Here is a 72,089-nt window from a genome sequence, read left to right as displayed (position 1 = left end):
ATCCTGTGTCCCTATGGTTCACTTGCCTGAACTTTTGTGAGAGACAGATCACACACCACTCATCCCTTAGGCTGCTGCCAGAATAGTAAAAAAGTTCCTCACAATCCCATTGGGCTCAACTAACTACTCCCTTTCTCCGCTGATTGTGTTTACCCCTCTAGTTGCGGGATGCTTTTGAAGCAACAGCACTCAGCACTACTTCTGCATGTTACATTAAGTCAACTTGTGTAAAGCAATACTTAAACTTAGATTAATCAAAACAGAAAATATTTTAATACTATTGTACTGATCTAATTAAGACAAAATAGCCAACGATCTAATGCTGCACATTTAACAGCAGGAAGAGGACTTTTAGTCTGTGTTCACACGTAGCTTTTTTTTGCTGATTTGCCAAAAAATCCACTCAAACAATGCTTAAAATAAGCTTCCCATTCATTTCTATGCATTTTGCACTTTTTGTGCATATTGATGCGTTTTTTACCACGAAAAAAACGCTTCACGGTAAAAAAAACTCAGCATGCTCATTAATTTCACGGAAAACGTGTTTCTAGCTATTTTCTATGGGTCTGGATACGCGCGGAAAAAAATGCACAAAAAATGTGCGTTTTTTGCTCCAAAAACACACAGAAAATGCGCGGAAAAAAGCGCGCATCTTCTGGGAAGGGAGTCCGGTTTTTATGCAGAAATTTCTGCATACGTGTGCACATAGCCTTACAGACTATGAGCCGGATTCACAAAGGTGCTTTGACCAATTCTGGCATAAACAAAACCTTTAAACATAGGAAAATGTTTGCACCACTCAAAGTTGAGCAAAAATGTTGTGACCTTCGGAGAGTGTGTCGCAAATGTGAGTACACCCATTAAATTTTTTGTAAATATTTATTATATGTTTCGATGGGACAGAACTGAAGATATGACACTTTGAGACAATGTAAAGTAGTCCGTGTACAGCTTACTTAAAAGTGTGCTAGGCATCAACTTCCTGCCACTGCACAGGGGGAACCGCAAGCCATGTCCTCTGCGGTCTCCCATTTTTCTTCAGACGCAGAGGTTCCTGCTCAGCAGAGACGTCGGTCCCAGCATCTTGCTCAGGGTAATGCTAGGCGTTTGGTTATTGCTGCTGCCCCAGGTTCAGCTATAGCATCCAGCATTAGTCAGCAGCGAGCAGACGCTCCTAGGACTAAGTACTGCTTTTTCCCATCTGAGCATGCCCGTGAGATGACCGCTCATTGGAGGTTAGAGGTCACATACTCAGGTCCTCAAGCAGCTCAGATTGGGCCATCAGCAAGGTCCTGGAAGGCTGTGGCTATAAAAGAATTGTACGGCCTCACGGCCGTGCGCTAGTATAGTCCATGTGAAGTGAGTGTTGTATTCACGAATAAATGTCTCTGGTGAATGACTCATTATGAAACCCCTGCCCTTGGTACGCATGTGTTGTTCAGCCTTGCCAGTTAGTGCCTAGGCTGATAGTGCAGGTAGGAGGCAAGGTTAGGGACTAGCTTCAGCTCCAAGTAGTGGCTTTGCCTGTACACCACTGTGCACTTGGACTGCACTCCACAATAGCCAGTGTCTATTAGTGACATTCGCAGGTGCGACGCAATGCGCTTAGTGGGTCTAGAGAGGCTCTTACCCCGCATCCTTGGGGTAGAGTCTCATGACAGTCAACAGGGTACGGCATCTGTGTTCTGCAGTTCCGTGGCTCTGTGAAGCAACAGAGCCCGTTGCTACTACACACTGGGTGGCGTTTAACCCATGTGTGTCCAGTGCGATACCGCCATTTTGTGTCCGCCATCACTGAGCAGCAGTTAACATCTCTGCACGGTGGACCCCGGGCTGCGAACGCATCTTACTACCATCTTATTTTTATTTGGTGTGTTCCGCCAGCCCCTAACACAGTGTAACTTTGGTGTGTAATTTAATGTCTAAACTGCTGGCAACAAATGTGAGTACACCCCTAAGCGGAAATGTCAAATTGTGCTCATAGTGCCAATATTTTGTGTGGACATTATTTTTAAGCACTGCTTTAACTCTCTTGAGCATGGAGTTCATTAGAGCTTCACAGGTTGCCTTGCACTCCTCCACTCTTCATTTGAGGATGACCCACAGATGCTCAATAGCGTTTAGGTCTGGAGACATGCTTGGCCAGTCCAGCACCTTTATCCTCAGTTTCTGTGGTTTGTGGTCATATCATCATGTTGCAATGCTGCCCTAAAGCTTTGCTTCTGAAGGGAGGGAGATCATGCTCTGCTTCAGTATGTTACAGTATATGTTGGCACTCATGGATCCCTCAATGAACTGTAGCTCTCCACAGCCAGCAGCCCCTAACCATGACGACACTCCCACCACCATTCTTGACTGTAGACAAGACACACTTGTCCTTGTACTCCTCACCTAGTTGCTGCCACGCACACTTGACCCCAACTGAACCAAATATGTTTTTATTAGTCTCCATCAGACCACAGGACATGGTTCAAGTAATCCATGTCCTTATTTTGCTTGTCTTTAGCAAAGTACAGATTTTTTTTGTGTATCAGCTTTAGAAGAAGCTTTCTTCGGGAGCGACAGCCGTGTGGAACAATTTGATGCAGTGTTCAGGATATTATCTGAGCACTGACAGGCTGATGCCCTACCTCTTTATCTTCTGAAGCAATGCTGGCAGCACTCATACATCGTTTTTGAAAATACAACCCCCTGGATATTATGTTGAGCATATGCACTCATCTTCTTTGGTAGACCATTGCGAAGCCAGTTCTGAATGAAACCTGTCTTGTTAAACCACTATATGGTCTTGGCCACATTATTGCAGCTCAGTTTCAGGGTGTTGGCAACCCTCTTATAGCCTAGAAAATCTTTATGTAGAGCAAAAATAATTTGTTTTAAGATTCTTATAGAGTTCTTTGACATGAGATGCCATGTTGAACTTCCAGTGACCAGTATGGGAGAATGTGAGAGTGGTAATACCAAATTTAACACACTTGCTCCACATTCACACCTGAGACCTTGTAACACTGAGTCACATAACACGGGGGGAATGGCTAATTGGGAAAAATTTACATTTTCATTTAAAGGTGTACCTTGTTGCTGGCATTAATGTCTCTGTTCAGATATTTAGAAGGCACACCAAATTTACACTGTTATACAAGCTGTACACTGACAATTTTACAATGTATTAAAGTGTCAGATCTTCAGTGTTGTCCCATGAAAAGATATAATAAAATATTTACAAAAATGTGAGGGGTGGACTCACTTTTGTGATGTATACATTCACGATACATCAGCACATTGTGATTAATAAATGCATCAACTCCAATATTGATGCAAATGTTTAAAACATAATTTACTTATCTTTTTTTATCAAAGAGTGCAAAAGCCATCCAAATACGTTAAGGTGACACTTTAACCCCTTAACCTCCAAGGGTGGTTTGCATGTTAATGACCGGGCCAATTTTTACAATTCTGACCACTGTCCCTTTAACTCTGAAATGCTTCCATGGATCCTGGTGATTCTGACACTGTTTTCTCGTGACAAATTGTACTCCATGATAGTGGTAAAATTTGTTTGATATGACCTGCATTTATTTGTGAAAAAAAATGGAAATTTGGCGAAAATTTAGAAAATTTTGCAATTTTCCAACTTTGAATTATCATGCCCTTAAATCACAGAGATATGTCACACAAAATATTTAATAAGTAACATTTCCCACATGCTTACTTTACATCAGCACAACTCTGGAACCAAAATTTTTTTTGTTAGGAAGTTATAAGGGTTAAAAGTTGACCAGCCATTTCTCATTTTTACACCATTTGTTTTAGGGACCACGTCACATTTGAAGTCACTTTGAAGGGTCTATATGATAGAAAATACCCAAAAGTGACACCATTCTAAAAACTGCACCCCTGACAGTACTCAAAACCACATTCAAGAAGTTTATTAACCCTTCAGGTGCTTCACAGGAATTTTTTTTTGAATGTTTAAAAAAATGAACATTTAACTTTTTTTCCACAAAAAAATTACTTCAGGTCCATTTTTTTTTATTTTCACAAGGGTAGCAGGTGAAATTGGACACCAAAAGTTATTGTGCAATTTTTCCTGAGTACACTGATACTCAATCTGTGGGGGTAAACCACGGCGCATGGCAGAGCTCGGAAGGGAAGGAGCGCCATTTGACTTTTTCAACGCAAAATTGGCTGGAATTGAGATCGGACGCCATGATGTGCCTAAACAGTGGAAGCCCCCACAAGTGACCCCATTTTGGAAATTAGACCCCCCAATGAACTTATCTAGATGTATGATGAGAACTTTGAACCCCCAAGGGCTTCACAGAAGTTTATAACGTAAAGCCATAAAATTAAAAAATCATATTTTTTCCACAAAAATGATCTTTTCACCCTCATTTTTTATTTTCCCAAGGGTAAAAAGACCCCAAAAGTTATTGTGCAACTTGTCCTGAGTACGCTGATACCCCATATGTGGGGGTAAACCACTGTTTGGGTGCATGGCAGAGCTCGGAAGGGAAGGAGCACCGTTTGACTTTTTCAACATAAAATTGGCTGGAATTGAGATCGGACGCCACGCTGCGTTTGGAAAGCCCCGATGAGCCTGAACAGTGGAAACCCCACACAAGTGATCCCATTTTGGAAGCTAAACCCCCCAAGGAACTTGTCTAGATGTTTGGTGAAAACTTTGAAGCCCCAGGTGTTTGACTAAAGTTTATAATGCCCGAGCATGAAAATTAAAAAATCATATTTTTTCCACAAACATGATCTTTTAGTCCCCAATTTTTTTATTTTCCCAAGGGTAACAGGAGAAATTGGACCCCAAAAGTTGCTGTCCAATTTGTGCTGAGAACGCTGATACCCTATATGTGGGAGAAAACTACTGTATGGGCACACGTCGGGATTCAGAAGTGAAGTAGTAACGTTTTGGATTACAGATTTTGATGGAATGGTCTGCGGATGTCATGTCGCGTTTGGAAAGCCCCTGATGTGCCTAAACAGTGGAAACCCCCACAAGTGACCCCATTTTGTAAACTAGACTCCCCAAGGAACTTATCTAGATGTGTGGTGAGAACTTTGAACCCTCAAGTGCTTCACAGAAGTTTATATCGTAGAGCCATAAAAATAAAAAGTCATACATTTTTCCACAAAAATTATACTTTCCTCCCCAATTTTTTATTTTCCCAAGGGTAACAGAAGAAATTGGACTCCAAAAGTTATTGTGCAATTTGTCCCGAGTATGCTGATTCCCCATATATAGGGGTAAACCACTGTTTTGGCACATGGCAGAGCTCGGAAGGGAAGGAGCACCATTTGACTTTTTCAGCACAGAATTGGCTGGAATTGAGATCAGACTCCATGTCACGTTTGGAGAGAACCTGATGTGTCTCAACAGTGGAAACCCTCCAATTCTAACTCCAACCCTAACCCCAACACACCCCTAACCCTAGTTTCAACCCTAACCATAACCCTAATTACACTATTAACTCTAACACATCCCTAACCCTAATCCCAACCCTAACTCTAAAGCCCCTGTTACACACTGCGATATCGCTAGCAATATCGCTGTAAAGTCACCGATTTTGTGATGTTGCAGCGATATTGCTAGCGATATCGCTGCATGTGATACTTACCTCTGACCGGCTCCCCCGCTGGTTATCGCTGATCGCGCGAGAAGCTCCTGGACCATTCCTCGTCAGCCACTTCCTGCTGGGCTTCCTGTGGCGCCGACGAGCGACGCATCGAGCCGGGCGGGAGGACCTAGGATCGCCGCGTCTGACAGGTAAGTAGCGATCCCCGACCACCGCTATGTCGCTGGTGAGATCTGCTCTGCTGTGTGGCAGCTCACTAGCGACCACCTAGCGATGCACCAGCGATCCTGACCGCATCATATCGCTAGTCGGGATCGCTGATGCATCGCTAGGTGTAACGGTACCCTAATCCTAATTTTAGCTCCAACCCTAACCCTAACTTTAACCATAACCCTAACGCTAATGGGAAACTGGAAATTCATACTTTTTTTTTTATTATTTTTTCCCTAACTAAGGGGATGATAAAGGGGGGTATGATTTACTATTTATAGCAGATTTTTATGCTTGGCAGCTGTCACATGCTAAAAGACACTTTTTATTGCAAAAAATAGGTTTTGCATCTCCACATTTTGAGAGCTATAATTTTTCCATACTGTAGCCCACAGAGTCATGTGAGGTCTTAATTTTTGTGAGACAAGTTGACGTTTTTATTGGTACCATTTTCGGGCACATGACTTTTTTTATCGCTTTTTATCACTATTTTTGGGAGGCAGAATGAACAAAAACCAGCAATTCATGAATTTCTTTGGGGGGGCCTTTATACCGTTCAGCATGTGGTAAAATTGATAAAGCAGTTTTATTCTTTGGGTTAGTGCGATTACTGCGATACCTCATCAATATTTTTTTTATGTTTTGGCGCTTTTATACAATAAAAACAATTTTATATAAAAAATAATTATTTTTGCATCGCTTTATTCTGCGAGCTGTAACTTTTTTATTTTTTCACTGATGACACTGTATGGCAGCTCATTTTTGTGGGGATGATGTTTTCAGCGGTACCATGATTATTTATATCCGTCTTTTTGATCGCGTGTTATTCCACTTTTAGTATGGCGGTATGATGATAAAGCATTGTTTTTTTGCCTTGCTTTTTTTAAGGGGTTCACTAAAAAGGTTAACTAGTGGGACAGTTTTATAGGGTGGGTTACAGACGCGGTGATACTAAATATGTGTACTTTTATTGTTTATTATTTACATAAAGAAATGTATTTGCATTTTTTGGAACAATATTTATTTATTTTCTTTATTTAGGAATTTTTTAAAAATATTTTTACACATGGTAATTTATTTTTTTTTTACTTTGTCCCAGGGTGGGACATCACTATATAGTGTGAGATCGCTGATCTGACACTTTGCAGAGCACTATGTCAGATCAGCTATCTGACAGGCAGTGCAGGAGTCTTGCCGGTGCTTGCTCTCATCAGGCACTGACAAGCCACCTCCCTGCAGGACCCAGATGGACTCCGCAGCCATCTTGGATCCGGGGGTCTGCAGGGAGGAGGTCCTCGGAACAGCGTGATCACATCGCGTTGTTCTGAGGGTCTCAGGGAAGCACGCAGGGAGCCCCCTCACTGTGTGATGCTTCCCTTTGCCACCGGAGTGCTGCGATCATATTTAATCGCAATGTGCCAGGGGTTAAAGTGCCAGGAGTGGTCCATGACAGCTCCTGGCACATAGTTCTGGATGTAAGCTGTGATAATTAGCTGACGCTTGGCCACGATCAGCCGCGCTCCCCCTGTGAGCGCGGCTTATCACGTATGATGTAATATTCCATCCATGGGAATTAAGTCCCAGGGCACATGGAAGGAATAGTACATCATATGGCAGAAAGGGGTTAATATGGATGGTACATAACCATCATATATCATACTTCTCCATGTGCCAAACCAGCCTTATATGACTGGGGAGTGAAATGGAAACAAGGCATAGCTCCCATTTAAAACGCTGTAGAGTAAAGATGGGTAGATAAATCGTGCTGAGCCCTGGAGGGAGCTAGACCCACCAAATTGCTGGGCTAGCTGAGCCATCCATATTAAAAGGTGTGCCTTGACATGGTTGGATGGCTTTTGCACTCTTTGATCAAAAAACACTAAGTACTTTTATGTGTTTAACGCTTACAGCAATATTCGATTTCATGTATTCGTTAGTCACAATGTGCTGGCGCATTGTCTATTTATATGTTTGTATATTGGCCACATAGCATATTTGTGCTTATGTGCATTAATTCAATAATAAAGGTGTGTGGGCCCTATTTTTTCTTTTTTTACTGTAGTACATATCGGAGTGCATTGCCCCCTCCAGAGCTTTGCCCCCTTATGATGCCTGGTCACCTTTTCACAACCCAGTCACATGAGGTTGGTTTGGCACATGGAGAGGTAGGGCATATAGTTAGGGACCAACCATATTGAAGGTACATCTTGATGTTGTTGAAAGGCTTACCTTAAGTTTTTAAAGTTTACAGCAATATTGCAATATTGAAATTCATGTATTAATTAATAAAAGTATGTTCATGCATCATGTATGTACATGTTCGTACATTGTCCAAATAACGTATTTGTGCATGTGTGCATTTATTCAATACTAAAGATGTGCTGGCTCTATGTTTCATTATTTATTTCTTCTCCTTTTTTTCTTATTTTTTCTTTTTGGTGTTTTTTTTATCAGTCCTAGCTAGGTCCACCAAAAGTGGGTGGAGCTGGTGTGGGAAAGGGCATGACAAAGCCCGCTAGTCTAATTCATCAGTACCTACGCCACCTTAGCGGCATAAAATTTCCTAGACATGTACTCCAGTTCCTGAACAGAATAACATTTGTAGTGGAAACACATGGCTTTTGTAAGGTACGTCTAATCATTTAGCGGCATACAACTCTTAGTCTCCTTAGTCCAGTTCATTAGGTCTTACATTCAAATTTTCAGTGTTAGTGAATCAGGCACTATGACTTTTCAAACCAGCTACAATTTAGTGAGGATATCTCATGGCTGAGTTCCCACAGTGAATGACCACATATGGTAAGGAGCAAATAAGTGTAGGAGTTTGCAAGTAACACCTCACCTTGGTAAATCAAACTATTTATCATTTATGATTGATTCTTTTTCATATGATTTTGCTAACTGGTATAACTGATCAATAATTCATCTCAATAATTTAGCAAATTACAAGTCTGCACTAACAACAGATCCACCACAGCGGCGCAATGATTTGCACTATACAGCAGATTTCCAGCCTTGGACTCTAGGATTTGAAATCAACCAAGGGCAATATCTGCAAGGAGTTTGTATGTTCTCCCAGACTTACATGGGTTTCTTCCCATATTCCTAAAGCATATTCAGCCTTATTAGAGACTGGTGTAATTGATGATCATCTGTGTACACTGCTACGGAATATGTAGGTGTCATTTACATAAGTAAAATGAAATATCAGTGAAATGCTGATATCTACAATTGCATTCTTACCTATCAACTATTTTGTGGAGCCTACAAAGTGTTAATAGAAAGGTATGGAAACATATGCTTGCAAGTCTGTTCAACAGTGGGAATTAGCAGGGAATCGGCTGTATCCCCGCTGTAAGATGTGCGACTAAATCACCGAACAGAGCTGATGACTGCGATGGATAAATGAGTTGTAGCGACAATCTGCTGTGACTCTTGATGTCAGCATTTTAACTATAATCAGGAGACACATTGCAACTGTTTCAAACATGGACGGCGCCTGAAAATACTAGAAAACAGGGCAAATTAGGATGTCTGTCGCCTGCAAGTAGTCAAATACTTGTGTGTCCTGAGTAGTGTATGATTGCTTATGCCACCGAATTTCTCCTCTACTTGACAATTTGGAAGGAGACCGTTTTGCTGCCAAAGAGCACTCCAGTGAGCACTTCCAAAGAGCCAGATGGAACTGCATCTATCACAATGGCATTTCAATCCTCTGATTGCCTTCCAACAGCACAATGACGGTAATACGGAGTCACAAGCCAGCATTTCCCTCATACAAGTGATATAAGGCAATTACTTATTTCCCACATTGTAAAAGGCACATTTAAGTTTTATGGAAAGCTTAATAATCATGTCATTAGCAGAGCATTTATCTGTATTAACAGTATAATAAATATGACTGAGGAGCGGCCGGATGAGTCTTTGCGCCTCCTAATCCACAAGAAATGTTAAGCATCGAACCTCACTAAATTTTACTCTTACTGCAGAAATAGACTAAACCATAAGAGCAATAAACCTGCCGCAATACATCAGGATGAAATAGACTCTGAATGCGGAAAGTGTAAATAATGGAAATACTGCCCCGTAAAAGCACAATAAAACTGCTCTTAAATTGGACCTGACATCTACACAAAAGACACATTTGTTGTCTGAGGAGCATCAACTGAAAGGTTTGTTTAGTCTTGTGTCCGGAAAATAGAAATTTACTTTTTTCATTTGTCCTGTTTACAGAGGTAAATAGAGACACCGCATAAATGATAAACACTTTACAAGCACAAATTTTGGAAGAAAAACATAAAAAATCTAACGTTTTTGTTGACTGAACTAAATTGGGGTGATGCATCACCACTATCACAGCGCTGAGGTAATGAGCCAGCCCCTCCGCATTGTTACTTCCAACAGAATCATCCACAGATCCCATGCTCTAAAGATGGATCTGTAAGCCTACAACCTGCAGTAACCACCGATCCACCAAACCACTGCATGACCAGCTCTACCCTCGCCTACTGTATCCTCACCCATCCCTTGTAGATTGTGAGCCTTCGCGGGCAGGATCCTCTCTCCTCCTGTACCTGTCATGACTTGTATTGTTTAAGATTATTATAATTGTTTTAATTATGTATACCTTTCCTCACATGTAACGCACCATGGAATGGCACTATAATAATTAAAGGGGTTGTCCACTACTTTAAATTAACCCCCCAATGTATCCCCCGGGGCCCCTAATGAATTTTGTAAATACCTTATGTTGCCTATACTCGCTGTGAGCGGCGCTATCCGTAGCCGCTTACAGGCAGCACGTGACCCAGCACTGACGCCACAACAAGTGAGGCGTGACTCAGCGTTGGGTCCCAGCGGTGGCTGCTGGGTTGTGGGCGGGGATACTCCACGCGTCACACCCAGCATCCACCGCATGCTTTCTCAATGAATGGGCACGCGGTGGATGCCAGGTGCGATGCAGGGGATAACCCAGCCACAGCCTGGCAGCGAGCGCGGAAGGAGGAAGAGGGACCCACAGCTGCTGCCAACCCTTGATGAGACGTCAGCAGAAGCAAGAGCCAGCTGCAGCCGGGGTCATGTGTTGCCTGTGATCGGCCAGCGATAGCACCGCTCACAGGTAGTATAGGCAACATGAGGTATTTACAAAATTTATTAGGGGTCCCGAGGGGATACATTGGGGGTTAATTTAAAGTAGTGGACAACCCCCTTTAATAACAATAATAATAGTAAGCAGAAAAACTGTTACAAATGATTTGCACTTGCTTAAAAGGAACTGTAAGTCCTGGAGAAAATAAGCTATTTTTTAAAACAGTTTTTTAAGTTAAGTGTATTTTTAAACATTTCTTGGCAATATTATTTTTTTGTGTATAACACCATCGTTAATAAAAATGAGAAATCTTAAAATGTTTACACTGATCACTAGGGCTTTATTAGACTCTAACTTTCTGTTTTTTTGGAGAAAATCCCATGCGCACGAGCAGCAATTAACACGATCAGAACCTAGATTTTGCATTGAATCATCTACTGGGCATGTGCATAGGCCAATGTCAAGGTAAAAGGATAAGAGATATCAGTGACAGCACCAATTGGGAATGGTGGATCCTGTGTTATCAGCTGTGTATAGAAATGTTATATCAGTTAATGTAACCCTACCTCTGATGATAAGGAAACTGCTGTAAACACTTCCTAAAAGGACAGAAAATATTACGGTACAATAGCCACTCTCACCAGAGTGAAAATTGCAAGATTACCAATTCTGTTTTTTAAGAACAATCATGATAAAAAGAGAAAAAAAAAACTTTGCAAAAAATTTGAATTAATAAAAAATATGCATGTAACACAAAACTGATTTTAAACTGCTGCAATGCCAAGAATATAGTATGAAAACACATTGACAGCACACTGACCAATGAAAGGCAATATGGTAATTCACATGAATGCTTTTACACACAGACTGCTTGAACTCTTATAAAAAAATCGCAGCTGCCACTCCAAATTCTGGATCAGATGCTCCTATTATAAGAGGTACTGCACCTCCTCCTGAGATGTGGTTCCCCACCATCCAGGTAAGGTGGAGACACCTGACCACGCTCCAACACCTGCATCCCACACAACATAGTAGTGTAGCAAAGCACCCTTTGGTGGCTCCCTGCTTGGAACCCGAAGCATGCTGGGAGGCGGGTGGAGTTAGAGGAAGAGTGAAGATACCCTGAGTGGGATGGATGAAGGAAGTGCTGCAGCCGACCTCAGTGACCTGGGTCTGCTGGCACAGGAAAGAGACATTGATGGAAAGCCTGACTCTCTCCATAAGAAAGAAAGATTAGTACGGAACGTAAGGAGAGGAGGACTAAGGATTAGGGTTTGAGCAGAACCCTTCCCAAGTTCACAGCGCAAGGCCGGGGTCCGGTCCCCGAGGTTTTATGGATACTAATGGTCCTGCAGCAGACACCAGAGGAATAGAAGTTGTCACCACTTTATTCCCACACAATACTTGGGGGCACAACAGCAACGATAGTGAGCCGGGACATGGTAGCAAGAAGTACCCGAAGCAGGCTACAGCTGTCTGCCGTACAAGTAGAGTTCATAGGAACATCTGACAGGAGGAACTCCAGAGTAACTCAGTACTGAGAGTACTTCACTATTGGCGCAAAAGGGAGACGTTCAGAAAAGGCACATATGTTGGCGGAGTGTTGGAAGGGAGCACTTCATCTTGCCTGGAAGTTGGCTGAGCCCATGACCCGGAGGACACGGTACCGAGGCAGGCACCTGTATGCTCAACAGACTGTGAATAAAGCTTTGGAACTACATGCCCTGGTGTCCTCCGCTTATTACTGCGCCAACCCACTCAGCACTGCTACATCTTGGTGCCGGACACTACACTCTCTCCCTTAACACCTATCTTCTTCATCTACTCTGCCCTGGGACTACAGCCCTACCTGTGGAGGGCTACAACATCACTGCTGCACCACACCATCTGTCCCAGAGGATCTGTCTGCAGCGTCAGCTTAACATCTTCAGTGCCGAACACTACAGGTGGCGTCACGAATCATTCACTCATAAACTTTACAACATCACTTAACCCCCTTTTACAATGGACGCCCAGGGCCACGGACCGGGTCACAGCTGCCGTGACATCTCCCATTGAAATCCACCGGGCCCGGCAACGAGTACCCCGCTGCCCTGGGTGAGGGCGACCCATAACCATGTGTATGTCATTCATTTTGCATGGATCCAGTACAATTATAAACATAGAAAACTGTATATTTCACCATTATAATTTATTCAATTGTTCAAATAAAATATGGATACCATACGGATGGACATATGGTTTCAATATGAGATGTAAAATATGGACATACAGATTATATACGGATTGCAGATGAATGACAATTCAGATATAAAAGTGTTAGTTATGCTGTACATAAAACGGATGATTTTGCATACGCTTGTGTGAACTCTGCCTTATACTTATTCTCTAACATACAGTCATGCACTGACTTTTGTGTCATTATTTCTAGAAGTTTGCGGCCCAGGCACAACTTACATTATCTACCAATTGCTTATAGTTAGCATTCCCTGATTATAACATATTGCAGAATTTGTTGGAGCTCTATACAGTTAGGTCCATATACATTTGGACAGAGATAACATTTTTCTAATTTTGGTTCTAGACATTACTACAATGAATTTTAAACAAAACAATTCAGATCCAGTTGAAGTTCAGACTTTCAGCTTTCATTTGAGGGTATCCACATTGAAATTGGATGAAGGGTTTAGGAGTTTCAGCTCCTTAACATGTGCCACCCTGTTTTTAAAGGGACCAAAAGTAATTGGACAGATTAAATAATTGTAAATAAAATGTTCATTTCTAGTACTTGGTTGAAAACCCTTTGTTGGCAATGACTGCCTGAAGTCTTGAACTCATGGACATCACCAGACGCTGACGCTGTGTTTCCACCTTTTTGATGCTCTGCCAGGCCTTCACTGTGGTGGTTTTCAGTTGCTGTTTGTTTGTGGGTCTTTCTGCCTGAAGTTTAGTCTTTAACAAATGAAATGCATGCTCAATTGGGTTGAGATCAGGTGACTGACTTGGCCATTCAAGAATATTCCACTTCTTTGCTTTAATAAACTCCTGGGTTGCTTTGGCTTTATGTTTTGGGTCATTGTTAGAGATGAGTGACTTTGCCTTTTATAGGGTCGAGTCAGGTTTCATGAAACCCGACTTTCTCAAAACTCGAGTTGAACGAAATCGGCCGACTATAGGGAAAAGTCGGAGGTCCGACTGAAACACGAAACCCAATGCAAGTCAATGAGGAAGCAAAGTCGTCAGGGAGTGGAGGACAGTAAACACTCCTACAGTGCCCATTTCAATGCCAACAACATCAATTCTTATTACTTAAGCTTGTCAACCTTAATTTACTTTATAATAATAGTTGCGCATTGAAAACTGGGGGTTATTTGGCTAAAGTTGTGGGGGGTAGGGATGGCTCAAGGTTTTCATGTGCCCCGGGCGAAAGACTGTCAGTGGACCCCTTTAACACATACCACAATTCATGATGCTCCGATACGGCAGAGAAATATTGGTATAGTGCAATGACAAATACTTCACTTCTTACATTACATGACTGATATCTATTTTAAATTCTACAATAGCTCAAAAACTGGACAGTATATTCCTCCATACAGTATTATGGCCACCACATAGTGCACCATACAGAATAATGAGCCCCATATATTGCTCCATACAGAATAATTGGTCCCATATAATGCTCCATACAATGTATGATGAGCTCCACATAATGCTGCAGTTTATGATGGTCCCCATATAATGTGCCATACAGTATAGGATGGTCGCCATAGAGTAGATTGTGCCCCACATATTGCTACAAACAGTATAATGAGTCGCATATAAAGCTCCATACAGTATATGATGGACCCCATATATTGCACCATACAGAATGGGCTGCATATAATGCTCCATACAGAATAGGCCCCATATATGCTCCATATAATGCTCCATACCCTATATGATGCCCCATAAATAATGAACTCCATATGATGCTCCAGTATATCATGGGCCCCATGGATAATGCTCCAATGTATGATGGGCCTATATAATGCTCCACATGTTATGGGCGCCATATGATGCTCTAGTATATGATGGGCCCCATATGATGCTCCAATATATGATGGGCCCCATGGATGATGCTCCAGTGTATGATGGGCCTATACACTGTGTGCAGAATTATAAGGAAAATTAGTATTTTGATCACATCATCCTTTTCATACATGTTGTCCTATTCCAAGCTGTATAGGCTTGAAACCCTGACTTGCTAAAAGAATTTTTTGCTATTAATGAGGGTACAGCCCCCAGGGAAATAATATGGGATGCGTCTAAAGCTTATCTGAGAGGACTGTTGATCTCGGAAGTGAATAGAGTTAGAACTAAGTCTAGAGAATATGAGGAATTTTTACAGAAGGAAGCTATCTCTGCAGAATTGCAATATTTGAAAACTCCATCAGATATACATTTTAATGCATTAAAAGATGCGGAAAAACGATCAGCCCAACATAAGCTTTCAAAAGCTGCAGATAAACAATACTTCCGGTGGCAGGTCTATTTTGGGGAGGGGGAGGGATCTGGACATCTACTAGCTACCCTGATCAAGACTCAATCTGGCCCTGCAATGGTAGCAGAGATAAAAAAAAACAAAAATGGGGAGCTAGAAAGATCTTCTGGGGCAATTCTAGCAACTTTTAGCGAGTTTTTTGAGACATTATATAATTCGCAGGGCAGGTTCTCTGACGAGTTGCTCAGTACCTTTTTTTGGGGACTACTCTGTCGGAATCAGAAGCTGTTGGGCTGGAGGCACCAATTAGTCTGGAGGAATTAGAGGAGGCTCTAGATTCTATGGAAGGGAATAAGACACCGGGGTCTGATGGGCTGCCTGTGGAGGTATATAAACAGTACTTAAATATAATGCTTCCACAGCTGTTGAAGGTGTTTGAGGCAGCTAGGGAAGATGGGCACTTGCCCCAGTCCTTGAATGAAGCAATCATAGTGGTGATCCCCAATGCTGATAAGGATCCTTGTCTCCCAGAGTCATACAGGCCTATCTCCCTTTTTATTGTTGATGTTAAGATTTTTGCAAAGATTCTGGCGATGTGGCTGTTTAGCATAATATCTACTATTATTCATCCAGATCAAACTGGTTTTATGCCAGAGAAATCAACTGCAATTAATATCCGGCGGTTGTATCTAAATTTACAGATCCCATCAAAGGGAAAAGAACCTAGGGCTATTGCATTTTTTGGATACTGCTAAAGCATTTGACAGCGTCGAATGGCCATATCTGTGGGCTATACTAGCCAAGATGGGTTTCCGTAAAAATTTTATTGCCTGGATACAGCTGCTGTATTTTTGGAGAGTGGCCGTCTTCTCTGAGGGTGGCAATGGAAGTCTTTGGATTCTTCACAGTGATCTCTGGTTTATGTATTAGCTGGGAGAAATCTTCAATTATGCCGATGGAAGATGCTCCCGAGAGCTCCTTGGAATTGGCCGGACGATTAAATGTAGTCAAAGAGTTTAAATACTTGGGAATTCATATTGGGTATACAAGATTTTGAGCATTTAAATATTACCCCGCTACTTGCTAAATTTCATAAAAAAATAAAGGACTGGTGCAAGTTACCACTGAGAATGGTGGGAAGGGCAAACCTGGTAAAAATGGTTCTCATGCCACAAGCTTTGAATGCCCTTTACAATGCCCATTTGGATTCCTGGTCGAATCTTTTATCAGATAAACAGAATTTTTAGAGAGCTTATCTGGAAGAGGAGTGTTCCTAGAATTCGGTTGGAGGTTTTGCGTACATCTAAAGAACTGGGGGGATTAGCGGTTCCTGACCCATTTCTTTATTATCTTGCAGCGCAGTTGCAGCATTTCAGAGGATGAGGGGAGGAGGATTCCTTCATGCGAAGTTCCTCGGGATGTATGCTTACATGCGTAGTGGGAAAGGACTTACTGGTGCAGGCGCTAGACTCAGGGCGGTTCCATCAGGATCAAGCTATCAATAGTCCGATAATGAAGAGCATGGATAAGGTATGGAACACGGCCAAAGAAATATTGGGTATACAGGGAGACACAGCGCATTCCCTGCTCCCAGGCAAAGGTTATCTGTAAGAAGTGCGGAAGGACCTTTAGTCGAGGGAAAAATCTCCGAACTTTGACTACCAGTTGCATGCTTAGACATTTAACCACCATGCACTTGCAAGCGTGGATGGACTACAAAACCTCAGGTAGCACATGTGTACCTGCTTGGACTTAAGGTAGCCAGCAACGCTCCATCGCTTCCCCCCTCTTTATGCCTACCGGTAAGCACACCAGCAGCAACAAATGTTGAGGTGTCATCGCAAGGCCAAAGCAGTCAGGGAATCAAAATATTTTTGCAACGAAAGACTGAATCTAGGCAATAACCACCATCACCATCACCATCCCCCTGTCAGTCCGTCAGGTCCACCGCTAGTTCCCCCATATGCAGCTCTCAAGTCCAGCTCACCCTACCATACACTCTAAGTAGGACAAGAAAGTACTCATACTCCCATCCGCATACACTGGTTTTGAACACCTACATTGCCAAACTGACCTCATTAGAGATGATGCCCTTCCATTTGGTTGAAAGCGAAGAGTTCCGAGTTTCAAAAACTGCAAGCATTGAGTCGTCAGTGCAGGCTTCTGGTCAGGAACAACACCTTTCCTTGTGTCCTTCACCCCCACCAAAAGTGAAGGATGCCTCAGGCCACACTTCAGATTACTCCATGGAGCTCTTTTCACATACCATGCCTGGGTTATCAAGTCAAATCCTGAATTCCCCAGTCCAAGATGAATCTGACATGGAGTGCACTGTTGCACAGCCACTGCTAAATGATTCTGCTGGTACATTGACCCAGAGCACTACATTGCCCTCGCAGTCTACTGAGCCAGAAACTGACCCTGATGAAACTCAGGTACCCCTTCCCGCATACTATACCACCTTACACAGAGGAAGGTGCAGATGAAATTGAAGAGGAGGTGATGGATGACCCAGTTATTGACCCGGATTGGCATCCATTGGGGGAAGAGGGTGCCGCTGGTAATAGGTCAGAAGAGGAGAAGGATCCGCAGCAGGCATCGTCATTGCTGCCGCGGTTATCTGGCAGGCCTGTAGCTGTCCAAAAACGTGGTAAAAAACAAAAAGAGTTGCAGAACAGCTTGGCCAGACGGTCAAATTAGCACAGCGTGCAAGCCCTGAAAATTGAAATCATAGTAGGAAGAGTGCAGTGTGGCACTTTTTTGACCAAAATCCCAGAAGCCTGCACTGATGACTCAGTGCTTGCAGTTTTTGAAACTTCAGAAGAGGAGGCAATAGAGCTGGAGGCTGTTTCGGCAATGTAAGTCAAAACCTGTTCCTGATGCTCCGGCTTTAAAAGCGGTTTACCTACGCCCAGAAAAGGGAACCTTACAGGCCTTCATGAGCCAGACGATGACGCTGGCTCAAGATCTCCTTCCTTTAGCTGCTATTGTGCTTTTGGCATAACCAGCAGATGTACCACCACCACCATCAGTACCAGTACCCGCTGCCCCCCCCCCACATACGCGGCCTCATCCACCATACTTCCTCATGTTTGGGAAAATGTTCCAAAAATACCAGGAGATAAATGGTACTATATGAGGAGCGTACAGCTGTAAGGTGTAGAGAAAAATTTAAATCTCCATATATATTTCCTTAATCACAGACGCTCTCCCAGTATGTATTTGACCATAATCCAAGCAGCAGATATATGGTACTACTAGCTGAAGAGCCCGGCGCTGCCCAGGCATAGTAACTAACTGTGGTTAGTTATAACAAATTATAATTATCATCCATCCCATAGTCCCATGCCCATATACCCATCATACATATCCACCATCCCATAGGCCCGTGCCCATATACCCATCACACATATCCTCCATCCCATAGGCCCGTGCCCATATACCCATCATACATATCCTCCATCACATAGTCGAGTGCCCATACACCTATCACACATCCTCCATCCCATAGTCCCTTGCCCATATACCCATCACACATCCTCCATCCCATAGTCCCATGCCCATATACCCATCATACATATTCGCCATCCCATAGTCGAGTGCCCACATATCCATCACACATCCTTCATCTCATAGTCCCATGCACATATACCCATCATACATATCCTTCATTTCATAGCCCGTGCCCATATACCCATCATACATATCCTCCATTCCATAGTCCTGTGCTCATATACCCGTCATACATATCCTCCATCCCATAGTCGAGTGCCCATATACCCATCACACATCCTCCATCCCATAGTCCCGTGCCCATATACCGGTCATACATATTGTCCATCCCATAGTCCCGTGCCCATATACCCATCATACATATCCTCCATCCCATAGTCCAGTGCCCATATACCCATCACACATCCTCCATCCCATAGTCCCGTGCCCATATACCCGTCATACATATCCACCATCCCATAGTCCAGTGTCCATATACCCATCACACATTCTCCATTCCATAGTCAACCATTATGACATCATAATGAGCGGCGAGGCTTGCAACCTATGATGACATCAGCGTCGCCATGACAACCATTGTGACATCATAATGGGGGGCGGGGCTTGATACGCACACACTGTTTCCCCAGTATATAGATAGGGGCATTATGACATCATAATGAGGGGCGGGGCTTGACACGCACACACTTTTTCCCCAGTAGGTAGACAGGGGCAAAAATTTTTGGTGAATTGGAAAGCACGGGGTTAAATTTTCGCCTCACATCATAGCTTAGGACGCTCTCGGGGTCCAGACGTGTGACTGCCAAATTTTGTGGCTGTAGCTGCGGCGGTGCGGATGCCTATCCCGGACATACACACACACATACATACATACATACATACACACTTTGAGCTTTATATATTAGATATGAGGAGCATACAGCTGTATAAGGTGTAGTGAAAAATGTAAATCTCCGTATATATTTCCTTAGTCACAGAGGCTCTCCCTTAGTCACAGACGCTCTCCCTGTATGTGTTTGACCGTCATCCAACTAGCAGATATATGGTACTACATGAGGAGCGTACAGCTGTATAAGGTGTAGTGAAAAATTTAAATCTCCGTATATATTTCCTTAGTTACAGATGCTCTCCCAGTATGTATTTGACCATAATCCAACCAGCAGATATATGGTACTATATGAGGAGCGTACAGCTGTATAAGGTGTAGTGAAAATTTTAAATCTCCGTATATATTTCCTTAGTCACAGACGCTCTTCCAGTATGTATTTGACCGTAATCCAAACAGCAGATATACGGTACTGTATCAGAAGCGGAGAGCTCTATACAGTTTATGGTAAAATGTAAATCTATGTATATTTTTTTCCAGAGTCACACACACACGCTGTCTCAGTATGGATTTGACCATAATTCCAAACAGCAGATATACGGTACTGTATCAGAAGCGGACAGCTCTATACTGTGAATGTATGGAAAAATGTAAATCTATGTATATTTATTTCCGGAGTCATACACACATGCTGTCTCAGTATGGATTTGACCATAATCCAAACAGCAGATATACGGTACTGTATCAGAAGCGGACAGTTCTATATGGTGTATGGAAAAATGTAAATCTATGCATATTTATTTCTGGAGTCACACACACGCTGTCTCAGTATGGATTTGACCGTTATCCAAACAGCAGATATATGGTACTGTATCAAAAATGGACAGCTCTATACGGTGTATGTATGGAAAAATGTAAATCTCGTCTATATTTTTCCTGAGTCACACACAGACGCTGTCTCAGTATGGATTTGACCATAATCCAAACAGCAGCTATACGGTACTGTATCAGAAGCGGACAGCTCTATACGGTGTATGGAAAAATGTAAATCTGTGTATATTTATTTCCGGATTCACACACACACACACACACACTGTCTCAGTATGGATTTGACTGTAATCGAAACAGCAGATATACGGTACTGTATCAGAAGCGGACAGCTCTATACGGTGTATGTATGGAAAAATTTAAATCTTTGTATATTTATTTCTGGAGTGACACACACACTCTGTCTCAGTATGGATTAGACCGTAATCCAAACAGCAGATATACGGTACTGTATCAAAAGCGGACAGCTCTATACGGTGTATGTATGGAAAAATGTAAATCTCCGTCTATTTTTTTCCGGAGTCACACACAGTTAGCATGTATTTGACTGTGATACCAGCCGATACACGGTAGTGTGTGAGTAGCATACAACCCCAATACGGTGTGGGAAAAAATGAACGCTCGGTAACTGTTCAGAAAAAAAGAATAAAAGTAGGAGCGCTGTGTAAAAAGCACTCTGCACAGCAGTGTGCACACAGCAATGCAGCTATCAGGTAGCCTAATAAGGCAGCCTAATAACCAGCACTGCTGCACACACAAAAATCCTCCCCTCTCACTGCACACTATCTGTACAGCACAATTGCTATCAGCACAAGCACAGAATGTTTTTTTCTTCCCTGCCTATCAGTTTTCTTTCCTGCCTAACACTCTCCCTATTGAGAAACAGTGGCAGCCAGCAACCTCTCCCTATGCTAAGATCTGCAGAAGGAAAATGGTGGTCGGTGGTCAGGGCTTTTATAGCCACTGTGACGCCACACAAAGCAAGCCAATCACTGCAATGCCCTTCTCTAAGATGGTGGTGGCCGCTGCCCATGTCATCGCGGTCCCCACAGTGTGCGTCCTTGCTCATTGGCAGAGAAAAGGCACCTGAAAGCATTATGGGAAACGTGACTTTGGCGCTAGGGTTGGCGACCGCATGGCCGACCTCACGCTATGGTCGGGTTTCGCTCGGCAAAACCCGACTTTAGCGAAAGTCAGCGACTTTTGAATTTGACCAACCCCTTTCGCTCAACTCTAGTCATTGTCCATTTGTGGTATGAAACGACGACCAATCAGTTTGTCTGCATTTGGCTGGAACTGAGCACGCAGAATGGCTCTGAATACCTCAGAACAGAATTAATTTGGCTGCTTCTGTCCTGTGTCACATCATCAATAAACACTAGTGACCCAGTGCCACTGGCAGCCATGCATGCCCAAGTCATCACACTGCCTCCGCCGTATTTAACAGATGATGTGGTATGCTTTGGATCATGAGCTGTACCATGCCCTCGCCATACTTTTCTCTTTCCATCATTCTGGTAGAGGTTGATCTTGGCTTCATCTGTTCAAAGAATGTTCTTCCAGAACTGTGCTTTTTTTTAGATGTTTTTTAGCAAAGTCCAGTCTAGCCTTGATTCTTGATGCTTATGAGTGGCTTGCACCGTGCAGTGAACCCTCTGTATTTACTTTCATGCAGTCTTCTCTTTATGGTAGATTTGGATATTGATACGCTTACCTCCTGGAGAGTGTTGTTCACTTGGTTGGCTGTTGTGAAGGGGTTTCTCTTCACCATGGAGATTATTCTGCAATCATCCAGCACTGTTGTCTTCCGTGGGCGCCCAGGTCTTTTTGCATTGATGAGTTCACCAGTGCTTTCTTTCTTTCTCAGGATGTACCGAACTGTAGATTTTGCCACTCCTAATGTTGTAGCAATTTCTCGGATGGGTTTTTTCTGTTTTTGCAGCCTAAGGATGGCTTGTTTCACCTGCATGGAGAGCTCCTTTGACCGCATGTTTCCTTCACAGTAAAACCTTCCAAATGCAAGCACCACACCTCAAATCAACTCCAGGCCTTTTATGCGCCTAATTGAGAATGACATGATGAAGGGATTGCCCACACCTGTCCATGAAATAGCCTTGGAGTCAATTGTCCAATTACTTTTGATCCCTTTAAAAACAGGGTGGCACATGTTAAGGAGCTGAAACTCCTAAACCCTTCATCCAATTTTAATGTGGATACCCTCAAATGAAAGCTGAAAGTCTGAACTTCAACTGCATCTGAATTGTTTTGTTTATAATTCATTGTGGTAATGTCTAGAACCAAAATTAGAAAAATGTTGTCTCTGTCCAAATATATATGGACCTAACTGTACATAAAGAATAAGAAGAGATAAGAGCTTTGAGTGAAATAAACTCTATCCAGCCATCCATTGTTCAGTCTTTTTTTTGTTAATTTTGATGCAGAAAGGTTAAGACTTCAAGGGCCTAGGACAATGATGGCGAACCTTTCTGAGACCGAGTCACCAAACCGCAACCTAAAACCCAATTATTTATGATGAAGTGCCAACACGTGCCAAATGCCCCATCATGATCCCCTTCATGCAGAAATATGCCCCATCATGATCCCCTTCATGTAGAAATATGCCTCATCATGATCCCCTTCATGCAGAAATATGCCCCATCATGATCCCCTTCATGTAGAAATATGCCCCATCATGATCTCCTCCATGTAGAAATATTCCCCATAATGATCCCCTTGATGCAGAAATATGCCCCATCATGATCCCCTTCATGCAGAAATATGCCCCATCATGATCTCCTCCATGTAGAAATGTAGAAATTGCCCATTCCACCACCTCCATCATTTCCTCCCCATCACCCCATCATTGCCCTCTCTCCCACCACCATCGTTGCCCTCTCCGCATTACACCCATCATTGGCCCTCTCCCCTTCACTCCCATCATTGGCCCTCTCCCCAACACTCCCTTCATTGTCCCTCTCACCATCACTACCATTATTGGCCCTCTCCCCATCATTGGCCCTCTCCCCTTCATTGGTCCTCTCCCCATCACTGGCTCTCTCCCCATCACTCCCATCATTGGCCCTCTCCCTTCATTGTCCCTCTCACCATCGCTCCCATCATTGACCCTCTCCCCATCATTGGTCCTCTCCCCATCATTGTCCCTCTCCCCATCACTTCCTTCATTGGCCCTCTCCCCATCACTGGCCCTCTCCCCATCAATGACACACACCACAGCAGCTTCACTGGCACACACACCACAGCAGCTTCACTGGCACAGTGGCCACACTCACCTCTCTGCGCGCCGGCAGCTTCCTTCCTCTCACTGGCACAGCGGCTCCGGAGCTGAATGATGATGTCATCCAGCCGCGGCCACGCCGCTCGATGTGTGAGGCAGGAAGCTTCAGCTCAGAGCTCCGGAACAAGGATGAGGCGATGCAGCATGCCAGCTGAGAGGGCCTAGGATAACATAATAGACTTTTTAAAGGCTAAACAGCAAAACATTTAACTTGGTGACTTAATGATTTGTAGAAATTTCTTGCTGATGTGTGTTTTCTGCATGTTGAGTTTTGCTGATATCAGATTGTAATGATTAATTTATCCGCACTGGAATATAAAAGGATTTTAGTTGTGAATGTTGTTTCCAAAGAGCCCTAGAGTGCTGTGTTATACAGACTTCCCTCCGGCTACAATTTTGTTCCATCACCTGCACACTGCACAGAAAGTCAACTAATAGTATAAAATTGAAGGCTTTGTACAATTCCATAGTTACTATGCCAGGCAGAATTATCCATGAAGTGTCTGAAAATGTCATCAATGTACATCAGAGCTCCGGTTTGCCAAAAGTGCAGATGGAGGACACCTGTGTCTACCAGCAGATAACACAGCCAGATAAACAGTTATTGTTAACATGGCAAAGTATACGGATGTCAGTAGTTATAGCAGCTATAGTGCTGACTATTTACTATTATTTGTCAGTTGGATTAAAAAAAAAAAAAATTGGGATTTTCTGTAATTTTTCCAACTAGTTAAAGTGTATTGTATTTAAAGTGAAATTGTATTTGTCTTCCTTTTCAGTTTAGTACCTATGGTTGACAAACCATCTTCACTGCTGGCCCTAAATATTGAGAAATGCTAATTATACAATTAGCCCAAAGCTATAACACTGTACGGTAATGATAATATTAAACACAATAGTGCCGCTATCAAGCATGATGAAATTGCAGTCCTAGCATGTCCATTACTGTATTGTGTGTGGTGTCATCTGTGGACTGAATAAAAAGGCTATGAAAAAGCTAGAATTAATTGAACTATGCATCTGGATCACATTCCAGCTGGCTGTCAATGTGAAGAGTAAAACAAAATCCTTGGCAAGTCATGGAAATGGCATGTCCTACTGGCTGCATTTGTATCCTGCATGCATATTTCATATTGATCAGTGAGACCTAGATTCAGCATTGTCACTGAGCTGCTCAGGGTGAATTTTTCATGTGCTGAGAAGCGTATGGACCTTTTCAGTCCAACACCGTATATAGTATCAGGATTGTCCATAAACGATGATTATCTTCAAAACAGGTATAAACAGTCAATGAATATTACAAAGGCACTAAATGCACTAATAACAGGTGTCAAATTAGTAATATATAAAAATAGAAAAAGGGTAATATGGTAAGAAGGAGTTAAAATGACAAAAACAACAAATAACAGAATGACAAAACATAAGTAGTGGGGAAGGTAAGGGGAAGGAATTAGGAAGATTCTCAAAAAGAAATAGTGGCCAAGTTTAACACATGATGAGCAAGATGTCAGATAGAATAATATAGAGCGACCTGCAGTGAAAGAATGGTATCCAAGTATGAGGTATAGTATTGCTGTTCTCAAGCGGGTGGGTACCCAAAGCCTGCCAAATGGAATAATGGGGAGAGTCATGGAATGCTATCCAAAGTGACCCCTTAGCAATCGAATCAGTGTATTTAGTTGATTCATAGTATGTATTCTATTCTATATGACTGATTCAATTTTATTGTTCAAGGTAGTCTAGTGAGGCTAATGTTGGACTTCCATACCCACGGAATGATCCATATGACAGAAGATATAAAGTGAAGAAGCATACCCTGCTGCTCTTTCATATGTTGGACTCCATCTTTCTCATACCCCCCACCCCAGCAGCCACATGGAGATGGAGTTGATTTTCTTCTGTCGGATAACTGTTCCTTCACACAAATCCCACTGCCACCTTCTGTTACCCCCCCCTCCTTTGAGGTGCACTCTGTGCCCATCTACTTCCCCTCCAACTAGCTGTCATTTACCACCCCCCAGGGCTAGTCACCACCTTCTTTGACCACTTTACCACCTGGCTACTTCATTTCCTGTCCACTGACATCCCAACTATCATCATAGGTGACTTCAACATCCCCATTGACACTTCCCTCTCAGCTGCTATTAAACGTCTATCTCTCACTTCCTCCTTCGGCCTCACTCAATGGTCTTCTGCAGCCACTCACAAAGATGGCCACACACTGGACCTCATCTTCACCCGTCTCTGCTCCCTATCTAGCTTCCCTAACTCACCTCTTCCTCTCTCTGACCACAACCTACTTACATTCTCTTCACTTTCCTCTCCAAGTGCAAAATCACCAGTCCACAAACTTGCACACCCTCGCAGAGATCTTAAACACCTCGATTCACATTAAAATTATGAAAGAACCTGTTTCATAGGCTAAAAATTGGCACTGAGAGAGAACCCATATGAAATGATATCTAATAGAGTCATGTAAATATGATGGATATCCAGGATAAGAATGAATGGATACTACTCCTAAAGTGATGTCAAGTGATATTCTGTAAAGAAGAAAAGTACAATGCACATTTACAGGCAATAAATAATACAGTATCAAAATAATATATCACAGAAAATAAGCAATAGCTATGTGCAATAAAGTGCAGAGACACCAAGTCAATTTGCTCAGAAAAAGAGCATCATATGGGAAAGAGAACCCACACATATCGCCACTGGAATGGACTTCCCCAGAGGTAAGGTTTATCTAATAAAACCCCCTTAAATGTAGCCACATAAATCAGATTGCTGTCAAATTTATGATGGTTCGTCTACCATCAGTCTCTCTCAATCCCCCTGAAGTTATACACCTTTCATTTTAAATGTCCAATCCATTTGCTCTTCCTGGATTGATAATTTAAAATTGTCTGTGTGGAGAGTGTCAGGAGTCTCCCATACACATCAGAAGTCAGTGGTTTTGACCGACTTTACTGCAATGCGTCCAAGGGCTCTAACATCTGAGTTCTGATGTTTCATGTCCACAACCATTTCCAGAATCCAAGCTGTATTGATCAGGAATACATTACGCATAGTATTTCATTGATCCCAGCTGAACATTCTTTCCAATTCTCACAAAACCATACGGAAAACACGTACAATGCCCTAAATCATGCATTGCACAGAAAGTATTCGGCTCTTTGGGGGAAGTAATGTAACACATTGCATTGTAGACCCATATTTCAGTCTGCATTCTCCGGAGTACCTCAGTGCACCGTGCTTCAGGCCTAGCTGTTTAGTTATAATCTGAGCTCCCATATAAAAATCTGTTCTGACAATGGCAAACCAATGCAATACTGAATGCAGCATTAAAGATTAAAACAATTGTTTACTTTTTTCCTCTTTTAGTTAATAATTTTTTTATGGGCTTGGTTAAAAAGGACACAATTATGTGTACTTTCTACGATTATGTTTCTAGAATCTAGACAAAAAAATTGCATTAAGGTTTTTCTATAAGTGAGTGTACAGAGCCGTTATACAAATTGCCTCTTCGGAGAGGAAGACTAGAACTTTATAGCGCCACCTGTTGGAAGCAACAATCCTACAAGTCACTATCGACCCTTTAGCGAGCCCAGTAACAAGCTTAAGAATAAAAGCCAAATTAGACTCTCAATTTGCAGACATGGTGTTTCGGACTATTGCCCCTCGTCAGCGCAAAGCATGAGATCTGATTTGGCTAGGTGAGAGGCTCTGAACCGAGGTCTAAGGGGTAACGTTTCTCCAGGTGGAGAGTGACACTGGGTCATTATGAAATTTTGTTTTCCATTTACTTTTTACTTGGGTGGATCAAGGAAATGCTGTAGATATAGTATATCTTGACTTCAGCAAAGCATTTGACAAAGTCTCTCATACAATCCTTATTGAAAAAATGACTAAGTATGGAATGGACATGGCAACTGTTAGGTGGATTCATAACTGGCTTAGTGATCGGACCCAAAGAGTGGTCATAAATGGCTGCACATCCAGTTGGAAGAATGTCTCAAGTGGGGTACCACAGGGCTCTGTCCTGGGCCCTGTATTGTTCAACATCTTTATCAACGATTTAGATGAAGGAATTGAGGGTAAACTGATTAAATTTGCTGATGACACAAAGCTAGGAGGGATAGCTAATACTAGAGAAGAGAGAGAGAGGATTCAAAAAGATTTAAATAAACTGGAGAAGTGGGCAGCAACTAACAGAATGGTTTTTAACAGGGAGAAATGCAAAGTACTACATCTGAGTCATAAAAATGAAATAAGCATATATAGAATGGGAGGAATAGGGCTAAGTGACAGCACATGTGAAAAAGACTTGGGTATACTAATAGATCACAGACTGAATATGAGTCAACAGTGTGATGCAGCAGCAAAAAAGGCAAATGCAATTCTAGGATGTATTAACAGAAGCATACAGTCTAGATCACGTGAAGTCATTATTGCCTTCTACTCCTCTTTGGTCAGACCTCATCTGGAATATTGTGTCCAGTTTTGGGCACCACATTTTAAAAAAGACATCAACAAACTGGAGCAAGTTCAGAAAAGAGCGACCAGAATGGTGACCGGTCTGCAAACCCTGTCTTATGAGGAAAGGTTGCAGGATTTGGGAATGTTTAGTTTGCAAAAGAGAAGACTGAGAGGAGACTTAATAGCTGTCTACAAATATCTAAAGGGCTGTCACATTGTAGAAGGATCAACTTTATTCTCATTTGCACAAGGAAAGACTAGAAGCAATGGGATGAAACTGAATGGGAGGAGACACAGATTAGATATTAGAAAAAACTTTTTGACAGTTAGAGTGATCAATGAGTGGAACAGGCTGCCACGAGAATTGGTGAGTTCTCCTTCAATGGAAGTCTTCAAACAGAGGCTGGACAGACATCTGACTGGGATGATTTAGCGAATCCTGCTTTGAGCAGGGGGTTGGACCAGATGGCCCAGGAGGTCCCTTCCAACTCTACGATTCTATGATTCTATGATTCTATTCACTAATAAGTCGAATTTTGTGGTATTAATGTGGATCTCTATCAATATTAATGTTGTACCTACCAAGGATGCCGGAACCTACAATTAATGAAAAATGTACATTTTATTTTTCAAGTGCTCATTTAAAAAATACAATTAAAACATTTCAAAGAAAGTTATTAGTCATCATAAAAATCAATTAGATTGCAGATTCTAATATCTCTAGTATATAATGCGTTTTTGACATTTATTATATTGAAGAGTGCTTGTCCTTAAGCGAAAAGTGCCCAGTTTTTCTCTCCTTTTATTCCTGCTGTTCCCATGAGTAATCCAATTTTTTTTTTAATTCATCACATGGTGCCAGTAGATATGGGTCTTTTTATGTGGATGTAATTTCCATCGTCCTTACCAAGGGAACAGTACTTACAGGAATCTTTAGGGGCATGTTTTTAGGCTATCTTGCGATAGGATTTGTGTGTGCCTAGAAGAGTGGTCTTATTAAAATGAAAATCTGAATGTCTTATGGTCACATACTTACACCTGTGACCATCAGAACTGATAAGTTCAATAATCCCCATATTTAGGAACCCATTCCTTCTGAGCCAAATTTTTCAAAACAATAAAGTGTGTTATTATTCCTCCATGAGTCACTGCAATCCCTAACACTTTGCCATGTGAGAAGTTTATAGCAGCTTTACACAGTGTGTGGAGGTGTGAAAAAGTGTGTGCATGTTTGTATGGACAGCTGCAAGATGTGACTGTTAGCACAGTACCAAGTGTGATGCTCATTAGATGAGAACCAGCTAACGATGTCCTAAAGAGAAGAACATAATGTAAGATGCAATTATTAACACTTCAGGCTTGTACATTGTGACATTAATGTATATTTATACAGTATATATATATATATATATATATATATATACAGAAAGCACTGTGCGTAAGTTGTATTCAGGTGTGGAAAACTTGCTGCAAAGTAAGAATGTTTATAGAAGTGATAATAGTTTATTTATCGTTAATTAGCAAAATGCAAAGCAACGGGAATGGACACAGGAAAAATCAAAATCAAATCAATGTTTGGTGCGAAAACATTTTGGCTTCTAATCAGCATCAGTTCTTTTATACTTGCACAAAGTTGAACAAAACAGAATATGCTGTGTAGGAGGCTTAAAATGGGTGAGGAGTAGCCAAACTCTGCTAAAAGCGGTGAGGTTGTGGAAGACTTTTTCATGTCCCAGTTCATTTGCCATGGCAAGAATGAAAAAAGTGAAAAAAGTGACAAAACACATGGTAATTAAACTACATCAGCAAGGTCTCCACTAGGAATAGATTTCAAAGCAGACTTGGCGTGAAAGTGGGCTCTTCCGCACTTTTCAGAAGAAACATCAAGAGATTGACATTGCTGAGGACCGTAAACATAGTGATGACTCAAGGAAATGGTGCAGCAGTTCTAAGACACAGTAAGGCTGGGGTCACACTAACCGACGCAAAATACGGTCCGTAGTTTACAGGCGTAATATGGATGAATGACCCCTAAATAGTGCTCCGTATGTCATCCCTAAGCAAGGTGCGGTCGGGTATTTTGCGCATGTAAGCATCCGTATGTAATCCGTATGGCATCCGTATGGAATCCGTATGCTGAGATTTTCTCGCAGCCTTGCAAAATGGACATTTAACGGTTTTGAGGCCTGCTAACTATTTAAATCATTAGCCTGCACTCTATTTATTGGCTCAGGAACAGGTGGCAGCCTCCATTCTGTCCATTTGTCAACTTGCCTTCACTAGGTGTGTTGGTGTTCAGTCTGACTTTCAACACAACTGAGCAGGTTCTCTTCAACTGGCTTTAGTCACGCCGCTTTGGCCAACCATACCCAGTGATAGTGGATCCATGGAGGAGGAGACGCACGTGGGTACGTTCACTTTTGAGGCAATGACTCACAAGAGTTAATTTTCACCGCCTCTATTCTTCTCTGCGGGAGCATCCTGTCAAATTCTACCAATACTGTCGCATGAGCCTTGCAACATTTGATCGACTCTTGGAGACAGTGCGCCCTGGGATAACCTTTCAGGACACAAGGATGCGCAAAGCTATATCTGCAGAGGAGCGACTTCTACTCACAATATGGTATGTACTACACAACCATATTCTCTATGTTCATAATGTGTAGGGCAAAGTTTGAATTTTTGCCTTTTTGTAGTAAGTTTTAGGCCCTCATCTTAGTCCACATATGTTTCAACTTACAGACCCGAATGTTATGTGGAATATGTACTGAATATCACTTACTCATTGTGCAAAGCAAGATGTTGTGTTATTTGCTCTGAAATCTTAAAAAGTTTAGTATGTATGGACCTGTTTGTTTTGCAAATGTGTACATTCGGCAATCATCCTTTTCTGTTGTTCTTCAGCTTCCTGGCCACTGGCCTGTCTTATGCTGCACTCCACATGAGTTTCTGATTGGAAGATCAACCATATCTGGCATAGTCAGGTCAACATGTAGTGAAATATGGACAAGACTATATCAAGTCATCATGCCCGAGCCCAGGATGGAAGACTGGTTGAAGGATATCAAGGGACTTTGAGGAAGAATGCCAGTTTCCAAATTGTATTGGGGCCCTTGATGGCAAACATATCCGGGTGCATAAGCCGCCGAACTCTGGCTGCCATTTCTTCAATACTAAACAATACTTTTCTGTTGTATTGTTGGCTGTGGCCGACCCTCAATACAAGTTTATAATTGTTGACATTGGGGCCTATGGAAGGACGGGAGACTCTAGAGTCTTTAATACTTCCATTATGGCTCGACGGCTATGCAACAACCAGTTGGATCTACCACCACCACGCCAGCTACCAGGCTCCACTCAATAATGTGTCCCTTATGTCCTTGTGGCAGATGAGGCCTTTCAGTTAACACGCAATGTCATGAGGCCATATTCCCGGCGCAACCTTCACCACAGGCGCAGGATATTTAACTTGTGCCTATCACGTGCTCGGCGACTGGTGGAGTGTTCCTTTGGCATTCTATGTGCCAAATGGCGGGTACTCCAGTCTGCCATTCAGCTGAGTGATCAAAATGTTAATGAAGTAGTGAAAGCCTGTGTGGTTCTTCATAACTTCACCAGGATACATGATTGTTCCTCCTCTGCTGGTGTTGTGCGTAGGCCGGACAATGTGCGTAGGGTGAGACCACCTATCAACCATCAACGTAGACCGATCTCTGGCCTCAAAGTGCGTGATATTTTCACTAATTACTTTATGGTACCTCAGGGGGAACCTTCTTGGCAAGAGCATGCTGTATCTATGTTGGCAATGTTGGTTTGATGTGTGTCAAAATAAATATATTTCTACCCCTTCTGAATCTATGACTGTTGAATTGATTTGGTAAGCATATTTTGATAGGGGTTTGGCAATTAAGACAGAGACGTAAAGTGTAGTTGCCAAATTTTTACTTTTGCCTTTTTTTTTGGTCTTTTTTTTAGGCAGAGGAGCGACTTCTACTCTTGCCCTATGAAAAACTTGGGCAATGGCCCAAATTGGCCTTTTGGCATATTTCAACATTGTTGTTAAAATAAAATTACAAACATATCCAACAACATACATAGTGCAATAACAACATTGCAACATTACACATTTGTAATCCAAAGTAAAATAGAGGAGTTATCCATCATCAAAATAAACTACAAAAGATAATACTAACATTTATTATGAAGGTTTTCAAATCATATTAATAAGCCACCATGACAGGCAAGGCTACCTTATGCGTTTCTGACACATATTACATGTCTGTAATAAACACAATATTTCACCGCACTATACTGGGAAAGTCAAAGGATCAAATTAGAAGACTGACTTGATAATACATAGAGAGAGCGTGATGTTCTTGAGGCTGTTTGCCTTGATTTTGAAATATAGTTAGCTGGCCTAAATTTTACTAAGTGAATATGGACAGCACGCCTTTTCTAGGCATTATCAAGTGAGTAGTCTATTTTTACCCTTTGACTTTGCCAGTATAGCGCCGTGAAATATTGTCTTTTTTACAGACATGTAATATGTCTCAGAAACGCATAAGGTAGCCTTGCCTGTCATGGTGTCTTAATCATATGATTTGAAAACCGTCATAAGAAGTGTTAGTATTATCTGTTTTAGCTCATTTTGATGATGGAGAAAACCTCTTTTTTACTTTCGATTGGGATTTTGCACCAGTTCAAACACACTGGACATCTCCTCCCATCAGACTGCTTAAGAACACTCATGTACAGTATGGGTTTACAATTTCCATGTTTTTAGCCACTTATAAATTGTGGAATGTTGGGGAAGGAGAAGGCGGAGGAGCAGCCTGTGGTTGCTGCTGACTACTTTGAGCAACATCGCCCTGTGTGGGTGCATACTGTTAGTACTGACCTTCCTCCTGTGCTTGTTGGGGGTAGTGGCCATAGTAATACTGCTGAGGGGCATCTTGTTGGGGCGGGTAGGCCCGTGTCTCATACCCACCAATATAGCCATGTCGTCCCCAACCAGGTTGGGACCAGCCTCCAACACTGGGTGTGAAAAAGTGGCCATATTGGTGGGGTTGGCTAGAGCCAGAAATCTGTTGCTGCTGTTGGGAGGGTTGGGTAGGGGGAGGATGGGGGTGAGGTGTAGGCCCACGTATTTGAGGATGTTCAGACCCTGCTTGACCAAGCATCTGTGTGGGTGATATCATGCGCAATAGATTTCTGGGGGAAAGCTGCCACCTCTCCAGATATTCGAAAAGCTCATATGGGGTATTGGGGGGGTGCTTGCATCAAGCAGGATCTGAAAACATCCCTGAATACGGAGCCTGACCTCACGGGAAAGGGCACGGAGATAAAGGGCCAGGCTACGTGAGTAGGCCTCCTCCCCATCATCTGTAGTGACTCGAGATAAATAATTTAGGACCCCTGTGTCCACATTGGTCCTGCTCTTTTGAACAGCGACCTGGCGCCTTCTTCGGCCTCGCCGGGATGTAACACCAGCCTGTGGGGAGCCCCGGATCTGGCCAGTTGGGCTGCTGCTCAAGTTGCCCTGCTCCTCCAGGATGGGTGATGGGACAACAGCAGATGGTCCTGGTGTTGTGGTTTGTTGGGCAGCCAATGGGTTCTCCTGTGATGACTCATCTTCACCCATGCTTCTTGTAAGGGGAGAAGATGGGCCAGTCACCTCATCCCCTACAGGATCAATTATGGGCTCTGTCTCTGAGCCCATTCCTCGATCCGTAAGGTTGGATTGAGTTCTGTTATGAAATACAACAGAGGCAAAAATACATCAATATTTTTGGCCCTGTAAAGTATCGGTGTAATGTGGTGTGAGGTATGTACTTACGGTCTCAGATCCAGAATTGGGGCGAGGAAGGAGAGGCGGTCATAATACACATATTTGCGTTTCACGTAGCCCGCATCCCCACTCCTGGACTGCTGCTGACGTTCCCGGCAGTATTGGTCCCGGATGCTTCGCCAGCGTTTCATCACATCTTCCACTGCAATGTGACAGGAAATATTCTCAATTTCACATATTTGATGGGTCACATTTGCTACCAGTAGTCTAGGCATGTGGCCTTCTGGGGTGTGCTTTCTAGCCAGGCTGGCATATCTAATTGGCCCATCCAGGCCAGATACACAGGCTCAGAATAGTTTATGTATCAAGTAACTACACATAATAACTTGGTTGGCTAAGAGGAAGAGGAGCTTGTGGCCTGGGCAAAATTATGGCAGTGTGAAACTATGTGTCACATCAAAATCTACCCGCCTCATGAGGCAAAAAGGAAGACAGGAAGGGGAGGGGGGCAGAATCTGTAATCATTTTTGTTTGTGAGGTAATTTAAATCATTTTTGGGCCTTGTACTTACTCAGTTTCTGCTGCTCCTCACGTGGCCGATCACCAAAGTCATGGAACATCTGGCGACATATGCGCCTCCATGACGCCTCCTTTCTCGCCCTGTTGGCATAATTGGCATCCCTTTTGGTCCCAAAGCTCTGGCCGCTCATGCACTAATACTATAAGCATCTCCACATTAAGGAACTATGGCGCCATGATGCTGCTGTACTCCGTGGAGGCTGACTTCCTGGATGTCTGGAGCGCTTTTTGAGCTAATTTGCATGTCTAGGCTTCCTGATGATGGATTGGGGCATTTCCTGTCACCAGCCAAAAGACCTGCGTATTTCTCGCAAGTCACACGTGTGGTCCGTGTGGAATCCGTATTTTTTGCGCACCCATAGACTTGCATTGGCGTATTGCGGGCGTAGTATGCTGACAATCGCAGCATGCTGTGATTGGCACGGACCGTAGAATACGCCCGAGAAATATACGGCTGTTGGGAGCAAACCCATAGTGAATCATTTGTCCGTGTGTAATGCGTGCTTTTAGCGCCTCTCACTCGTCCGTATTCCTCGCTAGTGTGACCCCGGCCTAATGGTTCTTATGGACGAAATGTGGCCATTTTTGTTAATAAACTGCCCAAAGGATAAACACATCCAATTTAAGGGATTGCTATTAAAACTTGACTTTTTTAATTTGATTAATATATATGGTCTAAAATGGTAATTAAAACACTAACGTGGTATTCCTTTATGTTATGAAAATCTATTTGATTCCTATATTATAGCTAATATCAGCTAATATTTCTCTTACCTAAATAAATGGCTGCAGTCCATTAGTTAGTATAGCATTGTTACATTACATATGACACACAGAAGACTGACACTTTGCTGATGACACAATCCCATCCACAAGGTCAAAAAGATGAAAATAAATTGGGCCTAACACAGATCCTCGTTGTCCCCACAGCTGGTCTTTTTGGTCCTCACTACTGACATTATCCCATTTAAAAAATGGACCATTTAGAAACAACTGTTTCCTCTCGCTAAACCAGTTTTTCTTGTATATAGTGTCCCCTAGTCCCTACTTCTGAAATTTCACTATTGAGTGGTACATTGTCAAATGCTTTTGTAAAGTTAATATACAGCTCTGGCAAAAATTAAGAGACCACCACATCAAACCATGTCATGGGCAGCCTGGTCTCCAGACCTGAACCACACTGAAAACCTCTGGAATGTAATCAAGAGGAAGATGGATCGTCACAAGCCATCAAACAAAGAAGAACTGCTTAAATTTTTCTGCCAGAAGCAGTGTGAAAACCTGGTGTTGCACAAGCATGCCAAAACACATGAAAGCTCTTTTTAAAAATCAAATTATTATTATTATTATTATGCATTTATATAGCGCCATTTATTCCATGGCGCTTTACATGTGAAAAGGGGAAATATAGACAAGTATAATAAACACGTGTAAGACAAGGGACACACAAGTACATAAGGAGAGGGGACCCTGCCCGCGAGGGCTCACAGTCTACAAGGATGGGTGAGGATACAGTAGGAGAGGGTAGAGCAGGTCTTGCTGTGGTTCAGTAGACCGAGGAGCATTGCAGACTGTAGGCTTTTCGGAACAGGTGGGTCTTCAGGTTCTTGAAGGTTTCCGTTGATGGTGAGAGTCTGATGTGTTGCGGCAGGGAGTTCCAGAGTATGGGGGAAGCATGGGAGAAGTCTTGTATGCGGTTGTGGGAAGAAGAGATAAGGGGGGAGTAGAGGAGGAGATCTTGAGATGATCGAAGGTTGCGTGCTGTAGGTACCTAGAGACCATGTCACAGATGTATGGAGGAGACAGGTTGTGGATGGCTTTGTACTGTATGTCATGGTTAGGGTTTTGAATTGTAGCCTCTGGGCAATAGGAAGTCAGTGAAGGGCCAGGCATAGGGGAGGCTGGGGAATAGCAGGGAGACAGGTGGATTAGTCGGGCAGCAGAGTGTAGGATGGACTGGAGTGGAGCCAGAGTGCTAGAGGGGAGGCCAGAGAGTAGGAGGTTGCAGTAGTCGAGGCGGGAGATGATAAGAGCATGCACTAGTGTTTTTGTGGTTTCGTGGTTGAGGAATGAGCGGATCCGGGAAATATTTTTGAGTTTGAGGCGGCAGGAGGAGGCGAGGGCTTGGATATGTGGTTTGAAAGAGAGTGCAGAGTCGAGGATCACCCCAAGGCACCGAGCGTGCGGGACTGGGGAAAGAGAGCAGCCGTTGACATTGATGGATAGGTCTGGTGGAGGGGTAGAGTGAGATGGGGAAAGATGATGAAATCTGTTTTGTCCATGTTCAGTTTGAGAAAGCGAGCAGAGAAGAAGGCTGAGATAGCAGACAGACATTGTGGGATTTCAGTCAGTAAGGAGGCGAGGTCGGGTCCAGATAGGTAGATCTGCGTGTCATCGGCATGGAGGTGATACTGCAAACCGTGGGATTCTATGAGCTGTCCCAAGCTGAAAGTATAGATGGAGAATAGTAGGGGTCCTAGGACAGAGCCTTGGGGAACACCGACAGACAGGGGGCGAGGTGAGGAGGTGGTGTGTGAGAGGGAGACACTAAATGTTCGGTCTGTTAGGTATGATGAGATCCAGGATAGGGCCAGGTCTGTGATGCCAAGAGATGAGAGAGTCTGTAGCAGGAGGGAATGGTCTACGGTGTCGAAGGCAGAGGACAGGTCCAGGAGAAGGAGGACAGAGTAGTGTCGCTTGCTCTTGGCGGTTAGTAAGTCATTAGTGACTTTAGTTAGGGCAGTTTCAGTTGAGTGATGCGGTCGGAAGCCAGATTATAACTGGTCAAAGAGGAAACAGGAGGAGAGGTGGGAGGACAGTTTAAGATATACATGCTGTTCCAGTAGTTTTGAGGCAAAAGGGAGAAGAGATATTGGGCGATAGTTAGACACATAGGATTGGTCAAAGGTGGGCTTTTTGAGGATGGGTGTGATTGAGGCATGTTTGAAGGATGAGGGAAAGACCATTTGTAAGTGAAAGGTTGAAAAGGTGTGTTAGAGATGGGATGAGGACTGTGGCTAAGTTAGGGATGAGGTGAGACGGAAGTGGGTCGAGGGCACAAGTGGTGAGGTATGATCTTGTCAGAAGGGTGGCGAGCTGATCTTCTGTCATGATGGAGAAGCTGGCTTTTGCAGAACAGGGCTGAGTGGCTAAGAGGGGCATTGGGGGCTGCGGGCCAAAGTTTTGTCTGATCGTGTCGATCTTCTGCTTAAGAAGGAGACAAAGTCTTCAGCAGAAATGAGAGGAGGGGGAGGAGGTGTTGTGGGACGGAGTAGAGAATTGAAAGTGTTGAAGAGCTGTTTAGGGTTGTGAGACAGGGAGGATATGAGAGATGCGAAGTAAGTTTGTTTTACGGCAGAGAGCGTGGACTTAAAGCTGACTGCTTGTATGCGTTGAAGTGCTCAGTAGAATGGGTTCTCTTCCATCTCCGCTCAGTGGCTCAGTTCTTTGGTCAGGCTGGTCAGCCAGGGCTGCCTGTTGATTGTTCGAGTTTTGCTCTGCGTGAGGGGGGCAGCCGAATCGAGTGTTGCTGTTATTGTGGTGTTATAAAAAGTGGCAGCAGCATCTGCAAATCAATGTTTGGTGCGAAAACATTTTGGCTTCTAATCAGCATCAGTTCTTTTATACTTGCACAAAGTTGAATAAATCAGAATATGCTGTGTAGGAGGCTTAAAATGGGTGAGGAGTAGCCAAACTCTGCTAAAAAAGGTGAGGTTGTGGAAGACTTTTTCATGTCCCAGTTCATTTGCCATGGCAAGAATGAAAAAATTGAAAAAAGTGACAAAACACATGGTAATTAAACTGCATCAGCAAGGTTTCCACTAGGAATAGATTTCAAAGCAGACTTGGTGTGAAAGTGGGCTCTTCTGCACTTTTCAGAAGAAACATCAAGAGATTGACATTGCTGAGGACCGTAAACATAGTGATTGACTCAAGGAAATGGTGCAGCAGTTCTAAGACACAGTAATGGTTCTTATGGACGAAATGTGGCCATTTTTTATTAATAAACTGACCAAAGGATAAACAAATCCAATTTAAGGGATTGCTATTAAAACTTGACTTTTTTAATTTGATTAATATATATGGTCTAACATGGTAATTAAAACACTAACATGGTATTCCTTTATGTTATTAAAATCTATTTGATTCCTATATCATAGCTAATATCAGCTAGTATTTCTCTTACCTAAATAAATGGCTGCAGTCCATTAGTTAGTATAGCATTGTTACATTACATATGACACACAGAAGACTGACACTTTGCAGATGACACAATCCTATCCAAAAGGTCATTAATAAAAAGATAAAATAAATTGGGCCTAACACAGATCCTCGTTGTCCCCACAGCTGGTCTTTTTGGTCCTCACTGCTGACATTATCCAATTTAAAGAATGGACCATTTAGAAACAACTGTTTCCTCTCGCTAAACCAGTTTTTCTTGTATATAGTGTCCCCTAGTCCCTACTTCTGAAATTTCACTATTGAGTGGTACATTGTCAAATGCTTTTGTAAAGTTAATATACAGCTCTGGCAAAAATTAAGAGACCACCACATCAAACCATGTCATGGGCAGCCCGGTCACCAGACCTGAACCACACTGAAAACCTATGGAATGTAATCAAGAGGAAGATGGATCGTCACAAGCCATCAAACAAAGAAGAACTGCTTAAATTTTTCTGCCAGAAGCAGTGTGAAAAACTGGAGTTGCTCAAGCATGCCAAGATGCATGAAAGCTGTTTTTAAAAATCATGGTTATTCCACAAAATATTGATTTCAGAACTCTTCCTGAGTTAAACAGTAGTGTTGTTTCTAAATGATTATGAACTTGTTTTCTTTGCATTATTTGAGGTCTGAAAGCACTGTTTTTTTATTTTAATTTTGACCATTTTTCTTTGTCCGAAAAAAATGTATTGCTTGGAAATTCGGAGACATGTTGTCAGAAGTTTATTGACTAAAAGAATAATTTATATTTTGCTCAAAAATATACCTATAAAGAGAAAAATCAGACAAACTGAACATTTGAAAGTGGACTCTTACTGTAATTGTTGACAGAGCTGTATATCACATCAGTCGCATGACCAACATTCTGATTTGCACTAAGCTCCTCATAGAAACCCAGTTACTTAGAGACGACTTTCCTTTCATGAACACCTGCTAGTAGCCATTTATTATGACTATACAGTCATGGCCGAAAGTATTTTGAAATTGTTCCAGAAAATTAGCATTTCCCCTAGAAAATTAATTGCAATTACACATGTTTTATTATACACGTTATTTCCTTTGTGTGTATCAGAACAATGCAAAACAAATGAGAAAAAAAGGCACAATGAACATAATTTCTCACAAGACCTCGAAAAGCTGCGAAACAAAATTGTTGGAATCTTTGCAAAAATGTGGGTAAAAAACTTTGTTTCATGCATGTGATGCTCATTCAAACTCATCTCTGGTAAGTAAAAGATGAGGACAATGTAAAAATCACACCTGAAACCAGATAAAAAGGGGAGAAGTTGACTCAATCTTTGCATTAGCTGTCTATGTGTGCCACACTCAAGGTACTGTCACACTTAGCGATGCACCAGCGATCCCGAAAAGCGATATGACACCGTCAGGATCGCTGGTGCATCGCTAAGTGGTCGCTAGTGAGCTGCGACACAGGCAGATCTCACCAGCAACACAGCAGCGGTCGGGGGTCGTTACTTACCTGTCAAACGAGGCGATCCTGACGTCCTCCCGCCCGCGTCCACGCGTCACTCGTCGGCGCCACAGGAAGCCCAGCAGGAAGCTGACGACGAGAAACGGTCCAGGACGTTCTCGCGCGATCAGCAATAATCAGCGGGGGAGCCGGTCGGAGCTAAGTATCACACATAGCGATATCGCTAGCAATATCACTGCTACGTCACAAAAATCAGTGACGTTATAGTGATATTGCTAGCGATATCGCTTAGTGTGACAGGTCTTTAAGCATGGACTACAGAAAGAGGAGAAGAGAACTGTCTAAAGACTTGAGAACCAAAATGTTGAAAAATATCAACAATCTCAAGATTACAAGTCCATCTCCAGAGATCTTGACGTTCCTTTATACATGGTAGCACTATAATCAAGAACTTTACAACCCATAGCACTGTATCTAATCTCCCTGGACTTGAAAAGCACTGAAAAATCAAGGAAAGTTTGCAGTAGAGGATGGTCCAGATGGTAGGTTAGCAGCCCCAATCAAATTCCAAAGAAATTCAAATGAAAGCTGTAGGCTCAGGGTGCATCTGTCTCTGCATAAACTATCCGTCGACTTTTGAATGGAATGAAATGCTATGGCAGGAGAACCAGGAGGACCCTGTTGCTGACACAGAGACATAAAAAAGCTAGACTGCAGTTTACCAAAATGTACAAGAGTAAAGGCCCCTTTACATTTAGCGATGCACCAGCGATCCCGACAACGATACGACCCGGTCAGGATCGCTGGCGCATCATTAAATGGTCACTAGTGAGCTGCCACACAGGCAGATGTCACAGCGATGTAGCGACGCAGCAGCGGTCGTTACTTACCTTGCAGACGCGGCGATTCTGACGTCCTCCTGCCCGCGTCCACGCGTCGCTCGACGGCACCAGCAGGAAGCCCAGCAGGAAGCGCCCGACGAGACATGGAGCTGCATGATCTCGCGCGATCAGCGACAGACAGAGGGGGAGCCGGTCGGAGGTAAGTATCACACATAGCGATATCGCTAGCGATATCGCTACTTGTAAAGGCCCCTTAAGCCAAAATTATCTAGTGGACAGATGAGGTCAAGATAAAGCTTTTTGGTAAAGCAAATCATTCTATTATTCACTGAAAACAGAATGAGACCTACAGTACAATCAAATATGGTGGAGGTTCAAAGATGTTTTGGGTTCGTTTTGCTGCCTCTTGCACTGGGCGCCTTGACTTTGTTAAAGGCATCATGAAATCTGAAGATTACCAAATGATTTTGGGCTGGAATGTAGTGCCCAGTCTCAGAAAGCTGGTTTTGCATCCTAGGTAATGGGCCTTCTAGCAGGACAAAGACCCCAAGCATACTTCAAGAAGTGACCATCAATGAGCCCAGATCTTAATCCCATTGAAAACATGTGGATAGTTCTTAAAATTGCTGCTGGGTGAAGACACTCTTCAAATATGAAATGCCTGGGGCAGTTTGCAAAAAAGAGCTGTCAAAAATTCCAGTTGAGAGGTGTAAGCTTGTTAGCAGTTATATGAGGTGATTGATTGCAATTATTTATTCCAAAAAGTGTGCAGCTACATATTAAGTTGAGGGTGCCAACAATTTTGTCAGGCTCACTTTTGGGGTTTTGTGTTAAATTATGTCTAATTTGTCTTTTTTCTCTGTTTTTTTGTTTGTGTTGCTCCAATGGACACAAAGGATATAAACGTGTATAACAAATCACATGTAACTGCAATAATTTTCTGGGAGAAATTCTTCATTTTCTGGAACTATTTCAAGGGTGCCAACACTTTTGGCTGTGACTGTACTTTTATCTGCAATATATTTTGCAGGTCATCACTATTACAATACCTTCAAGATTTTTGCATACCGCTTATGTTAAACTTACCGCACGGTAGGTGCCTGGATCCACCTTACTACCTTTCTTAAATATCTGTACCAAATCAAACATTATCCAATCTTGTGTATGGTTAACTTTGGTTTTTGCCTTGCTGAATGATACCTGTCACAGGAAGTTCATTGGTGAACATGGATGAATAGCACATATCTCAATCTTCTCTTTTTCTTCTATAATTACAATGCTATGATCACTGTGGAGACACAAGGATCAGTGGATACTCTTGTCAGCTAGTCCGGATGTCTTTAGAAAGACCGCATGAGCAGGGGCTCATCCCACTATATGCCTGTACGCCTTCTCCATGGGCAGAACACTACTCAGATGACACTTGAAGGAGGCACCACGCTCTAGTAACAATTTTCTGGGTCAACTGTTATGAACATATACTACATTCCCAGCAAGGACACAATATAGTGCAAATGACAGTCTCACCCTTCCTCTGGCTAGCCAACGATAAGAACTACTGTGACTTCAGGGCATCCAGGGCCAACTTCCCCAACCAGCTGCACCCCAGTTTTGGTGGGCACCAAAATATATGCAGCGGCAAGCTTAGGAAGCTAACAGAGCACTTTGAGATATATAGCCAGGTAATTTGATTGTCTCAATCTGGGTTATCCAAACGGTTCTCTGAGCTCTCCACCCATCTGCTCATGGTAGCTTTAATTACAGCCAGATCCTACCTACCCATATAAATGTAGGCTTCTGTCAAGGAGAGAATTTACATTAGGCTAGGTTCCCAACAAAAAGAGATCACCTTGTGGATGGCTGCTGGGCATGTATGAATTGGCCAAATTATGTATCATCATTTTTTCCTTTTTCTTGAGCAGTAATGAAATTCAAATTTTATATATTTTATGTTTACATGCTATAGCGCTACAGAGTGCAACTTTATTTTCTAGTTATGTATAGAGATGGGTACTCTTAGTATGCACCTGTACACGCAAGTTTCCTGATTGGAAATAATGTTCAGTCTTTATTTTTTATCTTTTTATTTCTGGACATTTTATTACCAGAGAATATAACCTTTATAAATAATTTTAGTAATATATCTTTAAACACTCATCATTTATATTTGGTGTATCCAGTTATCAGGACAAGATCCTAGTCTAAAAACAAAGCTTGAATTCAGCTTTCATAAAGTTCAAGTTTCTGTATTTTACGCTCGGTAAAATGTTTTTGTTGAATATTACACTGAAACTTATTATATCATGGTTAGTGCTTCCCAAGTGTTCAGTCTTCAGCATAACAAAGAACAAGGAGTCCTGGAAGTGATGATATGACCCCCACAAGGATCTGATCTAAACATCATTGAGATGGTGTGGAATTATATGAAGAGACAGAAGGACTTTCAAAAGTCTACATCCACAGAAGATTTGTTGTAGGTTCACCAAGATGTTTGGAATAACCTCCTGCCAGGGCCAGCGTTTGGGACAGGCAGACCAGGCAGATGCCAGGGGTCCCCACCTACAAAGGGGGGCCCCTGCATCTGCAGCCCATTTATCAAGTGCCCAGAGGGTGTACAGCAGTGAATAATGCTGTGCATTGCTCTGAAGTCTTAGAGTGTCTCACTGTCTCTTGCAACGGCATTTGAGCCCCCCTGTCTCTTTCTCCCTGCAGTTAGGTTAAAAGTTGAGAGTGAGGGGGATGGAATGATTACAGCACAGTGACAGCCAGGAAGATGCCTGCAGCTCTGTATGTCTCCTCCTGAGTCCTGATCATGGATGCTCCTAGCACTGTCCTGAGAATGGATATGCCTAAGTGAAGCCACAGAACCTGGTAAAAGCAGCAATAACAGGTCAGAGTACAGTGATTTACTCACTGTGGTCCCAGAGCTCTGTGCTGATTGCTATACGATCAGGTTTCACAGCCACATACAGCAGCAATCAGCATCAGCTCTGACCACAGTCACTAATCAGTGATTGTAATGTGACAGGGCGACCTCCTGTCACTTCTGTCTGGATGACACAAGACAGGGATATTGTCTGCTGAATCAGGGGATTATATAGAAATAAATGAATTCCCATGTGAAATAATAAGGGTAAACCATACATATATAGTACAGGTGTGCATTTGAATCAGCGTTTTTTGGTGCATTTTTTTTTTTTGCTGCCAAAGCCTGCTCTCTTGGCAGTAAAAACACTGCTTTCAAAACACCCACTTTTAGGGTATGTGCAGACGATCCGGAAATGGCAGCACTTTGGACGCAGCAGACATGTGCTCCATCTAAAGTGCTGCCATCTCACGCAGGTGATTCCACATGTGTTCATCCCATCCACTATGCTGTAACATCTGGCCGCTGTGGGTTGGATGCTGTGGATGTATGCAGCATCCAGAGTTTACTGACCGTGGACACACATACCCTTAGAGCTTTTGCTGTTTTTTTTTTTTTTTTTCGTATAGTATGCATTTTGTCTACAGTACTTGTTTAATAAAGTTCGTTTTATTCACCAAAAACACAGCGAAAAACAACGCGGCGACATTTGTAGCTTTTCTAAAACTTTTTAATTGTTTTCTACGGGTGAAAAAAATTGCTAAAAGAAGTGACACGCTGCAGATTTAAAAAACGCTGCAGTTGTGAAATTCAGTCAGGAGAAAATAAAAGGGTGTGCAGGAGATTTCTGAAAATCTCACTATTGCTTGTGCTGTAAAATGCTGTAAACTTCTTATTTGCAGAAGAAAAAGCTGCAAAAATTCTACATATGAATGTGGCCAAAAGCTGCTTTTTAAAGTGCCAGCAAAACATATGAGATTTCCGAAATCTCCTGCATACGCTTGTTTTTTTTCTGACTGAATTTCTGAACTTTTTAAATCTCACACTTCATTCAGTGTGTTTTCACCCTTAGAAAGCAATGAAAGAATATCAAAAAGAAAGCTGCAGATATTGTAACGGCATTTTTCACTGCAATTTTTTAAGTGGTTATGGTGAATTAAAACTATTAAGTGTCGTTTACATGTTTAGTATTTGGTCAGTATTTCACATCAGTATATGTAATGCAGAAACAGCAGTGGAACAATCAGCGGAAAAGTATAGTAGAAACACGTCACCACTTCTGGATTTAACACCCTCCTGGATTTGACTTGCACATACTGATGTGAAATACTGACTGAATATTCAACGTGTGAACGTGGCCTTAAACATACTGTAGAAAAAGCAAACATCCTCCCTTTAAAAAAAAGCTGAAAAAAGTGTAAAGCACACCAGAAAACAAGCTGAAAAACAGGTGTTTTGAACGCAACATTTTTACTGCCAATAGAACAGGTTTTGGATACTGAAAAAAAAGCATGTGAACATAGCCATAGCGTTTCAGAGTAAGACTATCTGTGGTGTTACATAGGACTGCAGGTGACATCTACTACATTATCTGTTCTCAGAGAGTTATTACTGCTCTCTCTGGTGTTACATAGGATAAGGTCACAGTCATGTGACTGGTCAAGTGAGCCGGGGAGGGCTTCTTTTCTGGAGTGTGCTGTGCATAGAGGGAATTGTATAGCGATCGGTACATAGTCCCTTCTGAAATGACGTGGAGGTGGACGTGACGACTGATTTGCAGTGCGGGAAAACTACAATCCCGCAGGTGGGAGTGTCAAAATCTGGACTGTCCTGCTGGATCCAGGATGGTTGGGAGCCCTGCAATGTTATCTGCAGTGTTAAAAAAGTAAGAGGGGGTTGGGGGACAACTCTTTGTCTTTGGGGCTTGGGCTCCCCAATCTTTTCTGACCCTCGCAACACTCCTGTGTAATGCTAATAGTGGCAAACTCGTTGGCCGATACAAGGCCCCTGAATATGGGGGTCACAGTGCCAGCACTGGCTCCAGGCCCTTCTGCCAACTGTTCATGTAATGTAACCTAAATGTATGATTTTACAATGTTAGCATTTGGGGCCCCTCTTAAAACTTTTGCCTAGGGCCTGTGGTGTAGTAACCACTATGTCCGCTAGGGAGCACTGTGTGGAGGTTCCAAGAGAAAGGATGTCTGGCAGAATCCAGAAGGATGGTTTTGTATCTCAAAGTGGGTGGCTTTGAGATGGAGACTTACAGTAGTTATGCGTATTGATCAGCAATGATATTGCTGCTGTGTTATTTCAAGGTATAAGGGAGAAGTCTCCAGGTAACTTGGGAGTTGGGTGGGCCAGTTACCTACAAACCCACCCAGGGGTGTGTCTGAAAACGCCTGTATTAAAAAGCTATGTAAGTGTGTGAAGGACCTGTGATAAGGTTAGAGTCACGTGACTCGGTGGGCGTGGCTATAGACCATATAATGTGGCCAGGGTAGGTCACATGTGGTGAATGCTGGGACCTGGCTGGTCCAGTGTGGAAGATCCTGCAGAGATGGAGTTCCTCCCAGACAGCACGTGTGAAGTGGCTGGGAGCGATGGCGATGTGTGCCTGAGAGTTCCCTGGAGGGAACGAACGTGTGCGGAATGCTGCAGCCACATGAGGAACCCTGACGTGGGTGAGATAATTGTGAGGCTAAGAGAGCCTGCGTACTGGACATTGATAATAAGAGTGAAGCATTATAATGGACGCTATGCTGGTAATGCTATTAAGTGAACTTTCTGTTGCTGCTGTGGTTTATGAGGCGTGAATAAACCGCAAGGACTGCATGATTTGATGGAAAATCTGTGCCGGAACTGTTTTTTGTTCCCTGCAAGCGAGAATCCACTAAGTAAATGACAGCGCTACCTCACAGGCCCCATTTTGTCTAAAACCGTCCCTGCCTCCTGCAAGTGTACCTACAAGAATGAATACAATTTTGAAAGCAAGAGGTGGTCACAACAAACAATTACAGTAGATTTCTCTTTTGTTCATTCACTTTGCACCTTTTTAATTGATAGAAATACACTATTAATAATTCCATTATTTAAAGCATTCTTTCTTTGCAGTATTTTCTATTCTTTTTTCTCCACTAGTGTAATGTCCCTAATTATGCCTTTGGACTCCAGAGCATGGAAAGTGAACTCGAGGCCTTCTTGAGCCGGAAGCCCCAGCTTGAAGTAAGCACCGGGACTGGGTTTGAGATGAGATGGAGATGTTGAAGACATGTGAGGAGGCAGAGTGGTGTTCTTTTTAACGTGTTGCCAAATCTCTTAGGGATTCAGTTTCTAAAAGAAAATAAATCAATAGAAAAGCAAGCAGAATTCTTAGTGATCCTAATTTGCCTATGCAACGCAAAAGCTTCAGTTAACCCCTTTTCTTTGTTTTCAAGTGATCAGCACATGACTATTGCCACTGTAGACACTGATTGGATGCAGCAATTTCACACACTGTCTACTTTAAATGATGGAATGCTAAATAGTGATCAATATATTTATTTTTCAGCATTTGATGTTGTTTATTTACTCCATTACTTTGAAAAAAAATGATTACACAGACGCTAAGGTACTCATTTATTTACTGATCATGGGGTATATATTATTCTTTACTTTTTAACAAACTAAAGAAAACATAATTCCTGAGCTATTTGACTTGGTGCAAAAACATATTAGGAATGTCATTTTCTAAACAGAACGAATACTCATATACAGTTGTTTTTAGTTGGCAACAAGGACACTTGCTGCTTTTGGTGCCTTTCCAAATAAAACCAAATGTGACATTTGAGTAGTTGAGGGGTTGGGAAGTGATTGAGTTCACACCTAGACACATGGATAATCTCCAGCCTTCCCTTTTGTCACCTGTTGTTCATAGCAAAGCCTAGCCATATCTGATCTAATGTTCATTAGTTAAGTGTCTCTTCCAGCTATACCATGTCTTCCCACCCATAAATGATCCCTTATTGTGTAACTGTGTATACCCCATTAAAAAAGGCAAAGCATCTGATGCTAATTCTAATCATTTCATAGGTATAATAATAATGTTTTTTATTTCTATAGCGCCAACATATTCCTCAGCACTTTACTTTTTAGTGGTGACTAGTACAGACAATAAAGACATTACAGAAAAACACATAATAATAATAATAATAATAAATTTTATTTCTATAGCGCCGACATATTCTGCAGCACTTTACATTTCAGAGGGGATTTGTACAGACAATAGACATTACAGCATAACAATAATCACATACAGTAGATTATAACAAATACCAAGAGGAATGAGGGCCCTGCTCGCAAGCTTACAGTCTAGGAGGAAAGAGGTAGACACGAAAGGTGGGTGGTAACAGTTGCCCTGATTGTATGGACCAGCCATAATGTTAAGTGTGTAACAGTACAGATGCAGAGGGCTAATGGATGCATAAAGCATGTGGGAACATGATGCGGGAAATCTGGTTATGGTAAAACTTTTGGCTCTGCCACACAGGGATAGATTAGGTTAATGTGTTGAGGCGATAGGCCAGTCTGAATAAATGTGTTTTCAGGGCACGCTTAAAATTGTGGGGATTGGGGACTAATCGTATTGACCTGGGAAGTGCATTCCAAAGAATTGGCGCGGCACGTGTAAAGTCTTGAAGACGGGAGTGGGAGGTTCTGACTATTGAGGATACTAACCTCAGGTCATCAGCAGAACAGAGGGTGCGGGTAGGGTGGTATACTGAAACAAGGGAGGAGATGTAGGGTGGTGCTGAGCCATGGAGGGCTTTGTGGGTGAGGGTAATAAGTTTATACTGAATTCTGGAGTGGATGGGTAGCCAGTGTAATGACTGGCACAAGGTAGAGGCATCGGTGTAACGATTGGTGAGGAATATGATCCTGGCTGCAGCATTCAAGACAGATTGGAGAGGGGAGAGTTTGGTAAAAGGGAGACCGATTAGAAGAGAGTTAAAATAGTTGAGGCGAGAATGAATAAGAGAAACAGTAAGAGTTTTTGCAGAGTCAAAAGTAAGAAAAGGTCGAATTCTAGAAATGTTTTTGAGGTGCAGATGACAAGAGCGAGCCAGTGATCGAATGTGGGGGGCAAAGGAAAGCTCGGAATCAAGTATGACCACAAGACAGCGGGCATGTTGCTGGGGAGTAATAGTGGAGCCACCCACAGAAATAGCAATGTCGGGTATAGGTACATTAGTAGAGGGAGGAAACACCAGGAGTTCAGTTTTTGACAGGTTCAGTTTCAGATATAGTGAGGACATGATATTAGACACAGCGTTTAGACAATCACTGGTGTTTTCTAGAAAGGCTGGCGTGATGTCAGGAGAAGAAGCGTATAATTGGGTGTCATCAGCATAGAGATGGTACTGGAACCCAAATCTATTGATTGTTTGACCAATAGGGGCAGTGTACAAGGAGAAGAGGAGGGGGCCTAAAACCGATCCTTGGGGGACCCCAACAGGAAGGGGAAGGTGAGAGGAGGAGGAACCGGCAAAAGATACAGTAAAGGAGCGGTCAGAGAGATAGGAGGAGAACCAGGAGAGAACGGTGTCCTTAGAATCATAGAATCATAGAATCGTAGACTTGGAAGGGACCTCCTGGGCCATCTGGTCCAACCCCCTGCTCAAAGCAGGATTCGCTAAATCATCCCAGTTAGATGTCTGTCCAGCCTCTGTTTGAAGACTTCCATTGAAGGAGAACTCACCACTTCTCGTGGCAGCCTGTTCCACTCATTGATCACTCTAACTGTCAAAAAGTTTTTTCTAATATCTAATCTGTGTCTCCTCCCATTCAGTTTCATCCCATTGCTTCTAGTCTTTCCTTGTGCAAATGAGAATAAAGTTGATCCTTCTACAATGTGACAGCCCTTTAGATATTTGTAGACAGCTATTAAGTCTCCTCTCAGTCTTCTCTTTTGCAAACTAAACATTCCCAAATCCTGCAACCTTTCCTCATAAGACAGGGTTTGCAGACCGGTCACCATTCTGGTCGCTCTTTTCTGAACTTGCTCCAGTTTGTTGATGTCTTTTTTAAAATGTGGTGCCCAAAATTGGACACAATATTCCAGATGAGGTCTGACCAAAGAGGAGTAGAGGGAAATAATTACTTCACGTGATCTAGACTGTATGCTTCTGTTAATACATCCTAGAATTGCATTTGCCTTTTTTGCTGCTGCATCACACTGTTGACTCATATTCAGTCTGCGATCTATTAGTATACCCAAGTCTTTTTCACATGTGCTGTCACTTAGCCCTATTCCTCCCATTCTATATATGCTTTTTTCATTTTTATTGCCCAGATGTAGTACTTTGCATTTCTCCCTGTTAAAAACCATTCTGTTAGTTGCTGCCCACTTCTCCAGTTTATTTAAATCTTTTTGAATCCTCTCTCTCTCTTCTCTAGTATTAGCTATCCCTCCTAGCTTTGTGTCATCAGCAAATTTAATCAGTTTACCCTCAATTCCTTCATCTAAATCGTTGATAAAGATGTTGAACAATACAGGGCCCAGGACAGAGCCCTGTGGTACCCCACTTGAGACATTCTTCCAACTGGATGTGCAGCCATTTACGACCACTCTTTGGGTCCGATCACTAAGCCAGTTATGAATCCACCTAACAGTTGCCTTGTCCATTCCATACTTAGTCATTTTTTCAATAAGGATTGTATGAGAGACTTTGTCAAATGCTTTGCTGAAGTCAAGATATACTATATCTACAGCATTTCCTTGATCCACCCAATCAGTAATACCATCATAGAAGGAAATTAAATTAGTCTGACATGACTTATTAGTTACAAACCCATGCTGACTTTGGTTAATCACTTCATTCTTATCCAGGTATTGACATACATGTTGTTTAATAATTTGTTCAAAGATCTTTCCTGGTATAGAAGTCAGACTCACCGGCCTATAGTTGCCTGGGTCCACCTTCTTCCCCTTTTTGAAGATAGGAACAACATTTGCTCTTCTCCAGTCTTCTGGCACTTCTCCTGTTCTCCAAGAATTTTCAAAGATTATGGAGAGGGGTTCAAAAATTTCTTCTGCTATCTCCTTCAGTACTCTGGGGTGTAATTCATCTGGACCTGGAGACTTGAATACATTTAGGTTAGCTAAGTGTTTCCTCACTATCTTTCTGTTTATAGATATCCTGGATTCTTCTATTCCCTTAATAGGACAGTGAATAACAGTTGATGTTACATTTCCTTTCTGAGAGAAAACAGATGCAAAATAGGAATTTAAAAGTTCAGCCTTCTCAACATCCTGTCTTACCATTTCATCATTTTCATCCTGTAAAAATCCTATAGCATCTTTGACTTTTCTTTTACTTTTGACATATCCCCAAAATCCTTTATTATTGCTTTTGACATCTCTTGCAAGCCTCAATTCATTTTCAGCTTTAGATAATCTGATTTGTGCCTTGCAGGTTCTGCAGACAGCATTATATTCTTCTTTAGATATGCCTCCTTCTTTCCATTTTATAAACATTTTTTGCTTCCTTTTTAGCATGTGCTTAAGTTCTGTGTTAATCCATCCTGGTTTCCTTAAATGCTTCCTATTCTTCCCTCTTTTCGGAATTGTTAACAACTGTGCTTTGAGAATTTCATTTTTCAAGATTTCCCATCCTTCCTGGACATTTTTGTCTTTAAGGATATCCAGCCATTGGATCCCTCCAATTCTCTTTCTGAATCCCTTAAAATCTGCCTTTCTGAAATCTAACCTTGACGTCTGAGTCTTCACAGGTCTTCCGCCTCTAGTTATCCAAAATTCTAAAATAGCATGGTCGCTACCTCCTAGGGTCCCAGCCACTTTTACCTCCTCAACCATTTCCTCCCTGTTTATAAGGATTAGATCCAAGGTAGCAGTTCCCCTTGTTTTCTCCTTTACCTTTTGGAAGATAAAGTTGTCAGCAAGAGAGGATAAGAATTTCCTTGACCTGTTAGTTTTGCCTGAGAGAGATTCCCAACAAATGTCTGGATAGTTGAAATCTCCCATGACAACTATGTCATATTTTTTGGAGAACTTGGCCATTTGATGCATAAAGAGTTCATCCATATCTTCAGCTTGCACAGGCGGCCTGTAGTAAATGCCTACAATGGTGTCCTTTCCATTGTTCTGTCCTTGTATTCTTACCCAAACAGTTTCCACAGAACTCCCAGTCTCTGAAGCTTCAATCTCTGTGCAGATATACGCATTTCTAACATACAATGCGACACCCCCTCCTCGTTTATCAAGTCTGTTTCTTGCAAATAACTTGTATCCTTCTAGTCTTGTATTCCAATCATGTGTATTGTCCCACCAAGTTTCAGTGATTCCAATGACATCATATTTCTTTTCCTGTGTTAGTAGTTCCAATTCTCCTTGTTTGTTGCCCATGCTTTGTGCATTAGTATAGAAACATTTTAGTTTGTGATTGGTTTCTCTTTCTCCAATATTTTTTTTAATTAGATTCTTTCGTCTTTGTTCTTCCTTTCCACTTCTAATAGCAGAGTTCTCAGTAGCATTTGTCAGGTGTATGGCTTTTTCTGGTCTTTTGCTTCCCTTCCCATGTTGTTCTAGTTTAAAGCTCTCCTTACAAGTGTAGCAAGGCGACTTCCAAATACCTGCTTTCCAGTCTTCGTAAGGTGCACCCCATCTCTAGCAAGTAGTCCATCGTATAAGTAGTTCACTCCGTGATCCAGAAATCCAAATCGTTGCTGACGGCACCATCGACGTAGCCAGTTGTTCACCTGCAGAATCTTATTCCACCTCCTTGTTCCATGGCCATCCACTGGGAGGATGGAAGAGGCTGGAAGAGGATGGAAGAGGATGGAAGAGGCCTTGAGGCCAATGGAGTGTCGAATGCTGCAGAGAGATCCAAGAGAATTAGCATGGAGTAATGACCATTTGATTTAGCTGTTAGTAGATCATTAGAGATTTTAGTGAGGGCAGTGAGAGATAGCGGATAAGACGGGAGTGGACCAGGCGTTCCAGGAGTTTAGAGATGAAGGGAAGATTAGAGACAGGTCTATAGTTAGTGGCACAGTTTTGGTCGAGGGATGGTTTTTTAAGTAGTGGATGTATGATGGCATGCTTAAATGAGGAGGGAAAAATACCAGAAGAGAGAGAGAGGTTAAATATTTTAGTTAGGTGAGGGGTGACAGCAGGGGAAAGGGACTGGAGGAGATGTGATGGAAATGGGTCACTGGTGCAAGTAGTTGGGCGAGAAGATGCAAGGAGCCTGCTTACTTCTTCTTCTGTGACTGGTTCAAAATCAGAGAGTGAGCTAGATGCAGTGGGGGAAGGAGGACAGTGCATGGTATGAGGTGATTGGGAGATAATTTCCTGTCGAATCTGGTCAATTTTTTCTTTGAAGTAATTGGCCAGATTGTCAGCTCTGAGCTCTGTGGTTGGGGCCTGTACTCTTGGATTGAGTAGAGAATGAAAAGTGTCAAAGAGACGTTTCGGGTTATTTGACAGTGAGGTGATGAGGGTGTTGAAATAGGTTTGTTTGGAGAGGTGAAGGGCAGTGTTGTATGTTCTAAGCATAAACTTAAAATGGATGAAATCTTCGTGTAGATTGGATTTTCTCCACAGACGTTCGGCACACCTGGAGCACCGCTGCAGGAAACGTGTTTGCACCGTGTGCCAGGGTTGTCGCCATCTGCGTTGTGGTGTTCTATTTATAGGGGGTGCAAATTCATCCAGGGCACTTTGAAGTGTTTCATTGTAATGCTTCAGTGCAGAATCAGGACATGAGAGGGAGGAGATAGGGGCCAATGAAGACTGCAAGTTCTTCATAAGTTTCTGGGTGTTAATGGCCTGTATGTTTCTATACGTCTGGACAGTGGGGGTGACCTGAGCAGCCTGGCAGTTCTTGATAGAGAATGAAAGAAGATTGTGGTCAGAGAGCGGGAGAGGGGAGTTTGCAAAATCATCCACTGCACAAAGCCGAGAGAAGACCAAGTCGAGGGAGTTTCCGTCTTCATGCGTTGGAGAATTAGTAAGCTGCGAAAGGCCAAATGAGGAGGTTAGAGATAAAAGGTGAGTGGCAGATGGTGAGAGGGGAAGAGCAATGGGGATGTTGAAATCTCCCATGATGAGGGTAGGGATGTCACAGGAGAGAAAATGTGGATGCCAAGTGGCAAAATGATCCAGGAACTGATGGGAGGGGCCGGGAGGACGATACACCACCGCCACTCGCATGGAGAAGGGGGTGTAGAGTCTGACGGCATGGACCTCAAAAGAAGGGAAGACTAGTGAGGGTAGTTGTGGGATAACTTGAAATGTACATTTTGGAGATAGGAGCAGACCAACGCCTCCACCTGCTCTATTGTCTGATCTTGGGGTATGAGAGAAGTGTAGCCCCCCGTATGAAAGTGCAGCAGCAGCGGTAGTGTCTGACTGCTGGATCCAGGTTTCAGTAAGTGCCAGGAGGTTAAGAGAATTAGAAAGGAAGAAGTCATGGATAAAGGATAGTTTGTTACACACTGAGCGAGAATTCCAAAGTGCACAACTAAGAGAGACAGATGGCAGGCAGGGAATATTAATCAGATTAGAGGGGTTTCTAATTGTAGCAGTTGGGGGGTTTGACTTTCTATAACATGGGGGACCAGGGTTGGGAGCAATGTCTCCTGCGACTAGGAGAAGGAGGATAGAAAGAGTGAGCAGATGGTTAAGTGATTTGTGAGAGCGTCTCTGATGTTGAATGGTGGGACTGACTGGATCTGTGCAATTTAACAATGTGAAAAGAGCGTGAGTGCTATACATAGGAGAGGAAAGAAGCGAGGGGCCAATATGGATGGAGTGTAGAGAGTTAATGCCAGGGCAGTGGATGTGTGTGAATGCAGCGCCCAGGATATAAATTAGACAAATGCATATGGTATATATTTGTTGTACTCCAAATGTACAGGGAGTAGATGTATATAAATGTCTTACCTGTCTGCTGCCCTGTCTAACTGCCATGTTATAACTGCCAATAGTACTTTGATACATGTACTTCGATTACATGTGCATAAATGCCCCCTGCATAAATGCTCCCCCTAGCTAGGTCTGAATATATAGGAGGTTAAGGCTAAGTTTTTTTTTTTTTTGGTTGGCTCTCTCTTCTCGTTAATCAATCACACTAAATTGAGACACCAGGACCCAATAAAATGTTGTGGTCAAATAAACACATGTCCAGCACTACATGGATCATAAAGCACTTTGAAAAGTTTCTTGACCTCACAACATAAGGGGACAAGCAGAGTAAGGGCCCTTTTACATTTAGCGATGCACCAGCGATCCGACCAGCGATCCGACCCGGTCAGGATCGCTGGTGCATCGCTAAATGATCGCTAGTGAGCTTCCACACAGGAAGATCTCACAGCGATGCAGCAGCGACGCAGCGTACGATACTTACCATTCACACACAGCGATCCTGACGTCCTCCCGCCCGCCTCCACGCGTCGCTCGTCGTCACAGCAGGAAGTCTCAGCAGGAAGCGCCCGACGAGAAATGGAGCCGGACATTCTCGCGCGATCAGCGATGGACAGCGGGGGAGCCGGTCGCTGGTAAGTATCACACATAGTGATATCGCTAGCAATATCGCTATAACGTCACAAAATCAGTGACGTTTTAGCGATATTGCTAGCGATATCGCTTAGAGTAAAACCCCCTTAAGTTGAAAAAAAACTCTATACCAGATATAAGCTTGCAGAGTTGAAAACACAGAGATAGCATTCAGGATTAACTGCTTGCTGACATTGAATGGAGACACAGGAATGGATTCAGAGCAGAGATTAGAAAAGCTGGTTACCAGATATAAGCTTGCAGAGTTGAAAACACAGAGATAGCATTCAGGATTAACTGCTCATACATACATAACACAGATAACAAGAAGAGCAAGGGTCCCATGGAGAGAGGAAACACAAGGAGTTCAGTTTTAGATATCTTTGACCTCCAGGATCACAGCAGTCTCCTCCTTGAAGAGAGTAAAGGCCCCGTCTCACATAGCGAGATCGCTAATGCGTCACCGATTTTGTGACGCAACAGCGATCTCGCCTATGATCTCACTACATGTGACACGCAGCAGCAACCGGCCCCCCTGCTGGATATCGCTGATCATGCAGGAATGTCCTGGTCCATTTTTTGGTCGTCGGCGTCCCGATGGACAGGGCACATTGCTATTTGATCACTGGATCGATGCTGCGTTGCTGAAGAGATCTGCCTGTTTGGCAGCTTACTATAGATCATTTAGCAATGCACCAGCGATCCCTACCAGGTCGTATCGTTGTCGGGATCGCTGGTGCGTCGCTAAGTGAAACAGGACCCTATGAGTGTTTTCACACTATATTTAGGCACCCATTCAGTTTCCCAGTCAGACTTACGTCCGAATACCCTGCAAAACTGGATTCTGACGTATGTGCAGATGGGGCCACAGTCTATAAGTGCCAATAGAGGGAATATGTGCCCTGCTGTGCATCATTTTTGGGCATATACACAAGCTGGAGGTGGACACCAGATGTAGTCTATCACGTTTGAGCGTCCGCCTCCAGTAGGCATACAATCCCAAAATGATTCACATCAGAGTTGCACATTCACTCTGTCTGCACCATTATATAGTGCTGTGCAAATTAATTGGGACAAGGCATTTTTTTAAGTAAAATTGCTGATTCAAACCAGTTTTAACTGCTTTGAACAGGTGTGAGTGCCTGTTCAAAGCAGTTAAAACTGGTTTGAATCACTGACTGGTAACCAACCTACGATTTTACTTTAAAAAAATGCTTTGTCCCAATTAATTTGCACAGCACTGTAGTATATTGTCCCGTCATACCATACGTCTGAATCACATTTTGAGGGGGGCTCGGCTGTAAGCTCCAATGTGAGCCACTGAACAGGTGCCTGAATGCAGTGTGAAAGCACCCTTAGACAGAGGTGCAAAACACTAGAGTTGAGCGACTTTTGTTTTTTTAGGGTCGAGTTTCGTTTCATGAAACCCGACTTTTCCAAAAGTCGGGTCGAGCAAAATGGGCCGACTATAGGGAAAAGTCAGGGGTCCGACCGAAACACGAAACCCAATGTAAGTCAATGGGGAATTAAAGTCGGCAGTGAGAGGAGGACAGGAAACACACCTACAGTGCCCATTTGAATGCCAAAAGCATCAATTCTTATTACTTAAGCTTGTCAACCTTAATTTACTTCATAATACTAGTAACGCACTGAAAAATGGGGGTTATTTGGCTACAGTTGTGGGGGGGTAGGGCTGGCTCCAGGTTTTCGTGGGCCCAGGGCCAAAGAGCGCCCCTTTAACACATACCACAACTCATGATGCTCCGATACTGCAGAGAAATAGCAGTATAGTACAATGAAAAATACTTCACTTCTTACATCTCATGACTGATATCCATTTTAAATTCTCCAATACCTCCAAAAAAGGACAGTATAAAACTCCATACAATATTATGGCCAGCGTTTAGTGCACTATACAGAGTAATGAGGCCCATATATTTCTCCATATGGAATCATTGATCCCATATAATGTTTCAAACCATATATGATGAGCTCCACATAATGCTATAGTATATGTTGGTCCCAATGGATGAAGCTCCACTGTCTTATGGGCCCAAATAATGCTCCATATGTAATGGGCCCCATTTCTACTGCTCTAGTGTATAATGGGCCCTGTAAATGCTGCTCCAGTGTCTGATGTCCACCTTTGGAATGCTCCAGTGTATGGTGGGCCCCATATATCATTCAACAGAGTATAGTGCTCCCCAAAAATTGCTGTCCCAACATTGAAAACAATTACATAAGTCTCCTTGCTAGGGAATCCCTGCACTACTCTGATTTCCTTGTCGTCCCCATCTTCCATCTCACTGCACTTGGCTGTTTAGGCCCTCCCACCGGCAGAGACACTTTTGCGTACTATGCGGTGCCCTGTGCCAGTGCCATCGCCCATGAGTATGCCCCCCCACCTGCTCAAGGAACCTGCACTTTCATCTGCACCTTCCTCTTTGTCACCGTGTAAGGTGGTATAGTTTGTGGGAAGGGGAACCTGAGTTTCCTCTGGGTCAGATTCTGGCAGTGTAGAGTGCGAGGGGAATGTAGTGGTCTGGGTCAATGTACCAGCAGCATCATCCAGCAGTGGCTGGGCCTCAGTGCACTTGTGGCGTCCCCAAGAGTACGGTCGCCACTGTGGCTTTAACTTCCTCCTAGGGAGTGTGTTGTCAAGCTTGGGAGCAACGGAGGATCTCTCTACCAGTGAAACCAACACACAACACATTTCCCACTCCAGGCTAGCAGGGAGACCTCTGAACCTGACTGCTGAGGAGCTGCTCTCTGTGGTCGGGAGGAGGTAAGTTAGGGCACTCTGTGCAGGGAAGGGGAAGTGTGTGGACATGAGAATGGGAGCTGGAGGATGAGCAGAGTTAAGGCTCACTCCTAGCTGGAGCGCATGGTCCCGATTCCGGTCTCCGAGTTTGTAGGGACACTGACGTTCCTGCAGCAGAAACCGGGGGAAGTAGCAGCTATAAATGCTCTGTACCCAACTAAGGCTCAGAGGCCCCAGCATCGACGTGTGGGAGCCAGAAGGAAAAGGCTACAGCTGTCTGCCATGCAAGTAAAGTCTGAGGAACATCTGTTAGACAGGAGGCACTTCAGTGAACCACGGTCCTGTGAGTGCTTCTCCCACAAGCGCTAAAAAGGAGACGTTCAGGAACGTACATGTTGGCGGAGTGTTGGAAGGGAGCTTTCCATTTTGAACCCGGAGGTTGGCTGAGGTCCTGACCCGGAGAACACAGCACAGAGGCAGGCATCTGTGTAACCTGCAGACTGTGAGTAAAGCTTTGGAACTGCACGCTCTGGTGTCCTACAGTTATTCTAGCACCGCTACATCTGGGTACCAGCACCTACACCGCCTGTGCCTTTCCCCCATCACTACATCTACACTTCCCTGGGACTCCAGCTCCACCTGTGGGGAGCTTCACCATCTTTGCTGCACAACACCATCAGTCCCAGAGGATCTGCATGCAGCGTCGGCCTAACATCTATGTTGCCGAACAACACAGGTGGCGTCAAACTATCTATATAAACTCTTTACCATTATACCACACCATTTACATGGGCGCCCAGGGCCACCGTCCAGGTCACCGCTGCTGTGACACATCCCACTGACACCGACCCGGTACCGAGTACCCCACAGCCCTCGGAGGGCGACCCATATGCCGACTGCTGATCGGGCGGCGTTATTCCCACAAACCTCCAAACAGCGTCCATGAAGGCAAAGTTTTTGGTTTCCGGGGGAAGTATGATTGCAAAGCTGAACCTTAAAGGAATGTCCAAAAGGGCACCACCTGGAGTGGAGCCTGTGGCTTAATTGGACTCCACCCGGGAAACCACAACCATGACACCTAAAGAAAAGATGCACACTTTGAAAGCTTTGTCGATTCTGTGTGTGGTGTGGTATGTGTGTTTGTAGTCGTGCTACCGATTTCTCAGCTTTATTCCGTTAACAGCCGAGACTCCGGCATGCCCCCGCAGTACGCGTCAAGCTTACTAGAGGGATAAGCGAGGCTCTGGCACGTGAGATCGAGCAATAACAGGTCTAGCATTCCCATACATGTCCAGGGCTGCATGCAAGCTACACTGAAAGGACCAGCTTTTGTCGCTTACAGGTGCAGATAACCTGCTGAACTCCGTTAGTGAAGGGGATCTGGGATTCAGATTATTCCCCGCGAACGATGATTTCCCAGTAAGTTTAGGTCAACCGCAATTCCAGAGTTAGGCCTAACCGTCATTCCTGAAAAAATTACGTGTCCAAACCACAGATGCTGTAGCTTGCTTAACAGCTCGGCAGCCGTTCTCAGGCCCAGTATGGATTGAACAACATTGTAGAAAGTTGATAAAGGGTACAGTTTCACAGGATATCACGTATATATGTAGCCTAGTTTGCACATTAAAAATATATGTCTATAGATCAGGAGGCAGACTCAGATGTTCTCAGGCCCAGTATGGATTTGACCAGATTGTACAAAGTTGAGAAAGGGTACTTTATCACTGGATAGCAGGTATATATAGCATAGTTTAAACATGTAAAATCTCTGTGTTCTCAGTATGGATTACACAGCAATCTAAAAAGTGGAAAAAAGGAAATGCATTTGAGGCGTACACAACTACTGTATATACTTTTGGTGTTATGTTTAAATCTTCATATATATTTGTCTCAGTAATACAGTCCAGCCTCTCCGCAATAGGAAATGAGATGCATACAATTACTGACATAAAGGCTAGTGATTGCAGAAATCTAGGAATTACTATTCACGGGAAAACTTCCATCACAATTCTCATAGGCGATGCTGACCCTCAATTAATTTGTGTGTTGAGACAGTGCAAACATTTTTTTGTGAATAAAGTCTTGCTGTATCGCACTTCCGTTGATTCCATCACTGTTAGTCATCTCAATCAAATTTTTATCACAGGGAGCGATGTAAACATGGTGCTCACTGGCTATCATGATCTGTCACGTAACTTTGGAGTGCAAAAGAAAGAAGCCACAGGCCGTAGGCGATTCTATTTCATTGGCAAGAGAGGGCACATTTTAAAATGTGCGCCGGAATGTCACACGTTTGTGAGTAGGAAAACTGTGAAAGCTGATGATAAACTACCACTGCATGTCATTGTGAGTCGACGTCCATAAGAAATGGAAGCCATTGATCATCTGGAGCTAGAGCCCGGCCAGCAGGACAGGGCATAGCTACTTCTTAACCATCATCTTTCAGTTCAATCAATTTGTAGTGGCACTCCCAGTGAAGGATTTGACAGCCCAGACTACACAGCGGAGGAGCAGGGAGAGGTAAACATTGCAAATGCTGGGGCCCTGCCCAAGCAAGGGGGCACACTCGTGGGCGTCGGTACTGGCACTGGGCCCCTCATAGTACGGCGGTGTGTTTGACGGCGGGTGTGCACCACCACCGTCAGAGACACTTGATTGCACTATGAGAGACCCTGTGCCAGTGCCCGCCCCCAAGAGTCGGCCTACCCACCTGTCCAGGGCAACGGCACTCGCACGGTTTCGTGCGCTAGGTGGTGACCCTGGCCATGGGGGGGCAGCCCAGTTAGGGCGGTTTACAAAGTGGCATATGTTGATGTGGGACATTCAGCTGCTGCAAAAGGTGAAATTTCAAGTTCGCGGAATAGGAGGAGGACCAAGGCACGCCATTTTTCTGGCAACCTATGTGTCATCAAGGGAAGGTGGGACAATATCCTTGGAAACCCATGCATGGTTCATTTTAATGAAGGTTAGATCATCCACTTTTTGGGTTGACAGACGGGTCCTTTTTTCTGTCAGGATTGATCCAGCTGCACTGAAGACTCTTTCCGATAGCACACTTGCAGCTGGGCAAGCAAGTTCCTGTAAGGCATATTGTGCCAATTCAGGCCAGGTGTCCAGTTTAGCAGCTCAATAGTCAAAGGGGAATGACCTATGCGGGAGAACATCAATATGGGAGGAAAAGTAGTTTGTAACCATAGTTGACAACTGCTGTCTCCTGTCACTTTCCATCGATGCAGTATTACCAGTTGTGTGAGCGGTACTTGAAAAATCAGTCCACAACATTGTCATGAAACCCCTGTCTCCAACGCCACTTCTGCTGTGTACACCACGAACACCTCTGCCAAGTTGCCCCCGGCCCGTATGGCTCGTGTGAGAACCATCACCGCTGCTGTGTGCTGGGAATGCCTCAACCAACCGGTTTACCAGAGTTGCTTGTTTATTAGCCAATATTAGGTCAAGGTTCTCCTGTGGCATGATGTTTTGTAATTTGCCTTTATAGCGTGGATCCAGGATGCTGGCCAACCAGTAGTCGTCATCGTTCATCATTTTGGCAATGCGGGGGTCCCTTTTTAGGATCTGCAAGGCATAATCTGATATGTGGGCCAATGTTCCCAGTGTCAATGATGCACTGCGAGTGCTGGTTGGAGGAGCACTTTCTGGCAAATCCACATCCCTCCAGTCACGCACAAACCCTGTACCAGACCTTGCCACGCCAACATTTTCACTTGCCCCACGAGATGCATCCCCCTCCCCTAAGTAATCATCCCCATCATCATCCTCCTCTTCTTCCTCCACCTCATCCAGGAGAGGTCCCTGAGCAGACAATGGCTGAATGTCATCAAGGATTCCCTCCTCCTCTTCCTCCTCGTCAACATTGGCTGCAGATGCCTGCACCTTAAGGTGCGTCAAAGTTTGCATGAGCAGACGCATAAGTGGGATGCTCATGCTTAGGATGGCGTCGTCTGCGCTTACCAGCCATGTGCATTCCTCAAAACACTGAAGGACTTTACAGAGGTCTTTCAGCTTCGACCACTGCACACCTGTCAACTCCATGTCTGCTCTCAAAATGCCTGGCCGTGTATCCTCCCACAAATGCATTATGGCCTGCCTCTGTTCGCACAGCCGCTCAACCATGTGCAGGGTGGAGTTCCACCTTGTTGCAATGTCGATAATGAGGCGGTGGTTGGGAAGTGGAGCAATCGCAGCTTCTGCATGCGAATGGAGTGTACAGGCGACCGGTGGATGTGTGCGCACAGTCTTCGCACCTTCTGGAGCAGGGCTGTTAACTCTGGATAATTGTTGAGGAAGCACTGCACCACCAGGTTCAAGGTGTGAGCCAAGCAAGGTATGTGGCTGAGTTTTGAAAGGGCTATGGCTGCCACAAAATTACGGCCGTTATCACTAACTACCTTGCCTGCCTCAAGATGTATACTGCCCAGCCATGACTCAGTTTGTCGCTGAAAGTACTCGGCCAGCACCTCCCCGGTGTGTCTGTCACCCAAACACATCATCTGCAACACTGCCTGCTGACGCTTTCCACTAGCTACTCGATAGGGGGACACCTCGTGTGCAACAGTGGCAGCTGCAGATGGAGTGCTCGTACGACTGCGCTCTGTGGACGAGCTTTCGCTTCTGGAGGAGGAGGAGGGTCAAACTCCTATAGCCAACTGTTTCCTATACCGTGGGCTAGGCAGCACTGTCCCACGACCGCTGTCCCCTGTGGACCCTGCATCCACCACATTAACCCAGTGCGCAGTGATGGACACGTAACGGCCCTGGCCATGCCGACTGGACCATGCATCTGTTGTGAGGTGCACCTTTCCACTCACTGACTGCTTGAGTGCATGGACAATGCGGTCTTTCACATGATGGTGGAGGGCTGGGATGGCTTTACGAGAGAAGAAGTGGCAACTGGGTAGGTCATAGAGTGGTACTGCATAGGCCATGATTTCTCAGAAAGCTGCACTTTCCACCAACCGATAGGGCATCATCTCTAACGAGATTAGTTTGGCAATGTGGGCGTTCAAACCCAGTGTACGCGGATGAGAGACTGAGTACTTTCTTGACCTACTAATAGTCTCTGGGAGGGTGAGCTGGACTTGAGAGCTGCATATGGTGGAACTAGTGGTGGACAGGGCGGACTGAGAGAGGGTTGATGATGGTGATGGAGTTGGTGTTCTTTCTGATGGCCTAGATTCAGTCTTTCGTTGATATAACAGTGGGATTCTCTGACTGCTTTGGCCTTGCAACGACACCTCAACATTTGCTGCTGTGCTAACCGGTGGGCTTACAGTGGGGGAAACAATGTAGCGTTGCTGACTACCTTCTTTGTGATCAGTTGCACATGTGGTACTTGAGGTTTGGTGTTGTGTCCACGCTTGCAAGTGCATGCTGGTTAAATGTCTAAGCATGCAACTGGTATTCAAATTTTTCAGATTTTTCCCTCGGCTAAAGGTCTTTGCGCACTTCTTACAGATAACCTTGGCCTGATCATCAAAATCCTTGTTCAAAGAAGTGCCACACTGCACTCTTCCTACTTTGGAAGACATTTTGTGGCCTAGCACGCTGTGCTATTTTGAACGTCTGGACAAGTTGTCCAGCAACTCTTTTGATTTTTGGAACCTGTCTTTGGAGTGCTCCAGGCCTGCCAGATAACAGCTGTTGCGATGTCGTTGTCTGCTGTGGATGCTCCTCCTCCTCATCTGAGCAATTGGAAGCAGCACCCTCTTCCCCCAATGGATGCCAATCTGGGTCAACAACTTTGTCATCCATCACCTCCTCTTCAATGTCATGTGCACCTTCTTCTGTGTCACCGTGTATGGTGGTATACTATGCAGGAAGGGGCACCTGAGTTTCATCAGGGTCAGAATCTGGCTCATTACACTGCGAGGACAATGTAGTGCTCTGAGTGAATGTACCAGCAGAATCATCTATCAGTGGCTGTGCATCAGTGCATTCCATGTCATATTCATCTTGACCTGGGTAATTCACCATTTCACTTGATAACCCAGGCATAGTATGTGAAAACAGCTCCATGGAGTAATCAGTTGTATGGACTGCGTCATCCTTCAATCTTGGTTGGGGTGAAGGACACAAGGAAAGGTGTGGTTCATGAACATGAGCCTCCAATGACAACTCAGTGCTTTTATTTTTTACAACTTCAGAAGAGGAGGCGATAGAGCTGGAGGATGAGTCAGCAATGTAAGCCAAAACTTTTTCCTGAAGCTCTGGCTTTAAAAGCGGTTTGCCAACTCCTAGAAAACTAAGCCTTCGAGGCCTTGTGGAGCCAGATGATGATGCAGGCTCAACACCTCCTGCATTCGGTCCTATTTTGCTTTTGCCACTACCATCAGATCCACCACCAACACCATCATTACCAGCTGGCAACCCCCGCCCAATTCCACGGCCTCTTCCACCAGCCTTCCTCATTTTTGGTAAAAATGTACACAAAATTCCACAAACTATATAGTAATGTAAAACAAGGTACAAGGTGTATATAGGACAGGGGAGATGTAGAATTTCTGAACACACTTGTGGACACTGTTGGATTGTTTGAGGCCCAGTGAATATCACACCGCTATGTCACAGGCTCAATGTCGCAGGTGTGAAAAATGTCACTATAGGACAGGGGAGATGTAGAATTTCTGAACACACTTGTGAACACTGTTGGATTGTGTGAGGCCCAGTGAATATCACACCGCTATGTCACAGGCTCAATGTCGCAGGTGTGAAAAATGTCACTATAGGACAGGGGAGATGTAGAATTTCTGAACACACTTGTGGACACTGTTGGATTGTGTGAGGCCCAGTGAATATCACACCGCTATGTCACAGGCTCAATGTCATAGGTGTGAAAAATGTCACTATAGGACAGGGGAGATGTAGAATTTCTGAACACACTTGTGGACACTGTTGGATTGTGTGAGGCCCAGTGAATATCACACCGCTATGTCACAGTCTCAATGTCGCAGGTGTGAAAAATGTCACTATAGGACAGGGGAGATGTAGAATTTCTGAACACACTTGTGGACACTGTTGGATTGTGTGAGGCCCAGTGAATATCACACCGCTATGTCACATTCTCAAAGTCGCAGGTGTGAAAAATGTCACTATAGGACAGGGGAGATGTAGAATTTCTGAACACACTTGTGGACACTGTTGGATTGTGTGAGGCCCAGTGAATATCACACCGCTATGTCACAGTCTCAATGTCGCAGGTGTGAAAAATGTCACTATAGGACAGGGGAGATGTAGAATTTCTGAGCACACTTGTGGACACTGTTGGATTGTGTGAGGCCCAGTGAATATCACACCGTTTTGTCACAGGCAGAAATTGGCTAGTGTATGACAAACTACAAGGTGTATATAGAATTGGGCAGAATAGGAATCTCCCTAGAGTGTAGGTCTGTAAGAACGGAACAAGTCCTCGACTTATCCTTACAGAGTCACACACAGATAGCTTCACTGTGGCCGTGATAACAGCCGTTACACGGTACTGAGAGAGGAGCGTGCACGTACACCGCTGTCCGGTGTCCGTAAATTTGTCAAGCTCCATGTTTTTTAAGTATACGGACTGACACACGCTGTCTCTCTATAGTTTTGAATGTGATCAAACAGCAAATATACTTAACTGTTTGAAAACCAGACAAAACTACAAGGTGGATGTCTGTAAGAACGGAACATGTCCTCGACTTATTCTTACAGAGTCACACACAGATAGCTTCACTGTGGCCGTGATAACAGCCGTTACACGGTACTGTGTGAGGAGCATATACCGCTGTATGGTATGGAAAAAATGCACGCTCAGTACCTCACCAGGACAAAAAAAAAAATTTGGATTGCTTTCAAAAAAGCAGTTTGCAGAGCAGTGGGAAAACAGCAATGCAGCTATCAGGAAGCCTTATAAGGCAGCCTAACAACCAACACAGCTGATCCAGCAAAATATAGCCTCCACTTGCACTGCACACACAGTGACTGGTGTGTTGTGCAGGCAAAATCGCTAGCAGCAGAAGCAGTTTTTGGTGTCTTCTTCCCTGCCTAACGCTCTCCCTACAGAATCATCAGCAGCAGCTCTCCCTATTCTGAGATCAGCATGAGTAACATGGCAGTCGGCGTGCACGCACTTTTATACTCCCTGTGACGCCCCCCAAAGCAAGCCAATCACTTGCATGCCCTTCTCAAAGATGGTGGTGACCCCTGCCTATGTCATCACATTGCCCACAGTGTCCGTGGATCCTGATTGGCTGAAAAAGGGCGGAAAACAAACTTTTGAAACGCGACTTTGGCACTAAAGTCGCTGAGCTCGTGGCCGACCTCACCCTAGGGTCGGGTTTCGTTTCATGAAACCCGACTTTACCAAAAGTCGGCGACTTTTGAAAGTTTTAGACCCGTTTCGCTCAACTCTACAAAACACCAGTCACGTTTTCCCAAACAAAAAACCTAAATACCAGATGGAAGGTGGTAAATGATATGCCTCAAAACGGATTAGGTGATAATCAATAGACAATAGACAATAACAAGACCGCAATTACATTACAAGAAAATGAGTCAAGGCAGTTTCTGACCTTGTCTGAACTCAAGTTCATTGCAAAAGGCTGGAAAGTTTTACAAAAGTATCCAATCCAAGTAAATAGACAGAAAACTGCTGTTTAGGAGATATTGGGATTACAAGCCAAAGCTATGAAATGAAAGATCAATGTGTAGTTATAGTACCGTTTCATTAAGTCTACTGCTTACACAGAGCAGAGCAATAGTAATCCAGCATGGGACATTGTTCCAGTTTTATGTATGCATGATGAATTTCATTAACTGAAAGCATATTTCTGCACTTTACACAAATAAATGATTTTATGAATTTTTAGAATCATTCTGACATGTACAGTTATTGACTCAGTTATTTATAATATATTTGAGAGTGAAACGTACCTACTGAAAACTACTAGACTGTTTGTGTACTGCTTTGTCTTTAGGTGTTATCTATTAAACCACTATTTCAAAAAAGAGAAGTTATAACTTAAAGGAGTTATCCAGATCTATTTTTTTTAACAATGTGTCCAAGAGCTAACAAGCAGATGCTTAACTACCTGCGTGTAGTGCCCGGTGCCGATCTTTGCCTGCACAGAGCAGTCACAGACCACTCCTGCTGGAGATTCAGCGACTTCTGGCGTTGTGCTGATTGACAACCGGTTTCCCACTGCCTAACTGTGGGAAACTGACAATCAACATAACGTCAGAAGTTAGATCCTGTCGACAAAGCAGCTCAGGAGAAGAAAAGCTGAATCACTGACAGGAGCAGCCACTGACCGCTCTGTCCCTGTATCGGGTACAACAGGCAGGTATTTGCCTCTATTAGTTTTAGGCTACAGTAAAAAAGGAAAAGTCATGGCATCTCTTTAATTCATCAATCAATTTCTCTATGAGATACATGTAGAAATCAGCTTCTGACTATTTCAAATGCTTTCATTTCAATATGTTAAGTTCTCCCTTGTATGTCTGTATGTATCTTAAGATTCACATACCTATTATAGAAAAGTCAGCAAAATCCATGAGCAGCTTATGTGCTATGGGATTCCAAACCGACTTCTGCCAGATGAGTTCAGGAGAGAGAAGGATCGACGTAGTTGAAATGCAACTCAGGCTCTTTATTTCATTTTGAAAATTAGCAGGTCATGGATGTCTATCAGTGGTTTACTCTCCTCTCCCTATTCAAACATGTGCATACTTGGCTGAGACATTCTTTCCGGAACACATGAAAACTCCAGCAGTGTAAATAGAAAATCTAGATTCATCAAAATTATACAATTCTATAAGAGGCCATTGTTGCCACTCACTGTTCTAATGTATGTGTGGTCCTTAAAGGCAGCACTGATGATTTGTTGCTTGTACAGAGAGCCTTCCTTGTGATTAAATGAAAGCCCAGCTGAGCTTGTGCAGTTGAGAGAGGAGCAGACACAATAGGCAAGTCATTTTTGCTATGGGGCATCAGTAAAGGGCCTGTCACACTAAGCAATATCGCTAGCAATATCGCTATAACGTCACTGGTTTTGTGATGTTATAGCGATATCGCTAGCGATATCGCTATGTCTGATACTTACCTCCGACCGATCCCCGGCTGGTTATCGCTGATCGCGCGAGAACGTCCTGGACCGTTTCTCGTCATCAGCTTCCTGCGGCGCTTCCTGCTGTGACGACAAGCGACGCGTGGACGCGGGCGGGAGGACGTCAGGATCGCCTCGTCTGACAGGTAAGTAGCGACCCCCGACCCCTGCTATGTCGCTGGTGAGATCTGCCTGTGTGGCAGCTCACTAGCGACCACTTAGCGATGCACCAGCGATCCTGACCGCGTCATATTGCTGGTCGGGATCGCTGGTGCATCGCTAAGTGTGACAGTACCTTAAGAGTCGGGGTGAGTGTGACACCTCTCTCAGGAAAACAGACCAAACAGATAAAAATTCAATGAGGCCAATATGTATTTTCCCCAGCAGAGATGCTTAGTGACATTTAAACTGTTCTCATAGCCATTAAATGTCTCCATTTCAAGTTGCTTTGTACACTAACATATTCCCAGGCAGTGTACAGGGTTAGTCATTACTCATATCAGTCCCCAATGGACAGAACTATACTTTCTTCCCTCTTACACCTCTCTGACATATGTTAGGCATTTTTCTCACCTTTTTTCTACTTTGAAGGCATTTTTAGAAACAATTTGTCCCTAAAGGCCAATTTACACTCAACTATTACCTAATAGGCAATCATAGAGCAGCAATATTTTCCTGTTAATTTTTTGTTTATATCCTAGGACCATGTGTTTTATTATGTATACTTATTTTCATAGATCAATATTTGGTCTAATTACAGTAACTAGAGCAAGTTTTAATGTGCTCTGTAAAGGGAACCTGTCAGGTGATACATGCTGCTCAAGCTGTGAGCAGCATGTATCAGCCACTGGCTGTATGATCACAGCCATGTACATTTGTCTTTGAAACATTTCAGAGGACAACATACTTTTAGTAGTTGCTGGGGACCAAGGTGTGTGGATTACTAGTTGTATAGATGGCCCCCTGGCTGCTTTTCCCTGTTCACTGATAGTGAGTGGTGAATGAAAAGCCTCCACCTATACCCGCATATAGGCAGAAAACTTGCAGTCATTGTCAGTGGTTGGCGTGACACCACCTGCTTCCTGCCTATACAATTAGTCATTCGCTCACCTTGGTCCCCAGAAACTATTAAAAGTGTTGTCCACTACTAGGACAACCCCTTCTCATTCTCCATGCTTGGTCCCTAAAAATTGAAAAAGCCGATACTCATCTCCCAAGCAGGCACCCTTCCCGCTCTCACGGGGCACTCGTGCTGCTATATGACACGTGGGCGCCCAATCAGTGCTGACAAAACTGTCCCCACCTTCTTTCGAATTGAACATGAAGAGTTAGTAAGAGATTAGCTGCAGCCTGGACTTCCTCTTCATGTTCAATTTGTCTGAAGGCGAAGACAGTGACGTCAGCACTAGAGTTGAGCGAAACGGGTCGAAAAAATTCAAAAGTCGCCGACTTTTGGCAAAGTCGGGTTTCATGAAACGAAACCCGACCCTAGGATGAGGTCGGCCACGAGGTCGGCGACTTACGCGCCAAAGTCGCGTTTCAAAAGTTTGTTTTGCGCTCTTTTTCAGCCAATCAGGATCCACGGACACTGTGGGCAACGTGATGACATAGGCACTGGTCACCACCATCTTTCAGAAGGGCATGCAAGTGATTGGCTTGCTTTGGTGGGCGTCACAGGGGGTATAAAAGGGCGTGCACGCTGACCGCTATCTTACTTCTGCCGATCTTAGTATAGGGAGAGGTTGCTGCTGATTCTGTAGGGAGAGCGTTAGGCAGGGAAGAAGACAAAAAAACTGCTTCTGCTGCTAGCAATTTGGCCTGCACAACACACCAGTCACTGTGTGTGCAGTGCAAGGGGAGGCTATATAGTGGTGTATCAGTGGTGTTGGTTGTTGGGCTGCCTTCTAAGGCTTCCTGACATTCCTGCATTGCTGTTTACCCACTGCTCCGCAAACTGCTTTTTTAAAAGCAATACAATCTCCCTTATCCTCTAGTCACTTTTGTCACAGCTGTGCCATCGAGCCTGTCACATAGCGCTCAGATATTCATTGGGCCTCACACAATCCAAAAGTGTCCAGTGTCCAAAAGTGTGTGCAGAGATTCAAAATCTCCCTTATCCTCTAGTCACTTTGGTCACAGCTGTGCCATCGAGCCTGTCACATAGCGCTCAGATATCAGTGGGCCTCACACAATCCAAAAGTGTCCAGTGTCCAAAAGTGTGTGCAGAGATTCAAAATCTCCCTTATCCTCTAGTCACTTTGGTCACAGCTGTGCCATCGAGCCTGTCACATAGCGTTCAGATATCAGTGGGCCTCACACAATCCAAAAGTGTCCATCCAGTGTCCAAAAGTGTGTGCAGAGATTCAAAATCTCCCTTATCCTCTAGTCACTTTGGTCACAGCTGTGCCATCGAGCCTGTCACATAACGCTCAGATATCAGTGGGCCTCACACAATCCAAAAGTGTCCATCCAGTGTCCAAAAGTGTGTGCAGAGATTCAAAATCTCCCTTATCCTCTAGTCACTTTGGTCACAGCTGTGCCATCGAGCCTGTCACATAGCGCTCAGATATCAGTGGGCCTCACACAATCCAAAAGTGTCCATCCAGTGTCCAAAAGTGTGTGCAGAGATTCAAAATCTCCCTTATCCTCTAGTCACTTTGGTCACAGCTGTGCCATCGAGCCTGTCACATAGCGCTCAGATATCAGTGGGCCTCACACAATCCAAAAGTGTCCAGTGTCCAAAAGTGTGTGCAGAGATTCAAAATCTCCCTTATCCTCTAGTCACTTTGGTCACAGCTGTGCCATCGAGCCTGTCACATAGCGCTCAGATATCAGTGGGCCTCACACAATCCAAAAGTGTCCATCCAGTGTCCAAAAGTGTGTGCAGAGATTCAAAATCTCCCTTATCCTCTAGTCACTTTGGTCACAGCTGTGCCATCGAGCCTGTCACATAGCGCTCAGATATCAGTGGGCCTCACACAATCCAAAAGTGTCCATCCAGTGTCCAAAAGTGTGTGCAGAGATTCAAAATCTCCCTTATCCTCTAGTCTCTTTGGTCACAGCTGTGCCATCGAGCCTGTCACATAGCGCTCAGATATCAGTGGGCCTCACACAATCCAAAAGTGTCCAGTGTCCACAACTGTCAGCAGAAATTCAAAATCTCCCCTGTCCTATAGACACCTTGTACCTTGTTTTACATTACTATATAGTTTGTTGGATTTTGTCTACATTTCTACCAAAAATGAGGAAGGCTGGTGGAAGAGGCCGTGGAATTGGGCGGGGGTTGGCAGCTGGTAATGATGGTGTTGGTGGTGGATCTGATGGTAGTGGCAAGAGCAAAATAGGACCGAATTCAGGAGGTGCTGACCCTGCGTCATTGTCTGGCTACATAAGGCCTCGAACGCTTAGTTTTCTAGGAGTTGGCAAACCGCTTTTAAAGCCAGAGCATCAGGAAAAAGTTTTGTCTTACATTGCTGACTCAGCCTCCAGCTCTTTCGCCTCCTCTTCTTCAGTTGTAAAAAGTAAAAGCACTGAGTCGCCATTGGAGGCTCATGTTCATGAACCACACCTTTCCTTGTGTCCTTCACCCCAACCAAGATTGAAGGATGACGCAGGCCATACTACTGATTACTCCATGG

Source organism: Dendrobates tinctorius, unplaced genomic scaffold (genome assembly GCF_039654945.1).
Source record: "Dendrobates tinctorius isolate UK_male_01 unplaced genomic scaffold, ASM3965494v1 ptg000064l, whole genome shotgun sequence".
NCBI classification, from domain to species: Eukaryota; Metazoa; Chordata; class Amphibia; order Anura; family Dendrobatidae; genus Dendrobates; species Dendrobates tinctorius.
This window is presented reverse-complemented; position numbering follows the sequence as displayed.